Source organism: Trematomus bernacchii, unplaced genomic scaffold (genome assembly GCF_902827165.1).
Source record: "Trematomus bernacchii unplaced genomic scaffold, fTreBer1.1, whole genome shotgun sequence".
Lineage (NCBI taxonomy): Eukaryota > Metazoa > Chordata > Actinopteri > Perciformes > Nototheniidae > Trematomus > Trematomus bernacchii.
In genome coordinates this window covers 338911-410999 of record NW_022987889.1, presented here as the reverse complement: position 1 = coordinate 410999, position 72089 = coordinate 338911, and the positions used below count along the sequence as shown (strand labels likewise).

The following is a 72089-nucleotide window of genomic DNA, read 5'->3' as shown; positions in this document are numbered from 1 at the left end:
AACTCCAGAAGCAAGGAAGGAAGGAAAGATGAAAGGATGAAATGTAGGATGGTTGAAAGGAAAGAGGAAGATAGAAAGAAGGATGTAGAACATATGATGATATTGAAATATGACGAATAAGGGAGGGAGATGGAAAGCATCCTAACTAGGAATACACGTAGGGAAAGGAAAGAGGATTGCTAGAATGAAGGAATGATGGAAGGATGTTTGACAGAAAACATCAAATCTATTCCAAGTGACCCTAACCCATCGCTTCCTGTGTCCTCAGGTGTGCACGGAGAAGTGGCCGGGGAAGAGCACGGACGGCACGGTGTACAGCATCTCCATGTTGATCCTGCAGTACTTCCTGCCGCTCTCCATCATCTCCTTCGCCTACGCACGAATCTGGTCGAAGCTCCGCGCCCACGTTAGCCCGGCGGAAACCGGCGTTAGCACCAGCAGTGCTACGTCTGAGCGCCATCGCAGACGGCGAAAAACCACCAAAATGCTGGTGACCATGGTGGTGGTTTTCGCCGTCAGTTGGTTGCCTTTCCACGCCTTCCAGCTGGCGACGGATATCGACAGCGCCGTGTTGGATATGCAATATTTCCGCCTGCTTTACACCGTTTTCCACGTGGTCGCCATGTGCTCCACCTTCGCCAACCCGCTGCTTTACGGATGGATGAACCGAAACTACCGCGCCGCCTTCCTCGCCGTCTTCAAGTGTTGCCGAGGCGGCGAGAAGAAGAGAGGCGGGAGGTTGGATAGCATCCATCCCACAGGAGGAGGTGGAGGAGGAGGAAGGGTGAAGAAGATCGTGATTGAAACGCAAGACACGGTGTCCACCCACCTCAACGCCACCGATGTTTGAGAAGGAGGCGAAGGAAGGAGGGAGGAAAGGGAACGAGATTATAGAAGAACAGCCTCAACCTATGTACAAAAAGAAGGGATAAGGAGAAGGTTCTTGAAGCACAAGAAGTGGTGCCCAACCACCTCAACGTATGTACAAGAAGAAGGTGGAGAATGAGGGATGACGAGAAAAAGCAACAAGTTCACGGAGGAAGGAGAAAGGAAATTACTAAAAAACCAACCTGTCAGAAAACAAGACACTCGCCTCAACTTATGTACAAAAAGAAGGGATAAGAATAAAATGCAACGAGGTTAAAGTGGAAGGAAATCAGGCGAGGAAGATGGTGCTTGAAACACAACACACGGTGTCCACCCATCTCAACACCAAGGGACGGCAAGAGAAAGCAACAGGTTTACGGAGGAAGGAGAGAGGAAAGTGTCCTGTAGAAGAAAAGCTAAGGAGAACGACTTTACAGAAGGGTCAACCCATCGGATGTGGTGCTTGAAACACACTCCGCAGTGTCCGCCCAACATAACTTGTGTACAAAAAGAAGGTGGAGTTGGAGGGAGAAGAGACAAGAACATGCAGCGAGTTAACAGAGGAAGGACTAGAGGAAGGTTTTTGTCCCGTAGGAGAATACGCAACCTGCCCAAAAGCAAGGAGAGAGTCCAACCACAAACAAGATGACAGAGGAAGGAAAGTAGGAAAGTGTTTGTCATGCAGAAGAAAATCAAATCAAATCCTGTCAAAGGACGTGGAAGGGCGGAGAAGATGGTGCTCGAATGACAAAATAAGAGGCAATGTCCGCCCACCTCAATGTCCACTGATGGACAAAGGGAAAGTGGAGAAGGAGGGAGGGATGACAAGAAAATGCGACAAGATTACACAGGAAGTATTTTGTCCCGCAGAAGAGGCAACAAAGAGAGCGGAGACAAAGACATAGAAACAAGAGGAGGCCGATGGCGGGACTTAAGAGTTTCTGAAAAGCCCCAAAATAGAAGAGGGAGGAGGCAGGGATTAGTAGAAGAAGAATGACTCGACGTCTGCTCGACAAATCGAAGCTTTGAAGACGTGACCTCCTTGTGACGGAGGGACTTTTCTTTGGGGGATTTGTTAGAGTGATACAGCTTTGCATGAAGGATTTGTGGGAAAGTTTGCCCTGAAAAAGAGACAGGAAGTCGGATAGCAACTGAAGGAACAAACTTTGGTCCACTTTGTCAAAATAGGGCTTTTACTCCATCTTCATTCCACGTGTGAAGCATTTAGCTCGTACTCTTAACCCAGAGTGGTTTACAGGCAGTGGGTTGAGGATTAAAATGGACAAACATTTGGGCAGAATCAGCTGCGAGGGATTTTTCACGCTTCGAGAAATCGGAGGCCGCTGAAGACCGTGCAAAAATATCTTGTCAGGTGAAAGAAAAAGCCCCAAAAGCCTGTATTTAAGAGTTCAAGGAAAGGATGCATGATGCAAGCTTTGTGAAATCTCAGACGTTGTTATGTAATGTGTGTTTTAAATGTGCATCATCCTACAATAAAAGCAAGGAAGAACTGGACATAGATATGGGGAAGAGAGCGGGGGAAATACAAATGATTTCAAAGCCTTTTTTATCAGTAGCTTTAGGACAGATGGGCAGAAAGTGAGGAGACCAATGTGAGGAGGGGAATGTGGGGTAATGAGGGAAAAGGAAATGGAAACGAATATCTTAAAATCCAGCTGAGATCACACAGATTTCAAAACGTCTCTTCAGTTCGAAGCTGCACGATGTTAAACGTGTTAGATGAATCTGATTTAGCTGAGAGGCAATTCGTCAAATCTGGCTGACTGCTCACATTTTGCGTCACGCTTCAATTTCATTTTCATTACAGAGTTTAATCAGCACGACGTAATAATATATGAAGAAAGAGATGGTTAAAATATGATTGTTCACTCTGCAGAATTTATTTTATTTCATTTTGTAAGTGTGTCTTGTACTTCAAAGTGACTTTTATTTAGTAAGTGAAATATAGTGGGCTATTTTGCCCTGAACTGAGCCTTTCAGGCATTTCGTCTTATAGAAAAAAGGCCTGCAGATGCAAAACAATGTATTAGCATATATGTTAAGTGTTGTGTAATTCTAAAGACTCCACTCCTTATATATAAACAATCTCTGCAAATGAAAGGTGATATTTAAGTTGAAATGTTCAGGTTTGTCTGAAACCAAAAGCACCTTACTTACAGATCGCCAGCCATCAATGAAAATGAAGTTTATTTATACCAGCGAGAACCAGGCAACCCAACAGTTGTTCTTAGTAATGGCCATTAAGGCTTGTTAGTTAACTTAGTAAGTGATTTAAGTCAAACCTTTACAAACGGTGCCTTACAGGCCTTTTCCACTACAGGAACTTAAAGTGTTTGTATAGATTGTGATAGGTGCCGCTCAGGAGAAGGAGATGAAGCCAAGTTTAGCGATTTCTCGGAAGAAAAATGGGTCGAATAAAGCAGTATTGTCAGTGGCCAAATGTTTCAAAATATGTTACCCGACGTACCAATCTTTAGCTTCAGCAGAAATACAGGAAAATACTTTAGGAATCTGGGTTAGAATAAGTGTTTATTACGTTTATAATACCATTTTGCTAGGCTGTGTTTCCCTGCTTTAGAAATGCAGAAACTGAGATCACTATCGGTTTTCATATTTGGGTTTTTTTCTATCAATGCTGGGACTGCAGTACTTTGTGATTCAGTATACATTTGTTCGGCAAACTGTTTTAGTTCATTGGTTTTCCTTCTGGTGAGGGTCCTCCTTATTCCTCCCACTGGAAACTTGTTGTATCCCGGACGAGTCCCCAAAATTGTTAAATTCTACAAACTGTTGAATCTTTTGCAAAGACCTTATCCGTCGCACAGTTATCTAATATTATATCTAATAACAACTTTGGATCACGTGTTAAAACATGTACTTTTGAAACTAGAATATAGAGGCAAAGTTTCAATGAATTAAAAGTGTGTTTTGCTGCCTTGTAATTTGTATATTATGCACGATTTGGGTTATCCAGCAATGTTTAGCTAACGGTGACATTGAGAAGTAACATTTCCAGTCATATGAGGCGGAGCAGCACAAGTAAAAAGTGATATATTTGTATTTCTCTTGTAGTAAAAAAACTAACAAAAAAGTATTTTAGTGACACTGACAAAAAAGTCATTCGATTTCAAAGTGACAGATATCAAAAATGGTGCCAAATGTTTCATCGTCGTTTTGAACTAAATCAACTAAATAGAGCATAAAATTGGCGCTTTTTCAATTAAATTTAACCCAAATGTTTGTTGAAAAACACAAATTAGGATCGAGCACGTGCTTAAAAACTTCCTGTAGTGGGAAATGTCCATTTTTAGAAAGCGGCACCCACTTATTTACAGATACATTCTGAATGTCACTGCCATGATTTCCACCTCCCCTGAGTCATATTTATTTATATTCCTCCGCACTATCTGCCAATCTTTCACCCCCAGCTTTCCCATCATGCACCCTGCCTGCAGGCTGAAAATCATTACCTGTCTCTTTAGCGATTTTCGGGGACAGGAAAGGTCAAAAAGTGCATTTGTTTTTTCAGAGACCTTGAGTTTTTTTATTTCCCCCAATGAATATAACTTCTCCTAAAGCTCTTTTTCTTTCCACACCATTTATCGGCGCCGCCTCCAAATTAAATTGCAGATGTTATTACCAAAGGTCTCATTAAACTTTAATTGCCTGATTTTAATTACGGCACTCTGTTTCCCTCTGTGTCAACATACTAAACACTTTGCACACTGTGAATCAACACTACAGCAGTTATTAGGTCTGCAGATGAAACCCGTAGTTCTTTTTATTTTGGGGGATTTAGCCTCTTGTTTTCCCCCCCTTTAATTCTCTGTCTCTTGTATGCGTCATTACCTCGCCCGACCCGAAATCCCACAATCCCTCACCAGCTGTTCATCGCCGTCCTCTTTCAGCCCCTCGTCTGTCTCTTTCCACCCTTTCCCCCGTTAATGCATGCCTCAAACTGAGAGAGAACGGGGTTTTCCTCTGAGGGAAAAATGTCTATTTGCGTCCTCATGATGGAGGATTTCATAAAAAAAAAACTGCTGCAATGTTGGTGATATTTTACCCTGACTGTATCCGCCTCAAATATATTTCCAGCAAATAACTAAAACATAAGTAAACCAATATGTGCTTTACTTTAACAGCAGCATCCTGAGTTATGAACCCTGGCGTTTAAATTGGATGTTTTATGAAAAGGATTATATTTTTAATGGTAAAAAGACTAAAAAAGGGCAGTTTGACGTCATCTGGTTTGCTTTTAATCCTTGAAGATATCCCACAATGCATTGCGTGGGTACGTCATCATGCACTTTGTTAATAGAGGAGATATTTTGTACACAAATCCAATTTGTCGGAGCAGTTTAAGGACTTGCATTGATATGAAATTGTTCAAAAAGGATTAAATAATATCTGTTTTTTGGTAAAAAAATTATAAAATATGCATGTGGTCATACGAACTACAGGACATAGGTTACATTTAACTCCCACGGTGCCATTTTGGTAATAAATCGCAAAAGGTTGATGTATGTACACATTTAAAAAAAATTCTAGCAAGCAGAACACTTCAGAAAACAGAATTAGAAACTTAGTGAATGGATATTTCTTGTTGCAGTGCATCTTGGGAGTTGTAGTTCTACCTTTTACATTTCTGAGTCTGTTTTCTAATAAGTTAATCTTTTGGACTTTTTTGTACCAGTTTCCAAGAACAAACGTAACATTTAACTAATTAAAGAGTGTTGAAACAGTATTATTATTATTTGATCACGTTTGTGACCCTAGCTAGCGATACGTTTATAAAGTCTACCAACGCTCATAGGACTCAAAGCAAACAAGATGGCGTCATTCCCGTTCAAACATGTCTTTCAGCTTGTTTTCCTATTATTTGCAGAACAGTACCCGGTGTTTATTTCCTCAGTGATGATGTTCTGATGTTTTTCTGACGAGGTTTGGGGGGACACACAGATGCTGCTTGACCTTTATAAAAACATGAATGTAAAACTGCTTAGTAACATGGCTGTAATGTTGTTTATCTTTCTGTCATTCTGTGTAAATATGTGTGAAAGACTGTAACCAAGCACAACGTGTGGGCCTTTACTCGTGTCCAACAACAGATGTACTGTTTTCTCAAGCACAAACACGCCTCTGACTCTTTATTTACCTGTGTGTGTGTGTGTGTGTGTGTGTGTGTGTGTGTGTGTGTGTGTGTGTGTGTGTGTGTGTGTGTGTTGACTGTTTACACAATCACAATGTTGGGACACGCAACTGGCAACAGAATGCAAGGTCCCAAAAGGTTCAAGGGTGTGTTAATTGTGTGTGTGTGTGTCTCTCTGTCTCTCTGTCTGTCTGTCTGTCTGTCTGTCTGTCTGTGTGTGCGCTGTGTGTGTGTTTGTCTGTCTTACTGGTGTTGTGGGGACACATCTCTGTTTACACAATTACAATGTGGGCACACGCAACTAGGGGCTTACAAAAATGTTTGTTTTGTTAGGGGCTGTCACAATATAAGATCTTCTCTACTATATAACTGTGAAAGTAATAACCCACGATAGCGATATTGTCACGATACCTTGATAACATTTAAAATATGTATAATGTTGCTCAAAATAATATTTTTTTAGCATTTTACTTATTTTTTAGTTTAGACACATAGTTATTAAACATTACATCTACTTAACTTACATAACAATCATAAAAAAGTCACAGTTTGCAATACTTTTGGCTAATAATACTTTTTCTTTTAAGCAAATTTGACCAGGAAAATTTACAAAATATATTGATTTTAACCAAAAATGTACCTGTAGTCATCTGCTGTCTTTCTAGTTAAATATATGTAATATTCTGAACAATATAAGGTTACATAAGTGCAGCAAAGCTTTCATTTAACTCCAGTTTCATCAGTGCGGAGGGACACAGCTGCAGGACGGCGACTTCACAGTTTCAGTTGCTACACATGGATACACAACTCAATTAAAAATGTAAGCGACGTGTTTGTGTGTAAAGCAAGCTGACATTAATCTAAATATTCAACAGACAGCGTTGGATCTGCAGCTCCAGGTGGGATCAGTTCAGCAGAAAGACACTTAGGTTACTGACGCTCGTTCACAATAAATGTGCCTCGCTGTGCGGAAAGGGACAATTAGACAGAATACTAAAAGTCTATTTTTACTTTTGTATCCACAACTTTTACTCAACAGTGAAACGTTTGGACATAATTGGTGTTTAAATCCAATCCACTTTATTTCTATAGCACATTTTAAAAACAGAGGGTTTGCCAAAGTGCTTCACAATGAACATAACATTGTAATCAAATATAATATTACAAGAATAGATAAAAGGCACACAAAGGCTATGGACAGACAATAAAAGCATAGTATAGCTAGAGCTCAGACTGTCCCGAAAGCGAGGGAAAAGAGGGGGGTCTTCAGGCGGGACTTAAAAGTTTGAAGAGTGGGCGACAATCTGACATGGGGGGGGGGGGGCAGGTCGTTCCAGAGCCTGGGGCTACCGCTGAGAAGGCCCGGTCTCCCCTGGTCTTTCTCTTGGTTTTAGGGACTACCAGCCGCAGCTGATCAGCCGACCTCAAAGCCCTTGAGGGGGGGTCCACCTGTAGGAGGTCGGAGATGTACTGAGGGGCCAGCCCATTGAGAGATTTAAAAGCAAACAATAGAATCTTTAGAATCTAAAATGGAGGAAAGCCAGAATTGGGTTGATGTGCTCATGCTTGTGGGTTCCTGTAAGCAGACGAGCCGCAGCGTTTTGTACCAGCTGCAGGCGGGCCAGCGAGGTCTTGTTTAGGCCGGCATGAAGTGCATTACAGTAATCTAGACATGAGTGACACGCTCAAAGTCTTAAAAGGATAAAACCGGTATAATTTTGGAGCCTCAGGTGATAAAAACTGGACTCAACCACAGTTTACCTGTTTATCTCATTTAAAAGCACTGTCGATTTTGACGCCAAGATTTGTGACCATGGGTTTTGCATACTGTCAAAGGACAACAGTACATTACATTTCACTTTACATACCGTGTTTCTGCACTGTAAAGATCATTTGATCTTTTATTTTGGAAGGGCTCAGTTTCAATTCCAATGGCAAGTTTTTTCAGGTAAAGCTTTGTCATTTATTTAGAATATTTTCATATTCATTTATAAAATGTTTACATGTATTTAAAACGTGTCTTGTAACTGTGTATTATTTATTAAGAACACTTAATACATTATTTTGAATATTATCTGATATTTATAAAAAACATATATTTTTTTTTAGAATATTCTGTTATTTTCACATTTCCATAGTTATTGAAAACACTTAATAATTAATTTAGAATATTTTCGTATTCATCTGTAACCCGTCAGTGTACTTTTTAACCTGTACACCTGTAGGACATGGCAAATACCCAAATCAGTGCTTAAATTAGGCTTTTTAATGCCTTTTGTCTCCCAAGCAGAGAGAGTCGTAGTGTTCATTGACTTTGCCTCGGAAAGCTTTTAAATCACCCGTGAAAAATTGCTGGGTTACATTTTAATCAAATGAATTAGTCTAGAGGTGAAGTTTGTCACGTCTGGACCTCCGTACAATGGAGGGTTTTTTAATTGACATTCATGGAAGAAAAGTAAATTATGAGCAACTCAGCAACTCTTTTCCCATCCTGCTGCCGACTCTCCGTGCTTCAACGGAGGCAGAAACTGAGGTTACTGACCAAAGAAAACGCAGAGTTTAAATGAGACTCCAGGGGTTAGTCGAACATCTTAGTTAAACTCTCTGGAGACGATTTAATTCAGCTGTCACGCCTGCAGAGTTCTAAAACAGCTGATCAATTTGCAACGTCAGGAAGAGTTCCTCCGTGTGCAGACTCACTTTTCATTCTAATAAAAGCTGAAGGACTCGGTAATGCTCCACAAACCTTTCTCTACTCCCCAGCTGTGCCATCAATCACTAGGAAAGTACAATGTATTTCCCCTTAAACTGGAGGGGAGGTGAAGTATAACAACTCTAATGTATTATTCAGTTAATGTACTTCATATCCTTCCACCACTGATTCATGTGTTTACAAGGGAAAACAGATAACTGAATAACAAACAGGGTGGCTGTCAGTCGCAGGTAGATGTTCTTATATTAAAGAGGCCCTATTCTGCTTCAAGAATATTGGGACACTTTTGAAAAGTCAGCGGAATTTTTGGAGGTGGATCAAAGGCCTGTTTGACATTTTACTTGTTTAAAAGTTGAATAACTATGTGTTCGAAAGTTGAAAGAGGCTTTATTCAGATGTAGTGTGTTCTATAGCAGTGGCTTTCAAAGGGTGAGGCGCGCCTCCCAGGGGGGGCGCCAGAGAGCTTCAGGGGGGGGCGCCAGAGAGCTTCAGGGGGGGGCGCCAGAGAGCTTCAAGGGGGGGCGCCAGAGAGCTTCAGGGGGGGGCGCCAGAGAGCTTCAGGGGGGGGCGCCAGAGAGCTTCAGGGGGGGGCGCCAGCAGAAGCTTCAGGGGGGGCGCCAGAGAGCTTCAGGGGGCGCGCCAGAGAGCTTCAGGGGGGGGCGCCGAGAGAGCTTCAGGGGGGCGCCAGAGAGCTTCAGGGGGGGGCCAGAGAGCTTCAGGGGGCGCGCAAGAGAGCTCAGGGGGGGCGCCAGAGAGCTTCAAGGGGGGGCGCCAGAGAGCTTCAGGGGGGGCGCCAGAGAGCTTCAGGGGGCGCGCCAGAGAGCTTCAGCGGGGGCGCCAGAGAAGCTTCAGGGGGGCGCCAGAGAGCTTCAGGGGGGGCGCCAGAGAGCTTCAGGGGGGGCGCCAGAGAGCTTCAGGGGGGGCGCCAGAGAGCTTCAGGGGGGGGCGCAGAGAGCTTCAGGGGGGGGCGCCAGGGAGGTTCAGGGGGGGGCGCCAGAGAGCTTCAGGGGGGGCGCCAGAGAGCTTCAGGGGGCGCGCCAGAGGAGCTTCAGGGGGGGCGCCAGAGAGCTTCAGGGGGGGCGCCAGAGAGCTTCAGGGGGGGGCCAGAGAGCTTCCAGGGGGGCGCGCCAGAGAGCTTCAGGGGGGGCGCCAGAGAGCTTCAGGGGGGGCGCCAGAGAGCTTCAGGGGGGGCGCCAGAGAGCTTCAGGGGGGGCGCGCCAGAGAGCTTCAGGGGGGCGCCAGAGAGCTTCAGGGGGGGCGACCAGAGAGCTTCAGGGGGGGCACCAGAGAGCTTCAGGGGGGGCGCCAGAGAGCTTCAGGGGGGGCGCCAGAGAGCTTCAGGGGGGGCGCAGCGGGAGAAAAGAATAACGAGAAACAGTGAAATCTAGCTGGTTAACTTCAGCTAACTTTGTGCGAGCGGCAACATGGATCGATTTTTAGTGAAGTTACCTAAAGTGAGAGAGGAGACAGCGTCTGGCAGAAAACGTCACTTGCACACTTTTGGCTGTCTGTGGAGACCGAGTTCCCTTCACCTCTGCCTACCTGTGTGAGTGCTCATTCCCTTCACCTCCACCCACCTGTGTGAGTGCTCATTCCCTTCACCTCCACCCACCTGTGTGAGTGCTCATTCCCTTCACCTCCACCCACCTGTGTGAGTGCTCATTCCCTTCACCTCCACCCACCTGTGTGAGTGCTCATTCCCTTCACCTCCACCTACCTGTGTGAGTGCGGGTTTTCCGCATTGACTCTGATCAAAAGCCAGTACCGGTCAAGGCTGCAGCCAGAGGATGATCTGCGTTTATTCCTGTGTGCTTCAAAGACGCAGACTCATTGTTCCCACTAAAGTAGGGCTGAGTGTAATAAGGAGGCAGAGTTGATGTTCAGTGTGTTGCCGGGAGAATATAAGGATTTATCCACCATGTTGAAAATGTTAAACATGTTTAAAAAATATGTTTAAAACATAAAGATAAAAGGTTAAAAAAGTTATTGTTTAATGTTTTAAGGAGGTGACGCTACTCAGCCAATCAAATGGGTGCATTCAGTGAGTCAGCACGATAGACTCAAACACACACACACACACACACACACACACACACACACACACACACACACACACACACACACAACACACACACACACACACACACACACACACACACACACACACACACACACACACACACACACACACACACACACACACACACACACACACACACACACACACACACGCACACAGAGACGAGACAAGAGGAGAGAAACAGCAGTGAGTCATTTCAAATGGCGTGCTCCAAACAGAGAAAGGTAGACAGAGAAAACAGAGCATAATGACATGTTCTCTCACTGGACCTCTTTGAAATGCAATTGAATGCCCCTGCATTACAGCAACAACAACAATAATAATAATAATAATAGCAATGATAATTGGGAGGGGGGGCGCGGCTGTTCTCTGAGGACAGGCTCTCCTTCCCACACTTTGAAAACCCCTGTTCTCTAGGTTTGAGTGCATGTAAATGGTTTGAGTGCATGTAAATGGTCTGCAAAAGGCTCAAATCCCAAAGTTATGTAACACGGTGTCTTCAAAATCATCTTCAACTTACAGAACATTTCAAACATTTCAAAATGTTCCCATTGTCCAAATTTGTCCTCACTTTCAAAAGCGTATCTTCAGTTTCTGGAAAAGTCTTCACCTTTCCCAAATGTTCCTCAAAAGCCTTTTAAAGTGACCTGTGTTTTCAAACGATGTCTACACTTCCTAAAAGAAGTCTTCACCTTTCCCAAATGTATCTTTAAAATAACCTGAGGTTCTATTTTCCAAAATGTCTTGGATTTTCCAAAAACAGTCCTCACTTTCAAATCGTTCTCTAACTTTTCAAAACTGTCTTCACCTTCACAAATGTGTCCTCACTTTCAAATCTTTCTGACGAGGCTTATTCCTTTCCAAAGATGTCTTCAGTTTCTAGAAGAACGTCCTCTTTCCTAAATGTCCTTTCTTTATGTCTAAACATGTCTTCACCTTCACCAAACTGTCTCCACCGTAATGTACCTCCCCCCGTTGTTAAATACATCAGAAAACGTGTTAAAAGCCGCCAGTCGTTTGATTGATGCGCCGGCTTTGAAGTCTTTCAGTTTGCAGACGTCCTGCTGGTTCTCTGTTTCTGACGTTCAGGTTTCCAGTGTTGCACTGACAGATGAAACAGTGACAGTGAATGTCCCTGAACGCAGCACAATGTGTCAGCCTTTCGGTTTTGTTTTTTCTGGAAAGACGCCCGCTGGCATTCACCGTCGCTAAATATAGAAACGTCTGTCAGTGGAAATCTGCTAAACGCCCGAATCACAGGGATAGAAATATATAATATATAACAGACCGACCTTCAGACGCTGTGAACCTGAAGAGACACGAGGATATTTTAAAATAAATAACACATAAACTGATAAAAAGCATATATCATTAATTAATATGTTAGGTCCTTTCTCTTATCTTTAAATAAAAAGCAACAATCACTGGAAACAAGCAGACATTCAAAGATCTGTTTATGGGATGCCAAATACAAAGAGTACTTCTACTTTTACTCAAGTACAAGATCTGAGTACTTCTACTTTTACTCAAGTACAAGATCTGAGTACTTCTACTTTTACTCAAGTACAAGATCTGTGTACTTCTACTTTTACTCAAGTACAAGATCTGAGTACTTCTACTTTTACTCAAGTACAAGATCTGTGTACTTCTACTTTTACTCAAGTACAAGATCTGAGTACTTCTACTTTTACTCAAGTACAAGATCTGAGTACTTCTACTTTAACTCAAGTACAAGACCTGAGTACTTCTACTTTAACTCAAGTACAAGACCTGAGTACTTCTACTTTTACTCAAGTACAAGATCTGTGTACTTCTACTACCTCTACCGTACAGGCAGTAATTATTCAAACATTATGTTTTTTTCAGGCAAATCGCTGTAAATTCTCAAATATACGTTTATTGGAGAAAGTAATTGGGAATCTAAATAGTTTGTTTATCCCGTGAACATCTGTGAAAACGTAACACCAGTTCATTTAAAAGCTTAAGAACGGTTTCCTTAGCCGGTGAAGGTTGATAAAGCTGCTGACGTTCTGCAAAGTAAAAGCAATTACGCTCTCACAGGAAGTAACAAGACATGTTTCAGCGAGGTGGATTCACCCTAGAACTGGATGAGTATACAATGAGCTGAGTAACACGCATACATCTCCTTTATTATATAATTGCTTGTTAGGGTTTGTATGCCATACGTCTGGTTTCCTCCTTAACTGAATCCATACGTCCCAAGGTCGAGGAAACGAGACGTTAACGAGGTGTTTTCAACAGTTTCCCCTCTCAATATCTCTCCTGTTTACTATCAGTATTCATGAGTACTTGCTCTAAGTTCATCTTTACATTATGAATAAACTATATATATTGTGCAGAGCGAGACATTTCAGATCTCTGACCCCCCTGTGAGGTTTCATCATTTCTTTATGCCTGACATATGGAGGATGCACACATAGAGAAAGTACATATTGTACATATTTCTTTTACTTTTGCCGTTTTACTTTTAACATGGTTCGCAACATGCTAGCCGACCGCACCTACTCTGCCATACAATATAGCAGAGAGGAACTTTTCCAATTGCGAAACTTCGTGGACAATAATAACCCTCCGACAAACAATGGAGATTCACCATGGCTACCTGTTGCTGTTCTACCTGAGAGACGCAAGAAGAAGACAAAGCAGGGATGCCGGCCGGGTTGCTGGTCAGACTGAGGAAACGAGAGAATCGGCCCCCTCTTCCGAGTATTCTTCTGGCTAATGTTCAATCCATTGAAAATAAGCTAGATGAACTCAGAAGCCGGATTGCTTTTCAACGGGACATTAAGAACTGTAACGTGTTAATTCTCACTGAGACTTGGCTCAACCCCGCTATCCCGGACTCCGCTATTGTCCCTGATGGATTCTCTATTTTCCGTCAGGACCGGACTGCTAACTCGGGGAAAAGTAAGGGAGGCGGTGTGTGTGTAATGACTAACAACAACTGGTGCTCAGATGTGAAGATTATTTCATCGGACTGTTCCGCACAGCTAGAGCACCTCATGATCTCATGTCGGGCCTTCCATCTGCCGAGGGAATTCACATCTGTTGTGATAACAGCAGTGTATATCCCGCCGCAGCCACTCGCCGACAACAACACGGCACTCGATCAGCTGTTTGGGTTTATTGATAAAACCGAGACTTCACGGCCAGATGCGGCGTTCGTTGTGGCCGGAGATTTCAACACCGCCAACATGAAGAAGGTTTTGCCAAAATATTACCAACACATCAACTTCCCGACGCGCGGGGGAAACATACTGGACCATGTTTATTCCCCTTTCCGGAATGGATATAAGGCTCTCCCTCGCCCTCCCTTCGGCAAATCAGACCATATCTCACTACTGTTGTTGCCTGCGTACAAGCAGAAACTTAAAAGGGACAGACCGATAACAAGGACAGTACAACGATGGAGCGTGGAGTCAGATGAGGCACTGCAGGATTGCTTTGCATCTACGGATTGGAGTGTGTTTGAGGACAATAACATCAACACACACACGGACACTGTCATCTGCTACATTGGGAAATGCATCGATGACGTGGTACCGAAGGTTTCTGTACGGACATTCCCAAATCAAAAGCCCTGGGTAAACGGTGAGGTGCGCGGCAAGCTGAAAGCGCGCACTCTCGCGCACACAGCGGGAGATTTGGAGGAGTACAGGAAGTCTAGGTATGATCTCCGGAGAGCAATTAAAAATGCAAAGAGACAGTACAAAGACAAGGTGGAATCTGACTTCAAAGGCTGTAACACTAGGAATATGTGGGCGGGACTAAGGACAATGACTGACTACAAAGGAGCAGCGGGGGGTGCTGCGGGAGTGTCTGCGTGCGCATCTCTCCCAGATGAGCTAAACAGTTTTTTTTGCACGCTTTGAGAGCAGCCAGGCTGTGGAGGTACAGAGGGACCAGGAGCTACACTGCCCTTTTGTTTTAAACAGGGCAGATGTGTGTAAATCCTTTAAAAGGGTTAACCCACACAAGGCTCCTGGACCTGATGGCATCCCTGGCCGTGTTCTCAGGGTGTGTGCAGTTCAGCTGGCAGAGGTGTTCACAGACATCTTCAACAGGTCCCTGCTGCAGTCTGTAGTCCCCACATGTTTTAAACACTCCACCATCATTCCTGTCCCCAAAAGACAATCATCACCTGCCCCAACGACTACCGCCCAGTAGCACTCACATCCATCATAATGAAGTGCTTTGAGCGGTTAGTCAAATTATTCATCACCTCCTCCCTCCCTGAATCTCTGGACCCCCTGCAGTTTGCCTACAGAGCAAACAGGTCCACAGACGACGCCATAGCCCTCACCCTCCACACTGCCCTCTCACACCTGGACCCGAAGAACAGGAACACATATATGAGAATGCTGTTCATTGACTACAGTTCAGCATTCAACACCATTGTGCCCTCCAAGCTGGCCATCAAGCTCAGAGACCTCGGGCTCAACAGCGCCCTCTGTGACTGGATCCTGAACTTCCTGACGGGCAGACCCCAGGCAGTGCGGGTGGGAAATATCACATCCTCCACCCTGATTCTCAACACCGGTGCCCCTCAAGGCTGCGTGCTCAGCCCTCTCCTCTACTCCCTGTTCACCCACGACTGCGTGGCCACACACAGCTCCAACACCATCGTGAAGTTTGCTGATGACACGACCGTCATCGGCCAGATCACAGACGATGACGAGACGGCGTACAGAGAGGAGGTCGAAAACCTGACATCTTGGTGCCAGGAGAACAACCTCCATCTCAACATCAGCAAAACAAAGGAGCTGATTGTGGACTACAGGAAGCAGCAGGGAGAGGGACACGCCCCCATCGCCATCAATGGGACTACGGTGGAGAGAGTCAAAAGCTTCAGGTTCCTTGGGGTCCACATCACTGAGGACCTGACATGGTCTCTTCACACCACCACCATCACCAAGAAAGCTCGACAGCGGCTCTTCTTCCTCCGCAGGTTGAGGAGGTTCAAAATGGATTCCAGGATACTCTGCAACTTCTACAGGTGCACGATAGAGAGTATCCTCACTGGCAGCATGACGGCCTGGTACGGCAGCTGCACCGACCTCGATCGTAAGGCTTTACAGAGGGTGGTGAAAACTGCACAGCACATCACCAGGACGGAGCTGCCATCCATGGAGGACCTTTACTCCCAGCGGCTCAGGAAGAAATCACTACGGATTATCAAAGACCCCCACCACCCCAGCCACAAACTGTTCTTTCTGTTGCCGTCTGGCAGACGTTACCGCAGCATCCTGGCAAGGACAAGAAGATTCGGAGACAGTTTCTTCCCGCGGGCAGTGAGACTGTTAAAAAATTGAACTGTTGAAACAACATCAAACATTCATCTGCTACTCAGTAGTATGTATCTAATACCTAATATATATATATCATTCCAATAACTTGTATATAGACTCATACTGCACTATTCCACATCATAACTTTATTTCATTTTTATAACTATTATTATTTTTGTATTGCACTTGCTCTTATTGTTATTATGTTATTATGTTGCATTGTTGGAGAAGCCTGTGACATAAGATTTTCAACTGCATAATTACTCTGTAGCTATGTCAGATTGACAATAAAGAACCTTGAACCTTGAACCTTGAAAGCTTTGACCCTGAAACAAACTCTAGTCCTCACTTGTTACACCTTCAAGGCGAAAAGCACGAGTCGATTCTATAGATTCTTTGCCTTGCTTCTATAACGTTAACTCTTTCAGACAAGTGGAAAGAAAAGCTTCCACATCCAGGAGATTATTCACTAACTTTGGTCTGTTTGTGTTTCGCAGATCTCTCCTGTTAGCTTTACGTAACGGTATAAAATGAATCATGCATTTATTTATGAAAATACAAACTGAGAAACGGTGAAGTTCCCCGGATGAAAGAGCATTTCATTTAGCAAATAACGCAATGACTGCACTCTATGTATGCAAAATAAAATGAGGTTTAAGAAATGTGTACAAAAAGGTGAAAGATAATGCAATAAATAAGTGAAATGCATGAATAAGTAATAGAAATACACTTTAAAAAGTTAGAAAAACGGAATGAAAATCCTGTTTACTGTATTCACTTATAATATCTTTGCATGAATTAAAAACATGACGGTAGTTGTTGAATTCATAAAATAGATAACCTTGGTCGAGTTTATCTACACGTCAAACACATGCCCCTGTGTGTGTGTGTGTGTGTGTGTGTGTGTGTGTGTGTGTGTGTGTGTGTGTGTGTGTGTGTGTGTGTGTGTGTGTGTGTGTGTGTGTGTGTGTGTGTGTGTGTGTGTGTGGGGGGGGGCCTAGTATTACTATACTTGTGGGGACCTAAATCTGTTTACACAGTCACGTGTGGGGACTCGCCTCCCTTATGGGGACAACATGGAGATCCCCATGAGGGGAATCATTCATTTTAGGGTGAAGACTTGGTTAGGTTTAGGGTTAGGGTAAGGGTTAGGGTAAGGGTTAGGGTAAGGGTAAGGGTTAGGGTTAGAGTAAGGGTTAGGCATGTGTTGGTTATAGTTAAGGTTAGGATACGTCTCCAGGAAATGCATGTAAGTCAATGTAATGGGTTAGGGTTAGGGTTAGGGTTAGGGTTAACCCTGAAGTGATGTATACATGGTATGTGTGTGTGTGTGTGTGTGTGCGTGTGTGTGTGTGTGTGTGTGTGTGTGCGTGTGTATGTGTGTGTGTGTGTATGTGTGTGTGTGTGTGTGTGTGTGTGTGTGTGCGCTCTCTGAAAGGTTGTTTCAGTGGTCTGTCAGCTAAATGAATTTTCAGTCTGCAAAATCAATTTCCTGAACTTAATGGCCTGTCAGCGTCAGCCGCGCTGCAGAGATGATGTTATTTAATGTGTGTGTGCAATGTGTGTGTTCTAATGTGTGTTCTGATGTGTGTGTTCTGATGTGTGTGTTCTGATGTGTGTGTTCTAATGTGTGTGTTCTAATGTGTGTGTTCTGATGTGTGTGTTCTAATGTGTGTGTTCTAATGTGTGTGTTCTAATGTGTGTGTTCCCATCTGACAGTTATTGATCATCAGAGGAGCGTCAGAAACAAGCTGTTCTGCCGCTAAAACAAATCAGATCCCAGTTATTGACTCTGAATCAAATGGAAAAACAGCGTCTGCTTTCAGAGGGTTTCATCTCCAGTGTCACTCAGTTTATTCACAGTGAGAGAGAACGTCAGACTGCATGAGAGGAAAACTAGTGAGGACATTTAAGGAAAAGATGTTTGGGTTTGAGGACTTTCTGGATATCTTCTAAATGTCAGAATCACAGTTGTTGTTCTGGATGTTTTTTAAGTCGTCCTTTCCTTTTCCTTCTCTTTCTCAGCTTCCAAAAGTCCTAATTTTCCCGCTCAAACGGTCTTACCCTTCCTAAAATGTCATCTTTTAAAGTCTTCAAAATGTCCAAACTGATTTGCTTTAGTCCAAATGTCCCCAGTTTCCAGAATCATGTTTTTATTCTCCAAAAAACCCAACTTCATTTCCCCCAAGCCTGATTTCACCTAAGGGTTTCATCTCAGTATCACTCAGTTTATTTCACAGAGAGAGAGAACGTCCGAATGCATGAGAGGAAAACTAGTGAGGACATTTTATACGTCAACATTTTGTGGATTTGAGGACTTTCTGGAAATCTGCTAAATGTCAGAATCACAGTTTTTGTTCTGGACGATTGTTAAAGTCGTCCTTTCCTTTTCCTTCTCTTTCTTGTCCTCAGCTTCCAAAAAGTCCTCATTTTCTCCATTGTCCTGAGTCTTCACTTACCCCTAAACTGTCTTAATCTTCCTAAAATGTAATCTTTCAAAGTCTTCAAAATGTCCAAACTGTTTTTGCTTTAGTCCAAATGTCCAGAATCACGTCTTTATTCTCCAAAAAAACCCAACTTCATTTTGATTTCACCTTCAAAAAATGTCAAATGTTTCCAAAATGTTCTGACCAGGGCCGCCCCTCCCTACAGGCCGATCACGCAGACTGCGTGGAGCCTCACCTCGCGGAGGAGTTCTCATCTTGCGGAGGGTTCTTCATTTTGCGGAGGGAGCCTCATCTGAAGCCCAAATGCGGCGCACCTACAGTGTAAGCGCGCCACAGTTTCGCCGCTACGAGGCTCCACTAGCGTCCCCCCCGTCAACGCTCGCGACACAGAGGGCCTCATCATATAACTTTGCGTGGGTCCACAAGTTGGCCAGGGGCGGCCCTGGTTCTGACACACCCATATAAGACTTTAATTTCCCCCAAATTGTCCTTACTATAAAAGATATTCTATATTTAAATTGTACGGAAAATGTTTATCAAACATTTTCTACGTCAACATTTTGTGGATTTGAGGAGTTTTTGCAAATCTGCTAAATGTCAGAATCACAGTTTTTGTTCTGGACGATTGTTAAAGTCGTCCTTTCCGTTTCCTTCTCTTTCTTGTCCTCAGTTTCCAAAAAGTCCTCATTTTCTTCATTGACGGAAAATATCCATACTTTGTTAAAAGCAAACTTGAGCTTTTTAGCTAGCAAACGTTTCAGTGGGATTCGAGGATGGAAGACAGAAAGATGGTTAAACAGATGCAAACTCTCTATTCCCTCTCTAGTTCTCCTCTCGTTCACATCCCTCTGCAGACGAGTTGAAAAGTTCACATTCAAATTTATTCAGAGACGATGCCAGCAGCACTTTATGATAATCAGCGTTGACTCATTAATTTGTCTGAAAACGGCACATATGTCAATATTATAAAGGCAGAAACATCGTTTTAATGTTCGTTTGTTCAGGGTTTTATTTCCTGGTGCTGCGTGTCGATGCCTCGAGACACTTATTGTTGATAAACGTCACTTTTTAGCCTCTTATTAAAAATAAATGTAGGCTTTATGCTATCAACAGGGGGAAACATACACTTAACACTACATACTGATATACACCTGAACATCAGCAGGAGAGGACTCTTTAAAGTAGAGACACTACATACTGATATACACCTGAACATCAGCAGGAGAGGACTCTTTAAAGTAGAGACACTACATACTGATATACACCTGAACATCAGCAGGAGAGGACTCTTTAAAGTAGAGACACTACATACTGATATACACCTGAACATCAGCAGGAGAGGACTCTTTAAAGTAGAGACACTACATACTGATATACACCTGAACATCAGCAGGAGAGGACTCTTTAAAGTAGAGACACTACATACTGATATACACCTGAACATCAGCAGGAGAGGACTCTTTAAAGTAGAGACACTACATCCTGATATACACCTGAACATCAGCAGGAGATGACTCTTTAAATCACTCTTTAAAACATTGTTGAACAGCGACGACCCGCAGAGATGACAGAAGGACGGAGACTTTAAAATAGACGCTCTATTTATATTCTTGTCACTCCGTCCTCCTCTTTTCTAATTTGCCATTGGACATCTTTGTCTCCTCCGTCTGTAAACACTAATCTTCTTTTCCTCTCCGTCTCATCGCCTGACATTTATCTCTGTCACAGTCTGACTGTTCCTTTAATAAGTTCACACTTCTGTTCTCTTCACACTGACCTTTGTTCCCTTGAACAAACTACTTTCATCGACTTTCTCTTCAAAATCCATCACGCTGTAACTCTGACATCCAGCGCTGCCGTGGAGGGAATCTTAAACTCTATGGGAGAAACGCTTGAGGGAAAACTTGGTCTTTCTATCTTACAAAGCCAAAATATTTGACATTGTTGAAACACACTTTCATTATGTGAAGAGTTCAGGGTCTCAGGGTATTGTGCAAGGCTCATTTTCTCTAGGGAAACATGGGAACACTTTGGAAAAGGACTTGGAAAGTGTGGACATATTCTAAATTAATAAATTTAGAATATAAATTCTGACATTTCTAAAAAACACTTTCTTGGATAGTTTGAAGGATTTGTTGGAAAGAAATTAGAAGTGAGGACATATGTAAAATTGTAGTTTTATTTGGATTGTGAGTTGATTTTGAAGAAATGTATGAAAGGTGAAGTCGTCGTTGGAAAATGAAGACATGGCAAACATGGGAAAATGTTGGAAAAGGACTTGGAAAGTGAAGACATTTTACAAAAAGATTTGGGGAAATGAGGACGTTTTGGAAAGGACCATTTCTTGGAAAACAAATTGAAATCATACTTGTATAGATCAGGGAGGCGTGTGGCGCAGTGGATAGAGCCTTGGTGTTGGGACCAGGGGGTCACAGGTTCAAACCCCACTGCAGTCAGCATATCGTTGTGTCCCTGAGACACTTCACCCCAAAGTGCTCCTGTGGGGATTGCCCACAGTATTGAGTATGTTGAGTATTGGATAAAAGCGACTTACAAGTAACATGTAATGTAATGTATGCTGTAAGTGTCCATGAAGCAAACTATTGCCCAGAAAACGTAGTGTTCAACTCTCTCACATCTGTGAAAGAATTTAGATTTATCAATGCAAATTGGCGGAAAATGACCAAAAAGGGGAAACCATACTAGAACTTTTATCACAACGCTGACAACCGTGTTTCAGTGTTTGCTGAAAAATAGAAGTATTTTTAAAAGTAGCTAGGCGACCTTTGTATGGATCAACACAGAGACCCAGGTGTTTGTGGCTTGCTCTGTGACACGGGCTGTCAGCCGTGCACAGGGGGAGTCTGAGCAGGGTGAAGAGGTGGGTGAGATAGATTCTGTGGGTGCACCCATCGTGGACTCTGCACAAAAGAGCAGAGTTCATGATGGGTGCGACAACTCGAAAAACGTCTTGTTACACCGTTAACTACGTTAGTCCGTAACCAAGTCCCGTACTTATTTTAACCCAAACCAGAATGGAAATGTAGTCATGCACTGCTTTCCTTTATTATTATTATTATTATTATTAAGATTTTGAGGGTTGGCATGTTGGATTCTTGCAGATAAAAGCCAATGAAGTGCATTAAGGGTTTTCGAACAAGAGATAAGGAAAGAAGACTGCTGTCATTTGATGATGCTCGTCGGTGTTTCACATAAAGTGTGTGAGACCTCCATAAATCCCTCTCTTGTTTAAGCCCTGCTGAGATCCACTGACGCTCAGCAGATTGTTGCTGCCGCCCGAGGTCATTATTCTCCACGAGACCAGAAGGTCAGCGCTTTTATATTCCAGAAATTAACTGCTGCCCCTGGTAATAAAGTGTGTGTGTGTGTGTGTGTGTGTGTGTGTGTGTGTGTGTGTGTGGTGTGTGTGTGTGTGTGTGTGTGTGTGTGTGTGTGTGTGTGTGTGTGTGTGTGTGTGTGTGTGTGTGTGTGGTGGTGTGTGGATTAACACTCTCTGCTGTGGTGACACTCATGCAGAATACGAAGTGGACACCCAGGACACAAACGTTCAATTAAAAGCAGTTTCATTTTATAATATTCCAATAGTTTCTCACTTTAAATATGTATACAAATGCAAACTTCATGTCCACATTCATATAAGATCTATTTGGACTTTGTTGGGCTTGTATCTCATCTTCAAGTTATTCATATGCTGTCATTAGTTAACTGATGAAGTCTAACCTTGTTAGTGTTGTTTGTTCAGTTACCATCATTATAAGCAGGGGTGCACACAACTTTCTCAGTGAGGTACTCAGATGAGTACCTGGAGTCAGTGTTTGGTACTCCAACTTCTGACGATTGTCAACAGGAGGGGGAGGGGGGGGGGGGTGGCGTCAGTGGAGTACAGCGCTTCGCGATTGTCAACGGGGGGGTGGTAGTGGAGTACAGAGCTTCATGACCGCGGAGCGTGTGAACGTTGTGATCAGCTGTTTTAGCGCAGGGCTGCTGTACAGACCGACGTTAACAGCAGCCCTGTCTGTGCACACGGAGGACCGACTCTGTCGTCCGGTGAACTAACCGCCTTCTGGAAAAGCTTCACATTTACGTCGGTACGCAAATGCGCTTTGTGACAAGTGACGGTACGCATTTCAGATTGTTGCCGCGCATGCGTACCTGCGTACCAGTTATGTGCACCCCTGATTATAAGTCCAATATTTCACCATATAAATATATAGTTATCAATAATTCCCCAAAACAATGACCATATCCCGATCTTAGTTTACAAAAATGTCTGAAAGTAAACAAAGTACCATCATTTGTTTGGTATTTTCATGTCAAATAAACGTGTAAAGCAAGGGTTCAAAGTTGTTGAAGGAAATTGTTCCTGGCGTTTTGAATGTTTTGTTATTTCTACATTTTAATAAAATAGCTGCCTTTTTGAACAGAGTGCTGTAACCCACATGTTCCAGGAAACACATCATTAAAATAATGGAAAACTAACCCTGTTGGCAGGAGAACATCTCAGAGCCGAGAGCCTGAAAATGAAAGGCTGCCATGTCTGAGGACATTTGAATATATTAACAATTCTTTTTTAAATTTGTATTCAAAGTCTTTTTTGGATTCCTGCTGTGCAAAATATTCCTCTGCAATATGAAGTGACAACAGTGAAGACAGAATAACAACAACACACACACACACACACACACACACACACACACACACACACACACACACACACCACACACACACACACACACACAAACACACACACACACACACACACACACACACACACACACACACACACACACACACACACACACCACTTCCTGTTTCTGATGATCAACCTAATCCGCCAGAGTCGCAAAAAAAGGAAGGAAGAAACGTAAGGATGCATGTTAGGAAAGATGACACACACACACACACATACATGTATACACCACTTCAGGGGACATTACATTGTCCCCACAAGGATGTTAATGCTAGGCCACACACACACACACACACACACACACACACACACACACACACACACACACACACACACACACACACACACACACAGACACACACACACACACACACACACGCACACACACACACACACACACACACACACACACACACACACACACACACACACACACACAGGTTATTAATCCTGCCTGTGTTTACACCTCTTAGGTGTGTTTCCATTAAAGGATAAGCCGTGTGAACAAACAAATCAACAAATCCCACTAAAGACCAAAATCACAGTCCGTCTCTGGATACTTTGCCCTAATTGAAGCAATAATAAGCCTCTTTGAGATGTTATTGTATAAAGATATAAAGATTAAGTATACATCTAAAGCTGTTTCCCTTTATTTACAGTCTTTATGCTAAGCTAGTCGACTAGCTGACAGGGTTAGTCTTTACCGTATGTTTAGTTAAGAAGAAGAAGAAGAAGAAGATGGACCTTTTTTATTAAGCTAATACATTTCGTTTTAGTAGAGGTGTGATTCATCCAGGCTGTTTCCATCTACCTACAGTGTTAATGCTAAGCTAATACTGGTCATATTTTACATACACATTTCAAATAGTTATCAATCAAATAGAACTCACATCTACAAAACTACTTCCAAAATATTTGTATTTAATTACATTTTAGTTGTTGTTACCTCCTTTAAGGGTATTTGACCAGTGGTGAACCGATTTAATTATATAAATAAAATGTAATAAAATGTATGTAAAATGAATACATGAGAATGGTGTCTGTGTTGTTTGTCCTTCTCGGTCCATGCACGACGCATTTCAGTGGTTTTGTGTTAGGAAAAAAAAGCAACCAATCAGATCTGTTCCTGGGTCTCTGGGTAGAATATCCTTCAACCAGGTATTCTATATCCTTGATAGAAGGCCCTGGCCCTCACACTGAATGAGAGCGTACCTTTGGACTGACAGTTTGATCAACCAATCATATATTGATTTGTAGCCACTGGGCGTATTCTTTCAGAGTTTCCCTCGGTTCCAGGGTCCTCTAGAAGGCCCGGTAGTTCACTGGCTCGAGACAGAGGATCTAGATCAGGGGTCTCAAACTCAAGGCCCGGGGGCCAAATCCGGCCCGCGACTTCATTTTATGTGGCCCCGCAAGAGCTTGCAAAGAATATACAAGTTTATTATACGGTTACATGCCACTTTACAGAAGCAGGTTGCCCATAAACTACATGTCCCACAATGCATCTCGTTTTGTGACATGCACACTGAAGAGACTTGCAATTATTTGCCCTGGACTTCTGCTTTCAGACGTAGTTAATTACTAAGTTATTATCCTATCCGATAATAATCCAATTCAGAGGCAATAATGTAATATAATACATTATTTTATATATACATTATATATTTATATAGTTACAACCGGCCCTTTGAGTGCAACCTTTATGCAAATGTGGCCCGCGATGAAATTGAGTTTGACACCCCTGATCTAGATGAATGCCACGAAGCAATTCATGCCGTTTTATTGTTTTTAACGTTGAAATGGCAAGTGCAACAGGTGAAGATGAAGTTGTTGCGGAATTGTTGTGAGTACCCTTTTCAAGACGACAATTCAGTGAAAAGACGGACATTATAACGGCTTCCAAAATGTTTTTATTTAATTACATTTTAGTTGTAGTTACCTCCTTTAAGGATGTTTTTGTTTACTTTGTTGGTGTGTTTGTGTGATTGTCAGCAAGAGTAGAGAAAAACGACTCGCCCCATTTTATGAGAATTGGTGGAAAGTTGCAGCATCGGTCGCCGAACACTCTGTTGAAATTTGGAGCAGATCCGATACCGATTTGAAGCACATAATTCTCTCTGAATGCTTCGCTATGTTTTAATGTCTTTTCCTTATTTAAAATCTCATGAATAAATAAGAACTGCGTGCATAGACGCCACTGCGGCACATGTGTTTTTGTAAGTTGGGTTAAGGGATCTATTATCCAGTATAAATAAAACCAAACATTGAATCATGAGAAACTCTCTGTGATGCAGATGGAAGTTGAAACTGGGGCCAGACCCCCTGCTGAGCTGTGTGAAGCATGGGGGAAGAACAAGGGGAAATACGAAGTCCCCTGCTGATCTGCTCAGAAGATCTCCACATGCTTATTGCATGAAGGGTTATCGGTTTTACAAACGCATGTCTAACAGAGACGAGGAAACGCAGGGTTAGAAGGACAGGTCAAACATCACGTCTTCTCTAATTCATTTCCTCCGGGCCTATATTGCCTTTCATACCATTGACAGCCTGAGGGTAGAGTCTAATCCCCCCGTGTTCACTTGAATTATCCGGGAAAGATGCAATTATCATCACACTTGGGTCCTAGATCTGCATATCATAGTTACCTATTCTACCTGTATGACAGTCTGTTTGCACATCACAAAATAACCATGACTCTTGAATGTGACATGGCTACCAATCATCCCACCTTCACTTGCAACAATTACCTAAAGGCCCTGACACACCAGCCGTATCTATTTTGAATGACGAATACACACTACCGCCGCCTGCTGGTAAGGAGAGTTATTGCCACTCACGCATGCGCAGTTCGTACGTGCTCGGCTGAAGTCTTTGCGGTGTTTTCCAGTGCGACACACGGCCAAAACGCAGGAGAACTCGTCGATGGAACTGTCGGTGTCGGTGTCAGGGCCTTTACCTAAAGGAACTTCAATTGACTATATTACATTTGAAAAATGGCACCTCAAAATGTCCTCAAAATACCTCATGGTACCTCAAGATTAGCAAAAGACACTCTACACTTCAAAAAGATTGCAAATCCTCTAAAAGTGATGTCTGTAATCAACCTTCAATGTCAATTTGACATCAGTTTGGGAATGATTGGCCTCCAAGGGGCTTTCAAATTATGCATTTGAAATTGTTTAAACATTAAGAAGTATGAGCGAGCATCAATCTGAGCATTCTATCCAGAAATCACCCATTTTAGTTGGATTTGAAACCAATTAGTAAAGACATACAGGACGTACTCTATTTAAGAACTATTTCCTGTGTACATGTGTCCATATTTTCTTGGCTTTTTGTCGTTTCTTGGGAAGACTTGTCTGTCTTTATTTCTAATGAAGCTCTTTAGAAATAGGACGATTCCATTTCTCGTTTCGCTTCAAGCGGTTATTCCAACACTTTTGAAACGTTTTCAATTCAATCCTTTGACTTTTTTAAACATGATATCTCGCTGTAACTTAGTTTGTGTTGTAACCTGTGTACATGCGTCCATTTAATGTATCATTTGTGTCATTTTGGGACAACTTTTCCACTCTTTTCTTCCAATGATTGATGAAGTGAGCTATTTAGGAGGAGGACAACCTTTTCTTTATTCCAACCACAAAGCTCTGGTGTGCTCTCGCTTTTTCTTAAATTGCTTTCTATCTGGACCCGAGTATAAGAAACGGTATTGGATGGCACGGTGAGAAGAAGTTTGATTTATTTTGATCCATCTGAGGTTTGGTTGAGATGTGCAGACGTCCCACAGTGACATCATTAACATTCCTGTCTTATCCCGCCTTTATTTCCCAGCAGCTACCACTGTGTGTTTCTCTAAATTACTTCAGTGTTTGGAGATCCACTGTGTGTGTGTGTGTGTGTGTGTGTGTGTGTGTGTGTGTGTGTGTGTGTGTGTGTGTGTGTGTGTGTGTGTGTGTGTGTGTGTGTGTGTGTGTGTGTGTGTGTGTGTGTGTGTGTGTGTGTGTGTGTGTGTGTGTATGTGTGTGTGTGTGTGTGTGTGTGTGTGTGTGTGTGTGTGTGTGTGTGTGTGTGTGTGCTGCTTCTTTCTTTATCTCAGATTAGCGAGTTCAGGTGAGACAGATTCCCTAACACGGTGTTATCGGCTCTGACTATCCACGGACTGTAGAAATCATTAAAAGTTGCTGGTTTGATCCAAACTAGGAAATGAGATAAAGCATGTTCATAACTGATTATAATCTGAGGATAGATGGTGCTGAGGTGTCCTTCAAAAACCCTGAATCATTCCTTTCTGTAATTGATGACCAAACTGCAGTGTAATCATCGGTCAAAGGATGGTTTTAATTGGCTAATTCTATCCACTTATGCAGCAAAATTAGATTAGTTTGAAGAAAGTCAGAGAGTTTATTTGCACAGCAATCGGTTTGTACTATTAAATATGGAGCATTTAGCATCTGAAGAGCCAGCAACGTATGATTTAGGAGTCGCTGGAGACCAATAAGGGCTAAAAGAGGACGATTGTTGGACTAAAATGTATTCAGAGGACAGAAACTAGTTGTGTTTAAAGGCAATTGATTTTATAATGTCATGTGTCCATCTTATTTTTCTGCTGTTTACTGACCCAGATGCTTTTAATAGGTCAGTTTTATACTCTGGTAAAAGTAGAAGTACTGACTAAACTTCTTTACTCAAGTAAAAGTAAATGTACTTCAGTAAAAAGTACCCATAACTAGCAGCTGTTTTAAAGAGTACCTGACCTCCCTTTATATTAATAGAACAATAATGTCATTGTTAGCTAATGAATGTTTCCATGCTGAACAACGGCAACATGACAACGTTTTCATTGGTCCCTCTTCTTTAGAGAAGACCAGGAAATGATGGATACACGGATCGTGTTCAAATCAATAGGCACGCAATGACTCTAAATAATAATGATCACGCCACCAAACACACATTCAAACTAAAGGAACCAGCCTGTTTGGGAAATGTGAGAAGTAGAAAGTACAGGTATTTGTGTTCAACATGTAAGAAGTAGAAAGTACAGGTATTTGTGTTCAACATGTAAGAAGTAGAAAGTACAGGTATTTGGGTTCAACATGTAAGAAGTAGAAAGTACAGGTATTTGTGTTCAACATGTAAGAAGTAGAAAGTACAGGTATTTGTGTTCAACATGTAAGAAGTAGAAAGTACAGGTATTTGGGTTCAACATGTAAGAAGTAGAAAGTTCAGGTATTTGGGTTCAACATGTAAGAAGTAGAAAGTACAGGTATTTGAGTTCAACATGTAAGAAGTAGAAAGTACAGGTATTTGTGTTCAACATGTGAGAAGTAGAAAGTACAGGTATTTGAGTTCAACATGTAAGAAGTAGAAAGTACAGGTATTTGTGTTCAACATGTGAGAAGTAGAAAGTACAGGTATTTGTGTTCAACATGTAAGAAGTAGAAAGTACAGGTATTTGTGTTCAACATGTAAGAAGTAGAAAGTACAGGTATTTGTGTTCAACATGTAAGAAGTAGAAAGTACAGGTATTTGTGTTCAACATGTAAGAAGTAGAAAGTACAGGTATTTGTGTTCAACATGTAAGAAGTAGAAAGTACAGGTATTTGTGTTCAACATGTAAGAAGTAGAAAGTACAGGTATTTGTGTTCAACATGTAAGAAGTAGAAAGTACAGGTATTTGGGTTCAACATGTAAGAAGTAGAAAGTACAGGTATTTGTGTTCAACATGTAAGAAGTAGAAAGTACAGGTATTTGTGTTCAACATGTAAGAAGTAGAAAGTACAGGTATTTGTGTTCAACATGTAAGAAGTAGAAAGTACAGGTATTTGTGTTCAACATGTAAGAAGTAGAAAGTACAGGTATTTGTGTTCAACATGTAAGAAGTAGAAAGTACAGCTATTTGGGTTCAAAATGTAAGAAGTAGAAAGTACAGGTATTTGGGTTCAACATGTAAGAAGTATAAAGTACAGGTATTTGTGTTCAACATGTAAGAAGTAGAAAGTACAGGTATTTGTGTTTAAAAATGTAAGAAGTCAAAGTAAAAAGTAGTAGAGTAAAGTACAGATACCAGAAAGACTCAAGTACAGTAACGAAGTATTTGTACTCCACTACTTCCCACCTCTTCCCAGCCATGTTTAAGGACCCTTGTCCAGGCAGGAGAACATTCCCAGCGGCAGAGACAGAGGTTCGATGAAGCGGAAGCTGAGCTGTGGCCTGCTATGATGTAAAGTGACAGGCTGTGTTGTTCCCGCTGATCTCTGTTCTCTTTGGGGAAGCTGTTCTACTTAATAAACACACAGCATCAAAACAACTGAGCCATGATGCTGGGAAACTAAGAGATGGAGCCATGAAAGATGCATGTTGTACTCTGAAGTCCCGGGGCTCTTTGTTGCCAACTGTTACACTGTGTACAATAAGACATTTGCACATATTTCTACATCACAAACGATTCTTCTTACCCGAATGCCTTGTTTGTCCACCACTTAGGTACAAATCAAGTTATCTCCATAATTGTTTTATTGATTACAATGACATTTGGTGTAAATATTCATGGTCCCTAAAATATAAGGTGTGTGGAATTTGGTGATTCTTAGACTTTTCCTCTGGCAGCATCTCAAGGTTGAAAATATGGGCTTTCAGCTAAAAAACGTGACAAATGTTGGACTGATTTCCAATAAATTTGATTTAGACATTTAAAGAGTCCTCAGTATGTAGTGCCTCTACTTTAAAGAGTCCTCTCCTGCTGATGTTCAGGTGTATATCAGTATGTAGTGCCTCTACTTTAAAGAGTCCTCTCCTGCTGATGTTCAGGTGTATATCAGTATGTAGTGTCTCTACTTTAAAGAGTCCTCTCCTGCTGATGTTCAGGTGTATATCAGTATGTAGTGTCTCTACTTTAAAGAGTCCTCTCCTGCTGATGTTCAGGTGTATATCAGTATGTAGTGTCTCTACTTTAAAGAGTCCTCTCCTGCTGATGTTCAGGTGTATATCAGTATGTAGTGTCTCTACTTTAAAGAGTCCTCTCCTGCTGATGTTCAGGTGTATATCAGTATGTAGTGTCTCTACTTTAAAGAGTCCTCTCCTGCTGATGTTCAGGTGTATATCAGTATGTAGTGTCTCTACTTTAAAGAGTTCTCTCCTGCTGATGTTCAGGTGTATATCAGTATGTAGTGTCTCTACTTTAAAGAGTCCTCTCCTGCTGATGTTCAGGTGTATATCAGTATGTAGTGTCTCTACTTTAAAGAGTCCTCTCCTGCTGATGTTCAGGTGTATATCAGTATGTAGTGTCTCTACTTTAAAGAGTCCTCTCCTGCTGATGTTCAGGTGTATAACAGTATGTAGTGTCTCTACTTTAAAGAGTCCTCTCCTGCTGATGTTCAGGTGTATATCAGTATGTAGTGTCTCTACTTTAAAGAGTCCTCTCCTGCTGATGTTCAGGTGTATATCAGTATGTAGTGTCTCTACTTTAAAGAGTTCTCTCCTGCTGATGTTCAGGTGTATATCAGTATGTAGTGTCTCTACTTTAAAGAGTCCTCTCCTGCTGATGTTCAGGTGTATATCAGTATGTAGTGTCTGCACATTATAAATGCAAACAATGGTGATTTAATGAAAATCAACAGGTGTAATTTATCCAAAGATGTTCTCGACACACAGGAAGTTAGATAACGTGACCGACCTGTTTTTTGAAAGGCTTTTGAAGCTTGACACAAGTGTTGTGTTTTCAAGTAAATAAATTATTAAGCAGAGTTGTCCTCGCAGGAAAGATATGTCAGGAGATTATGTGCAAGCATTATCCTTCAAACCATTCATAATTCATTAGCCCAACAGATCCTGAGTCTGTAAACAAATCTCAGGAACCTTCAGAAACATTAAATATCCCCCTAACGGTAATCCCCCCCCGTCCAGTGAGACACCAATGCATGAAACTGTTTTTGTTTTGTACTGCACTTTCCACCTCTGCTCTGTGGGGATATATCTCTGGATGAATATGTAGTCCAGATGCATTTATTTGATTGAATGCACAGACATACATTATTCAGGGCTAAGTTGAACTTCTGCGTAACCTTTTTAAACTTTAAAAACATGCTTCTCATATTTAATTGTACTTCACTGAAGACACCAAACTACAGTAAGTGTTCATGTCTCAAAAAGCTCTTTATTTCTCTCATGCTACAGAACCTCTTTTCACCCTCTGTCTGAAACCAGAGCCCAGTCTGCTCTGATTGGTTTGGGATTTGGGATTTTAGCCTTTGCAGACCATTAACATGCACTAAAACCTATAGAACACACTACAGGAGAGGGTTTACCTCTTTAACCAGGATACGTTACAGCTATACAAAATGTGCTTGTTCTGTACTGTGTGAACCGATGCTTTAAACTGAGCTCTAATTGTGTTTTGATATCGGCTGAAAACCATTGACTGCCTTGAAGCTACAAAACATGCAGAACTACTGATGTGGTCCTTTAATTAAAATGTCCTGCTGGAGGATAATTCTTCAAAGGTGTACGCCTTTGAGTTTGTGTGTGTGTGTGTGTGTGTGTGTGTGTGTGTGTGTGTGTGTGTGTGTGTGTGTGTGTGTTTGTGTGTGTGTTTTGGCGGAGTTAATTAAGGTATTGGACCTTGAAAATAATGACTTTTGGTATTTGACATCGTTGGAAAGTGACGTCTTTTGTGAAAAGTAACTGTTACTTTTCTGAAATGTAGATAATAAATCGAGGTCATATATAAACAAGGACCGTGACATGGATTTTTTCAGTAAGTTAGGCAAGTAAGGACATTTTTGGAAAGTTGGAGACTTTGAAGACACACACACACACACACACACACACACACACACACACAATTAAAAACACATTCAAGCGAAGGCACGGGGGAAAAATAGTTATTAAAATGATTACTGAAATGCCTCCAGGTAGCGCATTTGTAAACACACTGTGCTCCCATTCGTACTGAAATTAACCGTGGAATGTACCTGTTTGTTTCACACACACACACACACACACACACACACACACACACACACACACACACACACACACACACACACACACACACACACACACACACACACACACACACACACACACACAAAGCGTGTGTAATGAAGCAAACAAAAGTGTCATTTGTAACAAAGTCAATGATGTTTTCTTCGGTACCTGTCTCATTTGTTTTGTTTTGTCAAATGGAATCTCGTTATCCATTAAATTATATATTCCGTTCTATGATTAATATTTTCTTGTTTTTTTGTACACATTTATTCTTTAAATGGTTCCTCATTTTCCATTGGGTGGATTTCTGTCATTTTTTAAATTAATATATCCTGTTCTTTATTATTTTTTTCTACATTTATCCATTAAAGAGGACCTATCATGCAAAATGCACTTGTGTACGTCTTTTCTACATGAATATGTGTCCCCGGTGTTCCAGGGAACTCACCAAGTGTCAGAAAACACAACCCTCTCTATTTTCCTCCATACCCAAATCTCTAAAAAAGGGGCTGCAACGGATCTGATAAAAACTGATCCAGATTTGAACACTGTCCTGACGTCAGGACGGTGGCGCTACGGCTATTGGGCCAACTCCACCAATCAGGAGGAGACAGCCACGGCCATTGCCGTTCGAAAGCGCTGGAGACGCTGTAGTACATATGCCAGGCCTGTAGGTGGTGCTGTTCTCACTGAATCAGCCCTTGCTAAAACAGAGCTAACATTTCAAATTGAGCAAAATGAGGCATGGCTAAAATGCATGATCTGTTTGGTATTTTGAAAAAAAGAAAGTATAAATATGCCTTATATAGGTATGGTCCTACACTATATTATTCAAATATAGCATGATAGGTCCACTTTAAAGTGATTTATTTTGATTATTTATCGATTTTTTCCTATTTCATTTTCACACTTATTAATTTGTGTAGTTAAATGTTTTTGTTTTTTCTTAATTCAAACATGTTGTCAAATGGTAACTCGTACATTTAATCTGTTTTCGTCACTAATTCATAACCGAAATGTTGACTACCGGATAGTTGTCAAAATATGGAAGTACAGGAACAGCCAGTTAGCTTAGCTTAGCATAAAGACTGGACATGAGGACAAAAGCCAACATGAATAATAAAACAGAAGCAATGTTTCACAAACTGTAACACATGCAAGAATAATGAATGCAAACCATACGCTGTTTTTATGCAAACACACTTCATTGTTGTGTGAAAAACCACTCTGACAGCATCTTCCGTAATTAATCTTCTGTTTCCTATCATAGGAATGTTCAATAATAATGTGTGCAAACGTCCTGCTTGGCTCATTGATCTTCTTGCTGACTCACACAGTTGCACAGCACTTGATTAATTATCCTTTAACACAGAGGCTACTGTGTCGTTTGAAGGTTTTTATTTAATATTCACATCCAGGGTTCATTAATGAGCCCAAATATAACATATTCTTTGAATTCATATTCCGTTTTAAGCCTTTATGCTATGCTACGCTGTTCCCTTTAGTGTTGACTTCCTGTCTTCTTCTGCTGTTCCCTTTAGTGTTGACTTCCTAACTTCTTCTGCTGTTCCCTTATTTATTACAGAAACTCTACTTACTGCAGACTTTTATTCATCTTCCCTTTGCTCCTTCATCATTCTATCATGAGAATAGAAAGACATCCACTCACCACATTTACTTCAAACACACACACACACACACACACACACACACACACACACACACACACACACACACACACACACACACACACACACACACACACACACACACACACACACACACACACACACACACACACACACACACACACACACACACTGGTGGTGGCTGAACATTAAAAATGCATCAGAAGCCAATTAGTGTCAGAGAGAGAGACACAGAGAGAGGAAGTGAGAGATATGAAGGGAGTGATGACTAAGGAAAAGTAGCAATAGACAGATTTATTTACTTTATTCTAAAGTGGAGCAATTGTCACCAAATCCAATGTACGTAACTTTCCTTCCTTTCCTTCCTTTTCCGGATCACTGAAATCCCCCGGGCAAGATGGCGGCGCGCTCAGACGCTGCGGCTCACGGCTCTCTGTTTTGGTTGTGCACTGTTTGTTTTTTGTTCGTGTGCGTGAACACCCTAGAACAGGCCAATTTCATATACAGTCGCATGGACTTATTTGACATCGGGATGAGTTGTCGCTCTGTCATCACAGCCGATTTCCACCGGACTAACAACATCCCGGAGGACATAGCGAGACCGCTCGGGTCTCCTTGGACTGTTTTCGGGCCTGTGAAGCAACGCAGGCGCCGGAGGGAGAGGAAGCAGAAGCGAGGATGCCGTGCGGGCCTGCTTGCTAGGCTAAGGAAGCGGCCGCACCGACCAGCACTACCAAGCCTCTTCCTCGCAAATGCCAGGTCCATCGTCCATAAAATTGACGAACTGGAGATACTACTAGCTGCTAACTCGAACGTTCGCGACTGCTGTGTGTTGATCATCACAGAATCCTGGCTACACTCGCGGATTCCGGACGCAGCAGTGCAGCTACCAGGCCGCTCGACCCACCGCTAAGACAGGAACAGTGCTTCCGGTAAGAGCCGAGGGGGTGGTCTGTGTGTTTACATTCACAACGACTGGTGCATGGACAGCAGGGTTACACATACACATTGCTCTCCTGACCTGGAAGTAATGTCTATCCTGTGCAGACCCTTTTACCTGCCCAGAGAGCTGACGGGGGTGATAATTAACACTGTTTATATCCCACCTGATGCTAACGCCAGCATTGCACTTCACCACCTCCAGAGCTTAATAAATAATCAACAGAGGTCCCATCCCGACGGAGTTCATATTGTAGCTGGAGACTTCAATCATGCATGTCTAAAAAAGGTGCTTCCCAAATTTGTACAATATGTACGATGTACCACCAGAGGAAAGAATACACTGGACCGGGTGTATTCTAACCTGAAGCATGCTTACAGAGCGGGAGGTACCACTCCCCCCTTTAGGTCTATCTGACCACCTCTCACTGCTTCTCATCCCAGCTTACACCCCCCTCAGAAGTAACACCAAGCCGGTGGTCAAATATATCAGAACCTGGCCCGAGGGGGCACTCTCACAACTGCAAGACTGCTTTGAACATACAGCGTGGGACATATTTGAACAGACAGACTTGGAGGAACACACAGAGGCTGTCTTATCCTACATCAAGTTCTGCACAGACACTGTAACTGTGGAAAAACGCATTCGGGTCTACCCAAACCAAAAACCATGGATGACAAGAGCGGTGCGGTCTCTCCTGAGTTCCCGTGACACAGCCTTCAGGTCAGGGGACGCAGCCCAGTACAGCACGGCAAGGGCGAACCTGAGGAGAGGCATCAAGGCTGCGAAGGAGGACTACAAGGGAAAAGTGGAGGAGAATCTCGCTCATAACAACGCGTGGTGCGTTTGGCAGGGCCTTCACCAGCTAACCAACTATAAGGGCAAAACATCTGGCACTACTAGAGCTGACGCCCACCTTGCAGAGGAGCTAAACCACTTCTTTGCCCGCTTTGAGGCTAGCAGACCCCCCCCACTTTTCTACTCTGCCTCTGTCCCTGCAAACTACCAGCTCCATACCACCTCCCACTCTCAAAGAACATCAGGTGAAGCTGAGGTCTGTGAATCCTGGAAAAGCCGCAGGACCCAATGGAGTACTCTGCAAAGTACTCAAAGCTTGTGCTGACCAGCTCTCAGGGGTCCTGACCAGCTCTCAGGGGTCCTGACCAGCTCTCAGGGGTCCTGACCAGCTCTCAGGGGTCCTGACCAGGATATTCAACCTGTCCCTGTCACAAGCTAGCATCCCATCCTGTCTGAAAACGGCTACCATCATTCCTGTCCCCAAAAAGACACCAGTCAGAGAGCTCAACGACTACAGGCCCATAGCCCTAACATCGGCGGTGATGAAATGTTTCGAAAGACTGATAGCCGACTCCATCAAAGCCAGCCTGCCACCCTCCCTCGACCCTCATCAGTTTGCCTATAGAGCCAACAGATCCACGGATGATGCCATCGCCACGGTCCTTCACACAGCTGTGAGCCACCTAGAAGGCCCAGGCAACTACATAAGGATGCTGTTTGTCGATGTTAGCTCAGCTCTTAACACCATCATACCTGACATACTAGTGGAAAAACTGTCATGCCTAGGTTTCCCCTCCATCATATGAGCCTGGGTAAATCATTTCCTCACAGACCGTCCTCAGACAGTGAAAATAGGCCCTTATTGCTCCTCCACCCGCACCCTCAGCACTGGCTCCCCGCAGGGCTGCGTGCTGAGCCCACTACTCTACACACTCTACAGACACGACTGCTCTCCCACCCACCCCTCCAACTCCATTATAAAATTTGCAGATGACACCACGGTGGTCGGCCAAATATACAAGGGAGCCAACGAGTCGGCATACAGAGACGAGATCCTGAAGCTGTCTGCGTGGTGTTCAGCTAACAACCTACATCTGAACACAAGCAAAACTAAATAAATCATCATAGACTTCAGAAAGCACCGTCCAGAACACGCCCCCCTTCACCTCAACGGAGAGAGAGTGGAGAGGGTCTCCACCTTTAAGTTCCTGGGGGTTCACATCTCGGAGAGCCTCAGCTGGACAGCACACACCACTGCAGCAGTTAAGAAGGCCCAGCAGTGACTACACTCCCTGAGGGTGCTTCGGAGGAACCGACTGAACAAGAAGCTGCTGGTGTCCTTCTACCGGGCGACCATCGAGAGCGTGCTGTCATACTCCATCTCTGGGTGGTATGCAGGATGCTCAGCTGCAGACAAGAAAGCCCTGCAGAGAGTGATCAGGATGGCAGAGAAAACCATCGGCTGCCCCCTGCCCTCTCTGGAGCACATCTCCACCTCCCGCTGCCGCAACAGAGCTAACAAAAGAATAAAGGACAGCCGGGTCACAGACTGTTCTCTCTCCTGCCTTCTGGGAGGAGATACAGGAGCTTCGACTCACGGACAAACAGACTCAAAAACAGTTTCTACCCCTGGGCCGTCACGCTGCTTAACCACCACACATAATGCAATAACCGTAACCAGTCTCACACATACACACACTTTGAATGCACTTTATATACTATTTTTATATCAATATTTTTAACTATTTATTCCCCCGTATGATTGTTTATGGTGTCTGTCCTATGGCTGTGTTTTTTAGTGTTCTGTATGTGTTTGTATTTTTTGCACACCGGGACAGAGTTGCACTCTGAATCTCGTTGTACTCTGTGTACAATGACAATAAAAGGCTTTAACTTCTTTGTTCCTCCGTGTCCTTACTAATTCCTATACAATTACTCTTACATTCCTTCCTTAGTTCACTCCTTCCTATACCTTTCATTTCCTTCCTACCTCCTCCTTCTATCTCTACTGTTTACTCTAGTGTGTGTGTGTGTGTTTGTGTTTGTGTGTGTGTGTGTGTGTGTGTGTGTGTGTGTGTGTGTGTGTGTGTGTGTGTGTGTGTGTGTGTGTGTGTGTGTGTGTGTGTGTGTTGCAGCTGTGTCTACCTGGGTATTAACTTGTCAAATATGTTTAGATGACGGAGGAGGAGGATGTAAACCTCTGTAATCTTTGCAGGGCAGCAGACAGCTCAGCTCCTGTGTGTGTGTGTGTGTGTGTGTGTGTGTGTGTGTGTGTGTGTGTGTGTGTGTGTGTGTGTGTGTGTGTGTATGTGTGTTTGTGTGAGAGAGAGAGCTAAATGCTCAGTGGGGAATAAGCTGAGGACAAACACCGAATACTAATAACTGTTAATAAAAAAAATGGCACATCCTGACAGTAATGTAAAGAAAATAAACGAATTAAATTCTGAGAAAAAGTCCAAATTAAATTCTAAGAAAAAGTAATATTCTGTAAAAAAACCCCACAAATTATAGAAAAAAATCTAATTCAAAGAAATGTGCGAATTAGGAAAATTATGGAATACATTTCAAATTCTTAGGAAAAGTCAAATTCTTAGAAACAAGTCCAAATAATATTATTAAAACATTAAGTATGCAAATATGACAAAAATAAATGTCTCTTGAGTGTGAAATAGTTAATATTTAAACATGAACAGACACGTTGTGTGTGAAGGCTTTAAATGTAATTCTTGCATATTTACAAATAAAAACATTTCTCAAAACCTCACTCTGTTTTTTTAACTTTTTAACTTGTGTCTTATGAATCCAGAGTTTATTTTTCAAGTGATTTAAATCTATTTATTTAAATCAAACTCACAGTAAATTATAGTGTGGCTCCATCTAGTGACACAAGGAGGAGTTCAAGTTAAAATCCACTTTCCATGTTTTTTTAATATACTTTTCTTCCTTATATACCCACACATAATGGGTTTTTTAATCAAATATCCTGCCTTTAATTTTTCTGTGAGCGTCATTTAAAGGCAATCAGTAAAAAAAGTATTTCAGGTCAAAAAGCGTTATGGCTTATTTTTGTCCTAAGCGAGTGCCCGTCTCCCCGCAAAAAAGCGAGACAGCGATTGGCCCTAAATGTATTAAAGATCCCGCCCCTTTGTACGTTTCTCGAAGCCCATTGGTTGATCAACTCGTTTAACCCGGAAGTAAACGCCAAGCAGCTTTTGTTTGACGATTCCTCCACGGCTTCTTGTTCGGATGTTTTATCCTGTTTTGAATCCTGTTTTCTGGGGTTTATCACCGTAAGAACACGGCGGGAAACCAGTTACACAAACAGAGAGCATAAAAACACCAGTTTACTATTATTTACGATCGGATATCCGTGTTTAACAGCCGAAAACACTGGACTCTATCTCCATTTGGTAAGTTTTTACGGTGTTTTCAACATGTTTTATAATGTTTAGAGACAGTTTAAGTTCACTAAAAACAGTTAACAACTCATACCAGAAGGTAATGTGTGGATGTGGACAGAAGCTGTAAAGAGCTAACGTTAGTATCGGTTTGAGCCTCCAATGTAATGCTAGGTTAGCTGAAGTAAATGGTAACAATGGAAATGCAGCATAATGTTCCTCAGGTATATTTATATTATTTAAAAAGGTCTGTAGCGGTCTATAATATGTTTATATTTATTCTGTATTGTGTCTGTATGATACTGTCTTATTTATACCTGATCTATAGTGTATTCTTTTTATATAATTCTGTTTATATTGCCTTATACCAGTGGTTTTCTGTGGGCGCGACCCCTGGTGGTTCGCGGAGGTACTGCAGGGGGGGACGCGGGAAGAAATCGTAAATAAACACTGCTCGGACATATCTCATTGGTCAGAGAGCTGTGGGCATACTGCTGCCTTTTGCAACATCCTACTTGTGTGAGAAAGGCTTTTCTGCTGTTGCTGCCATCAAAACGAAATACAGATCAAAGCTGAACATTGAGAATGAACTGAGAGTGGCAGTCTCAAAACAACAGCCCTGGTTTGAGAAGATCTGCAAGGGAAAGCAAGCACACACAAGTCATTGATAGGTTATGTGTGGAATAGGGATGGTATAGTGATGTGATCGTTTGCAACCTACAGTAGAAATAATAGTTAAGTGTTCATTAAAGGTGGGGTAGGTAATTTTGGAGAAACCAGCTCGAGTGCGCTAGAATTTGAAAATACACAGCCGGAAGAAATCTGCCACTTCCTCACAGAGCCCCTCCTCCAACACACACGAACGCGCACATGACCAATGAGGGCACGAGATAAGTTTGTGCACAGATGGAAGGCTGACAGGCAGGTAGGCCATCCAGTTATTTTAGCCGGGCCGGCTCAGATGATTGGTCGTGCTTTTTACAGTACTACGGCTTCCACAGATGACATTATTTATGTATTTATTGTCAAAGCATTTAATATATTCATTGCTATCGGGATGTTAAGAGCATTCCATGGAATATAACAAAAAGTGTTTCTGAAATAAATTACATACCCCACCTTTAATATATTTCCCTTAAAGAAATTCGAATTTAAAAATCTACTACTCGGGGAAGAAGGCCTACTAGTTTGAATTAGGCCAAATTAATTCACAGTATCTATTACAAGCACTTTTGTTCATGTGTAATCCATAATAAAATATAAAATTATAGTTGGATCTTTGTATCTTCTTATTATTAGCAGAGAAAATGTAATGTTTTTACAACAATATACAATTAATCCTACCAATATAGATGGGAACTGGGTTGGGGGGGGCCCGAAAATATTTCCAATTACCCAAGGGGGGCCCGACTGAAAAAGTTTGGGAACCACTGCCTTCATAGTGTCTATCCGTCACATGTATATATATTTATATTATAATATGAATAACTGCATTATTGCTTGATTTGCGCTTCTGTTCAGATGCTAGCTGCATGTCGTTTTCTTAGTACTGGTAGAATCTTGTTACTTTCAGATGGCTGATGGAGATGTTGACTGCTTTATTTTATTTGTGAAATATATTTGCAATATAAAATAAAGCACTATGATAGTAACGTTTCAGAAAAAAAGTTAAATTATGAGAAAAAAATCTGAGAAAAACTTAAGTGTATCATATTTGATACATGAGTTTCTGAGACCTCTACGACATCCAAATGACTAGTACGTTCCTAAAAGACCTGTTGCATGCAATGTGATACATGTCTTCTGCCCTCTGGTGGATCATCCGGGCACTGCAGGCTGTAGAGCGCTTTTAATGACCAAATCCAAAATGGCTACCGTCATGTAACAGTTCAGACGCTTTTTGGAAACGACATCTTTGCCAATATTGAATAAATTACGGTAATAATTACTTTTGTATTGTTACTGATATTTCACTATGAATATTTACTGTATTGAAGCAACTTATAATCAGTTCATATTTTGTAGCTTATTTCATAGAAAAATCGTGTTGAAAATGTATCAAATAGTATACAGCAGGTATTAGAGTACATTTCATGATGCAATCTGCATTACGCTTACCACAATGCCAAACACACTGTTTAGATTATTTAATTAAAATGTAATATATTAAAAGTCAACATTTAGATATTTACTTGTTTTTTTTGTAACCCGGTGAGTCAAATGTTGCAATGACTCACTTGCTAATAATTGCCACTACTTATTGATTTTTGATTAAAGCAATTCCTTGGCTATCATAATCTATGTCAGGGGTACTCAAACTTTTTTATTAAAGGTCCAGTTGTGAACTTTATACAAGGTCACTGGTCCGGATCAATGCCCATTTTTAAAGATGCATTATGTGGCCTGGTTTTCTTTTACATTTGAATCTTGTTTCTTTCAGTGTGCAGATGGACATCATGTCTCCGCTCGGCTTCAAACGGCTGTCGGTCTGTTTGGTGGACTGCCTGAAAACTCCGGGAATAAACGGGAACGCCGACGAAATATCCGTGGAGTCCCTGAAGGAAACAGAGGAAAGTAAACAGGAAGCAGGAAAACCAAACATCGCTCCAGATATCGTCTCCGCTCCGGAGCAACGGGAAGATGAAGAACTAGAAACTCCTGAGGTGGAGTATGGAGGTAAAATGTCTCTTTAAAGCAGGGGTCGGCCACCTTTTGGATACGAAGTGCCATTTAAAATGTGATCAGTGTGCCAAATCCACGTTAAGATCACTATGACTCGCGCATGCACGTGCACGGTTGTGGCATGACCACCCAAACAGAAAGATATGGACACAAGATGTGTGTAATGGATATTTTACAAATCACTCCCCTTTCAAACTGTATTCTTGTTTATTAATAACAACTTTTTTTTACTGTCATAGTATTTTATACCAGTTTACTTTATTCTCTTATTTATAACTATAATGATCATATAAAGGTGTGTCTTTACCTGGTTATCTGAGTCTGTCAGGAGAGAGCTCTCTTCCACCTGGTTTTAGAAACAGCTCCTTATATTCGTTAGCATAGCTAGCTAACCAGATGCTAATAATCCCCGGTACCGCTGTCTCTCTCTCTCGCTCGCTCGCTCACACACAATGCGCTCGTGCCACACACACACACACACACACACACACACACACACACACACACACACACACACACACACACACACACACACACACTGATCAGTATGTCAGATGAACAGATCGCCACTGGGCTTAGAACTAAAGACACAGCCACGCACAAACTGCGGCATGTGTACGGCTCCTTATGCGTACTGCATTTTTTTAAGTGCTGGAGCGGCGTTCCGGTGTTCTCCGGCAGCACTACACCACGTGATGACACGTTACGCTCGTGTTGTGTTCAAGGAACCTGTCCTTGGCTCTCGTCATCTCACGCCTAGACTACTGCAACTCCCTCCTGGCTGGTCTACCTGCATGTGCCATCCGACCTCTGCAGCTCATCCAGAATGCAGCGGCTCGTCTGGTCTTCAACCTTCCTAAATGTTCCCACACCACACCGCTCCTCCGCTCCCTTCACTGTCTTCCAGTAACTGCTAGAATCCACTTCAAGACACTAGTATCCAGGACATGGTTAAACTGTACACCCCAGCACGTGCACTCCGCTCTGCATCGGCCAAACGGCTTGCTGCACCCGCACTGCGAGGGGGACCCAAGTTCCCATCAGCAAAAACACTGGCTTATCTAAAGCTAGTTGAGTAGCACTGAAAATGTTACTCAATTTTCAGTGCTACTGAAACCGTACGGATACTCGCTTTGTCCGAAACTTCTGATGTACTTATTTGATTCTGTTTTTCAAGTTTGTATCTTCTTGGTCGAATGCACTTATTGTAAGTCGCTTTGGATAAAAATGTGCTTTTTTGCCACTATTTTTCGAGCCAAAAACTGTGAATATTGACTGTAGTTCTTCCCTTCTCTCTCTAGACTTGACAACTGAAAAAATGGCAGATAAAGACGAGCAAGAAGCTGCATCCGAGCCTCGAAGTCACCGCTGTGAGGATTGTGGGAAATCCTTCGTACAGAAATGCAACTTAACAAGACACCGGCGACAAAACTGTATCAAAACAAGAGAATCCGTAAACCAGGTGACTTCCGAACAGGAGCAATCGTTTATATGCGAGCAATGCAAAAAATCCTTTTCCAGGAAAGGATATCTGAAATCACACATGCTGAGTCACTCGGAGGAGAGACCGTACGGATGCAGCAAATGCGAGAAAAGCTTCAAGCAGCTAGCGAGACTAAAGCAACACGAGCGCATTCACACGGGAGAGAAACCGTACGGATGCTCGCTTTGTCCGAAACGGTTCAGGATCCAAGAGTCGTTGGCGGCGCATAAATTAACTCATTCTGGAGAGAAACCCTACAAATGCATCGTCTGTTCCAAAGCCTTTAGTGAGAGGAGTAATCTGAAGAAGCACAGCAGGATTCACACGGGGGAGAAACCGTTCTGCTGCTCTCACTGCGGGAAAAGATGCCGACACCTTCAGCATCTTGTTTCACACGTGCGAAGCCACACGGGGGAGAAACCGTACAAATGCGACAAGTGCGGGAAAAGTTACGGTCATTCGTCGGGGTTGAAGAAACACCATATCGCTCACCAAGAGAAACAAAAAAGCTGCTCCCTAATATGTGTGGATTCATCTCTGGTGAGACATTTTTTTTTTTTTATTATATTATTATTAAGTAACATTAAGCTGTCTTTGGCTCTTAAAATCTGAATTATCTGGAAGTTTAGGGAACTTTATTGACAAAATAGTTGGATTTATTTTATAATCTGTTCTGTATTACGGGATCCTTTACAAACTCTTAAAAGGCGTTAATTCATTTTAATTATTTAATACTTCTTCATTAATTAAATAAAGGCCTTATTTTGTAGCTGAGAACAATTTGTAATAATTCAATTTACAAATGTAATCTGTGGAAATTATGCAGTGTTTTTCTTTAAAATATTTATCCTTTTTTGTATTTTCTTCACAAGTGCGTCGAGACGTCGGAGAAACCACACCGCTGCACAACGTGCGGGAGGTGCTTTTCCCAGACGGCGGCCCTAAAGAATCACCTGTTCGTTCACGCCGGGTTGAAACCCTACGGATGTAACTGCTGCGCGAAGACATTTGCCGACAAGAGCAACCTCGCCAAACACAAACGCATTCACACCGGAGAGAAACCCTTCGAGTGCGACGTCTGTAAGAAACGTTTCAGGCTCCATCAGCACCAAATAAGCCACCAGCTGACTCACCAGAAAGAAACTCTAGATAAGAAACCTTAAACAATAATCGCTTTTTGCAGTTTTTCAGGAATATCTCTGTTCAGAAGATACGATTTTAAGTGTCACCGGTGGTGGAAAGTGCATTTACTTGAGTACAATAATGAGTGATGTGAAGTATTCTTTATATTGATGCTACTTTATTCTTCTTCTCCACTACAGTTCAGAAGACAAAACTGGACATTAACCTCACTACATTCATTTACATATTTAAAAACCGGAGTATAAGAATTACAATCAACTTTTATACAATAAATTACAGCCAGTCAAATATTAAAGATAATTTTAAATGTTATTGCCTTAAAGGTGGGGTGGGTCATTTTGGAGAAACCGGCTCGAGATCGCTAGAATTTGAAAATACACAACCCGGAAGAAATCTGCCACTTCCTTATAGAGCCCCTCCTCCAACACACACGAACGCGCACATGACCAATGAGGGCACGAGATAAGTTTGTGCACAGATGGAAGGCTGACAGGCAGGTAGGCCATCCAGTTATTTTAGCCGGGCCGGCTCAGATGATTGGTTGTGCTTTTTACAGTACTACGGCTTCCACTGATGATATTTATTTATGGATTTTTTGTCAAAGCACTTCAGATATTCATTGCTATCTGGATGTTAAGAGCATTCCATGGAATATAACAAAAAGTGTATCTCAAGCCGGTTTCTCAAACTTACCTACCCCACCTTTAAGGATAATAATCTTGTATTGAATATGTTACAACTAAAGTACATTTTCCTGATTATATTAACATTTACTTACAAAGTTGTTATTTATTTTATCATGGGGTAGTACTTCTTTCCACCACTGGGTGTCACACTTGTATAACGTCAAACTTTACTTTATTTTCTATTGAGAAACAGTGAAATATCCAATAATGCATTGTAGTCCCATCTGTATAATGTGAGTCATACATATACCTCTATAGTTCTCTAAATACTTCAAGTATTACGCTCAAAATGTTTTGTAGAAATTCTCTTAGTTTAATTTTTTTAAATAGCTATTAGTGAGTTTTAATAATGTGACTTTATATTTGAAATAATGACCTTTTGCTCCAACAATTATTGAAGAAATGTGTCTCGTTGTTTTTTGTGCTGACAAAATAAAAGAAGCTAAAAATACAATTATATTTTGTTTGCGTTTGACGATCAAATGGTTGATTTAATGTGTTTTTATTCACTTTTTTAACACCCCAAAAGAGCCGGGAGTTCAATTTTATTTCATTATAATTTCTTTATTTTCTAGATGTATTTAAATGCATGAAAATTATATTAAACTGGGTAAAGAAACAATTAATATTATTAACAATATTCGTTGTTTGAGGATGCGTCATGTTTAAATACCCAGAAAATGTTGTGTATTTTGTCGCTGCTTGAGTAATCATGTACGGCTTCCTGTCAGTTGTTTGTCACTGCCAGTAAGTGTGTGTTCAGTGTGTGTGTGTTCACGACAAACACACCCCCACGCCAGCGCCCTTTGACCCCCCGCAGAAGGGTAGAAATGTCCTGCAGCGGCTTCAGAGGAACATTCAGAAAGAAATCTGCAAAGAGACGCAAAGATGAAGAACCTCGTCTTCCTCACTTTATTATGTGTGGCCTCGACTCTGGTGAGACATTTTCAAATATCTGACTGACACAAAGAAATCTGATTTATCTGAACGTTTAGGGAACTTTATTTACAAATTGTTAGGATTTATTTTATAATCTGCTTCGTTTTACAGATCCTTAAAAACTCTTTAAAGGCGTTACATTCATTTAAATTATTTATTACCTCTTTATTAATTAAAAAAGGGCCTTACTTATATTTAAGAAAATATCATTATTTTCCATTCCTGTCTATTTGGTTACCTGGTTTGTTAAACATGTGTTACATATTCCTAAGACCTGAACTACTTTAAGGATGTCAGAAATGTTTATCAAGTGTTTGGATATATTTCTAATAACTGTGTGTGTGTGTGTGTGTGTGTGTGTGTGTGTGTAGGCCGACCCTGTGGACCCCCGAGGGGCTCGTCCCGTGCAGCAGGGAACTCGATCTGATAAATGTGCGACGGAGAAAGAGTGGCCGTTCTGCACCGACGAACAATGGGTACGGTTCATATTTAATATAATTTGACTTATTATGTTTTGATATAACATCATCATTCTTTCTACTTCTAGAATACTCTGTTGTGATTGGTCTATCACTTAGAGATGTCCCGCCCCTTAGCCTATCACGTACAATGTGTTGGAGCCAATGGAAGCTAGTGATGTCGGAATTTAGCATTTCAAGACCATTTACTTGCACACAAACCTATTCAACACACGATGATAGGGTCTTTGAGCATTAGAAAAAGCGCTATAAAAATCCAATGTATTATTATTAATATTGTTATTATGATTTCAGGGCTCAAAGTGTCCGTCCGGCTGCAGGATTCAGGGTCTTCTGGATAAATACGACCACGGCACGCTGACGAAAATCGAGAAGATCCGCAGCCTCCTGGATCAGAACCGGGCCAAACACCGGTCAGCTGACCAGGTCTCCAAGCAGACCCACGACTACCTGAAGGAGAAGCTCACCCTCGACTCAGGTCAGGAGGGTTATATATAACTTAGATATTTATTAATACTTTTATATATTATTTTAAGTCTTCTAAATAATTGTTGTAAATGATATTTCTCAGGAAACGACAACAGCTACTTCGACCTGGCTCAGAGTCTCCGGACGAGGATCACGGCCATGAAGATCCGGATCGACCGGCAGCTCGGGGTGCTGGCGGCGCTGAAGCAGCGCGTGAAGGACCAGGTGGACGACATGCAGCGCCTCGAGGTACTAATACACACATTCCTTCATTTAATACCTTTGTAATACCTGCATTTATAGTGTGTGTGTATACAGCAGATAATATTTAAAATCCCACCGGAGTTACCTGAATATATACATATATAAATACCTTCACATAATACCTTTATTTATGGTATTTATAGTGTGGAAAGTCTAAGAAACACACAGCTGGAGGTACATGAAAATATATATATATATATACCTTCATATAATACCTTAATTTATGGTATGTATGTTGTGGAGAATATATATAATCCCACTGGAGGTACCGGAAATATATATATATATACCTTCATATATGTGTTGTGGAGAATATATATAATCCCACTGGAGGTACCGGAAATACGTTATTATAGTATTTATAAAGTTGCATCGGAGTCCTAAACCCTGACATGACTCAAAAGCTGCTTCAGTATTTATGAAAAAGTCAGATTAATGTCCGTTTTTCTTTAATTAATTATCTACAAAAACACATCTCGGCAGCCTGGTGTGTTGTTTTGTTTACTCCCAGAGTTCATGCAGACCTGGTGCTTGTAGACACTTTTATTTTTAACCTCTTTTCCCCTCCGTCAGATCGACATCGACATTAAGCTGCGTTCCTGCAAAGGATCCTGCCAAACCTACGCCAAGTACGACGTGGACCAGGACAGCTACGTGACTCTGCAGAAACAGGTGAGGGCTTTAAAGACAGAAGCTTTTTAACGACATCTAAATGTGTCTTACGAAGGTTACGGTAAAAGGTGCACGCAGTTAGAAGCTTCGAGGGGATGAATTATGTTATTTATACAAGATCCAACTTCTAAAAGTAGAAAAAAACCCCTAGGAAAAACGTTGACTGAGTGACTAGTGCTAAAACATAAGTAGAAGTGTGGGGTGTCCTACTCTGCCCGGCACAGGGTGACTGCTGGGACTTTATTGATGTTTATCCGTGACAGTTTTGCCTCCTCTTGAGAAAACCGTAACTAGTAACAATAAAATAATTTGGCGTGAGCATCCGAGTGCCCTTATGAACCATATGTGTGATTTGCGTGTGTTAAATGTGGCCGTGGAGGCAGTTTTGTGTGAAGGCCCAGTAGAACATTTAACATGGGAGTCTATGGGCGAGGCCGCTGGAGTTTTTGTCACTCAACGGCTCTTTAGGGTTGGATTTGTCCATCAGTTTTATATGATGAAGGCATCGAGACAACGCTGACTAATTCAGCGTCTGAAGTCATTTTAAATGATGTGAAAAGAGTGAATATTATGGGATTTAGAGCAGGTTTAAGATCCTTTTTTTTTCAGGAGATTTCCCTCTACACTCGAAGTGATGATGTCATCACTCTGAACATTCCGCCTCATTCACACCCATTGAAGCAATCTGAACAATTCACAACTTTCAAACTGTGATTACGGGAAAACGGTTCCATCTATCAAAAAACGTGTTTAGTCCAACAAAGACAAGAATCTGGAGAGCTGATTGCACTTTGAATCACCTCTCTCCGTTAAAATATGGCGAATCTGTATGACCTCAAAGTTGGGCGATTTTGAGCTCTGTTGAAGTCGATTTCCCATTCATTCCTATGGAGAACATTTAATTTGTTTGCTTCCATTCCCGATCATTCTGCAGGTTTTTTGTGCATGTTTCTAGCTTTTTTTAAATAAAGACGTCTTCCTGCAGGTGGACCAGCTGGACTCGCAGGCGGCGCAGAACATCGAGGCGGTGGGAACGCTGTACGTGATGAAGAGTCGCCCGCTGAAGGGCGTCATCGTGGACAGCGTCTATAAATCAGGACCGACCGGCCCGGCGATGGCTCAGCAGAAAGAAGACATGTTCCCCGACGTAAGATCTTCCTCTCCTCGACTGAACGATGCACCACGTCTTTTGCACACTTCACTACTTTCATTTTGGCATTTTGAACAAATCCCATGAAAAAGAAAAACACTGATATCAGACATTTTGTTATTTTATACGATTTATATATATTTTTTCAAATGTTAAGTTAATTATTTAGGATATTTCCAAACGAACTAGAATACTTTTTTATTTATTACCAATATTTTCTTATATAGCTTTGGGGCATTATCACATCTATTTCAAACCCTTAATGCCACAATTCAACTGGAGCCAAACACTCATGCTTCCTCTCCGTTCTCAGGTGAACACGGTGAATTTGATCCTGGAGTTGGAGGGCTCCAGTTCTTCCCCCGCCACCATCTCCAAGGCCCCAGGTACTTCCTTCACTTCCTCCTCTTCCTCTTCCTCTATCACCAATCTCGGAGGAAACGGGGATTTCTTGGGTGGCGGCGATGGTCTCCGACAGCCGAGTACGAGCACTCACGTCACCTGCACCATGAGCACCCGGAGAACCGTGGTTCAAACCAAAGATGGTCCGGTGGAAACAGTGGAGGAAGTGATGGAGGGAGGCCCCGAATGCCAATCAATGACCGACTTCACCCAGGGAGGATCCAGCTCTGTTTTCCCCAGCCTCACACACACTTCTTCCTCCTCTTCTTCCTCTTCCTCTTCGTCTAAAATCGTCCAAGCCGGCGGCACCAAAGGAAGCCTTTTAGACACCAAAAGCGGGTTTTCCGGGAATCCGTTCGGCGACTTTGGCGCTGACCTCGGCGGGTTCATGGCGGGTCTCGCCGATGACGACGTTCCCGATTTCCACGCCCGCAGTGTGAAGAGCGTGCGTACGGAGCGGGAGGCCGGGTATATAGGAAAAGGTACCAAAACATCGGACGTGGAGTAAAAACCTTTAAAAAAAAAAAAAAATCGCTAGATGTTAGCATCAGCTAGCCTTATGTACCGAAAATATGAAGTGAACACAGGAATTGTTATTGTTTAATGCTAGAGATTCAAGATGTTCTGTTTGATGTATTGGTGTGTTTTTGAGGTATTTCTGGACATCAAATATGAATAAATCTGAAGAAGAATTTGCACGAGTTTATTGGGACAAAAGTCATTTAGCAGTGAAAGCTGTTAGCACTCTTTTGACTGGGGTACATGTAATTGTATTTCAAATACATGTATTAAAGTAAGCGTCAAATTTCCCCCGACAAAACCACTCTGACTGATCTTAATGCACATTGACGTGATTTTTTAAAAGTTCTGTTCAAATAAACTTTCATAACTGACCATTTTAATAAGGTTACAGCAAAAAAACCTGCCTGCCTCAAAAACATATCATATAATCAATGTTGATTTGTAGATAACATTAGTTTGTCGTTTGTCATGTTGCAGTTCCAGCTACCGTTAGCACAGTACATTAAAGCTACTCAATGGTTCGTGTTAGCAGAAAGAGTGACCGTTAGCCCGTTAAGTACTTTTAAGCGTTCACAGACAAATACTCGTTTTAGAGGTTGCTTTTAGGGACCGAAGACGGAAAAAAATGTGTATCAGATTGACAGAAATGGGTTGCCGTCTTGCAAGAACGCGACCATTAACTGCAGTAAATTTAAGCTAGCCGAAGCGCTCCAAGCTAACTGGCGGTCTGCGGTTTCCCCCTCTGTCTGCAGATTGTGTCGACGCCCACAGGAAGCATCTGAACGGAGAAACGAGCGGCCTTTTTACGATCAGACCTGGAGGCCAAGACTCCCCCCAGCTGGTGGAGGTTTACTGCCAGCAGGAGGGGATAATGGGAGGGTGGGTGTTAGTCCAGCTGAGAGAAAACAGCGCGCTAAACTTCAACCGATCCTGGGCCGAGTATCGCAACGCTTTCGGGTCCGTTGACGCGACGGGAGGCGGGGGGTTCTGGATCGGAAACCAGAACCTCCACCTGCTGACGAATCAGGGCGAGAACATGCTGAAAGTGGAGCTGGAGGATTGGGAAGGAGGCGTAGCTAACGCAGAGTTCACGATCAGAGTCGGTTCTGAAGACGAAGGGTATCCAATTCACGTTTCCGGGTACACGGGAGACGCCGGGGACGCGCTAACGTCGTCGCACAACGGGATGAAGTTCAGCACCTTTGATAAAGATAACGATAAGTCAGAGGGGAGTTGCGCGGAGATGTATGGCGGAGGATGGTGGTACAACGACTGTCAGGCGGCTAACCTCAACGGGGTTTATTATAAAGGCGCGTACGAACCGGAGAAAACCGCGCCGTACGGAGTTGCTAACGGAGTTGTGTGGGAGACGTTTAAACCGACAAATTACAGTCTGAAAAAGGTTAAAATGTTCATCAGGTCGGCAGCTTTTTAGACACACTGAGAAAAGATAAAACATCAATAATAACGGCTAACTTAAACGGGATTTTAATGTTCATCAGATCGACGTTTTTTAATTAGATGCTGAGATAAAATACAACAACTTTCAGGCTGCTAACTTAATGAGATTTATCATATCGAGGATTGTACGACCCGTGCAGTACTTAGTTGCAAACGAAGGCGCGTGGAAGACATTTAAATCGGCAAATGACAGCTTAAAAATTGTAATTGTAAGCAGAGAAAACATGGCAAAACTTTAAATCACATAAATCCCCTGAAAAACGCACCGTACGTTGATGTTCAAACCGGCCAATGTCCGTCAGATCAGCGGCTTTTTGATTAGACACTGATAAAAAAAATGTTTAAAGCAACAACAGCCTGAAAAACCGTTGCCGGGCAGATTGCTTAAATGGGATTTATTCTAAAGTCTAAATAATTTAACAATATGTTGCCAGTAAATGTCACATGTTACCATATTAATATGCATATTTGGCTTTTGTTTGAATGTACAATCTTTTATTTAAACTCTAAGAGCAACAAGGCAGGACTAGAGAAAAGCTTAAAGTAGGACGTGCATTTCAGACTGTTGGTCTGTCCGTGTTTATTCTTCCTGATTGTGTAAATTTCATCGACCTGTTGATCCCAGAAGAGTTTGTGGGAAATCACAAAGTGTTCCCAATATTTTCCCTGTTTCTCAACTTTGTACGGAGCGATGAACTCGTGCAAATCAATAAAGATCAAATGTTCACTTCAGCTGCTGTGGTGTGTGCCGTCATTTAACTAACACAAACTAACACGGGTTTCAATATTTTCAAACATACCAAAAACATTTCATTTATGATAAATGATTAGACGTGAAAATATTATCTAGAGAATCAATAAAAAATGTATGATAAATATATATTTTTTTAATACTTAAGTTTTTATTTAAAGGTTTTTATTGTCTTCCAAATTCAAATAAAACTTGTTCGTCATTTTAAAAGGCACTTTAATAATAATCTAATTTAAGGTTGATGTTTACATATCACATTTTTTATATATTATTAGAAGTGGGAAGTAATACATAAATACATATTTTAAATAAACGCACTTTTATCTGGATTATTCTTAATTAATACAAAATATATATAAATTATTAAAAACGTATGCCATATAAATATACTTCAATTATATATTTACATATTATTCTATCAAATACAATAAATGTACTCTTTAAATACTTTGCTGGAAGACTAAATTAGAACAAGAATATTTGAAGTTTTCGTACAGAATTAATACAAGGGGATCAAAATGTATTTTAACGACAGAATTGTAATTCTTAAAAATCAACATTTATGTTAGTAGTGAATTACCTTGCTTACAAATGTGTTTCCACATTTTAAACCGACTCATATTTAACATTGTTTTTGAGAATTAAACCCAGAAATGTTCTAAAATAATGTGATATGCCAAATATTAGTCACATAAACTTGGTGAAAAATGCATTTATTTAGGTATTAAACTACAACGTGCACTTCTTTATGTAATGTTTATATATGTTGTTATACTACCTGGTTCTTAAGCAGATTGAGAATTACTCAAAAATGAATTTCATCCCATGTTGATGAGAAAACGTTGGATATTAAAGTGATTCTTTTATCTAAGAAAGTAAAACCTGAGTTCATGTTGGTTCAACTTGTTTGTTCATTTCAAATAAAGTGTTTTCCGCGTGTCCTCTCTTACAACACGACTTCACATCTTATCTCATGTTTGATTTGGAGGCCGGTCCAAGGTGCGCTGACCTCAATTATTTATTTTATTTATTTATTTTCTCTGCAGTTTGTACAAGGCTGCAGAGACAAGATGGCCGCCAGCCCTCAGGTCACAGACACATGAAGAAACACTGCCGGACACACACACACCTCCCTCTGTGTGCAGACGACGACTGGGTGAGAAACACACACACACACACACACACACACACACACACACACACACACACACACACACACACACACACTATAGTTCATGAGGTGGAAGTTCACCAAATGTGAAGTTTAGTTGAAGAATTAATCTACATAAAAACCTGAAATTTGAGTTAGTTTGACAGCAAATCATCAGCCTCTACAAACACCTGTAATACTGGATATATTTGTATATCATGTATACCAACATAGAATTTTTGTTAATCCACGTATATATTTGCCCTTATTTAGTCTTGAAAATATCCTAGAAGGCACATGGTAATAAAGTCTAAAAACAACCACAACAAAAGGCTACATTTATTTATAAAATACAGATATATATAGATTTTAAAATGTCCTTATAAATCCCAAAAAAGTGTTTTTCTGACGTTGCTTTTCCAAAAGATGGAGATTTTTGTTAGTTTTAGTTAAGATCAGGCAGATTGTGATATTTGTTTGTAAAATTGTATTATAAAATGATATCATGTATTTTAAAACTATATATCTGATATTCTATATAAAGAAATGTTACTTCTTATTCAGTTAGCATTTTTATTTTTATACCCATGCTGACACTTCATTTTATTTCCCTTTGGATTTACAAAATTATAATTCAGTTTCAAATACACAAGTCAGTTTGTACAGAGAGTCTTTCTGTAATCTGGCTGGAGAAAAAAGTCTCAAAGGGAAAATGTTTTTCTATATTTACCTTCTATAGTACTTTTCTTTGGATGGGACCGACTTCATACACATGGCAGATATTGAAAACACAGTTATGAAAGTATATAATTCACTCAGTGGGACTAATAAAGTGATTCTGATTGGGATGTTGACCCTCGTGTTTCTCTTTTACAGGTTTCTAAATGCCCCTCCGGCTGCAGGCTGCAGGGTTTGATCTCACAGATGGAGAGCAAGGTGGAGAGGAAACTAACAAAACTGTGTAAAACAGCAAAGATTCACGAAGACGCGACTGAGAAGTCCATGGCGGCCATGACACGCGTCTACAACCACAACCGGAGATTCCTCGTCAGCAGATACGGTGAGACTGTGACAGTGACAGTGCACATTAATCAACATTTCTTTACATGTGCCAGAGTTATTCAAGAGGCTATTTCTCATCTGTAGTCCCTGGTAATGTTTTGGTAGACTGGTGCAGGGATGTCGTATTTCTGTGTTGGACCCTGAAGGCAGCATCTCCCTGGTCCAATGGGATTCCTCCGTGTGATTTTGGGTTATTGAAGAACATAATCTCTGTGTCAAACAAGCTTTGATGAAATGTGCACGTGTAGTTCAGCAGGATCATCTCCACATATTAACACACAGGTCATTTTTCATGCAGACCTTTTAAGGGTTACCTTTAATTTAAAGAATGTGTAATTAAGAAAGGTATGTTATGTTCTCTTTGACACTAACAAACAACAAAGTACTCGTTCTTGCACCACTATAATCTGGATATAATAAAGATAGGATGATTTAAACCAAGGGTGTCAAACTCAAGGCCCGGGGGCCAAATCCGGCCCGTGACTTCATTTAATGCGGCCCTGCCAGAGCTCTGAAAGAATATAATATGTTTATTATACGGTTACATGCCGATTTACAGAAGCACGTTGCCCATAAACTGCATCTCATTTTGTGACATTCTCCCTGAAGAGACTTGCAATTATTTGCCCTAGACTTCTGCTTTCAGACGTAGTTAATTATGAAGTTATTACCCTATCTGATAATAATCCAATGCAGAGGCAATCATGTAATATAAAATATTATGTTATATATATTAAATATTTATATATGTATTTTTATATAGTCTTATATATAAAACTGGCCCTTTGAGTGCTACCATGATGCTAATGTGGCCCGAGATGAAATTGAGTTTGACCCCCCTGATTTAAACTAATGCTGTCTGTATTGGTCTCCAGTTTCAGAGCTGAAGTTCGTGGAACAAAGCGAAGTGTTGGCGTTGAACCTAACGTCGCTCCGAAAACGTTCGTCCAAGTTGTCGCTGAAACTCAAGGAGGTGAACCGAGACGTCCAGAAACAATTAGTGGACTTATATCGAACAGAGGTAAGAGAAATGTCAAAACAAACTACTGTTAACAAAGCTAACGTTTGCTTATTTCATATATGGCACATTTGACTCGGAAGACATGAATCAATACAGTTGAAATGTTCGGGTACTTCAACATAAGACTCCACCACATGAGAATCAGAAAACCTTTATTCGTCCCCCAGAGGAGAAATGTACATGTGTTACAGCAGAAAAGAGCCAAAGACAGCTTAATGTTAACTAAGAGTTGACGTTATAGAGGAATAACATGTTTTCCCCGTCTCCAGGTGGAGGTCGACGTGCAGCTGCGAGCCTGCTCTGGTTCCTGTAAGCTGGTGTTTCCGTTCAGCGTGGATCATCACAGCTTCCAAACACTTCAAACCGACTTGAGGCCCAGGGACAAGACTCCTCACCAGAGGAGGAAAGTCGTATCGCCTCCAGAAGACGTCCCTCACATGAAGCTGCAGACGGTCGACGAACACCCAACATCGCCCGAGTATAAATCCATCCCAACGGTCCGGAGAGAACTTTTGACCCAGTTCGAGGACATTCCCCAGAACCGGGTGTTCATGGAGGAGTTCGAGACCGAAGAGCTCCACTGAGGCATGGTGGAAGTTATCGGCACAGAATAGTTTCTCAGGTAGAATATCACACCTGTTTCAATGTATATTTCTGTTTACTGTTTAATACATTTTATATTTTTTTATGACATTCCTTACTACTTTTTACTGTTGGCAATTGTTTAAAAATATTTGCGACATAGTAAACTGTGACTTTTTGGGGATTTATCATTGCACACTATTACTTTTCTCGACATTGTGTGACATACTATATTATATGGACATACTGAACTGTGACATTTTGACTGGTAAAAGAAAGACTTTACTTCCAATTTCAAAAGGTATTAGTTATTTTCTGCCAGTATTCCTTAACACTGTTGCTTCTTGCTGTAATAAGTATTGTATATTCTTTGTTCCTAGCATTTAAAACCACCCACTTGGAGGAGTTCGAGACCGAAGAGCTCCACTGAGGCAGGTTCATGGTGGAGGTTAACAGCACTTAGGGGTTCAAAGGGTCTCTTCTAATAAACACATCACTGTAAGCCTGTTTATTAACAACAACACGCTCTTTATTAACGTGCACACAGGGCTGGGCAATACATCGATATATATTTCAGATTAGACATCGTTGTATTTTGGATATCGTATATTGCATAAGTGTCTTTTCCTGTTTTTATAGACTGCAAAGACATGTCATTTTCTGAAGTAACCAGGATGTTTTTTCCATCATCATTATAGTCTCTATATCCACATAACTAATGATTATTTATTACAAATGTAATATAAGTGTTAATATTTATTGATATCTCCGATAATCAACGCCTCAATATCTTCTTAATATCATTATCAAGGTATTTGATTTTCTCTTCGTCCACCTTACTGTTGCACGTCAAAAATGCCTGTTTGTTCACTTCCAATATTATCAGTATCATGTTGTAAAGCAGAATCACTGCAGGGAGGTTAATAGTTAGGCGGCGACCTCTAGTGGCCGTAGACTAGTTATTCTAAGTCTTATTTTAAGTTATACACCTAAGACTTACGTAACATACTTAACAGAAAAAATGCACTTAGCTTAATCAGCCTTATATGTGTTTGATGTGTGCATAACCAACTATTTAATTCTACCCTTAAACCAGGTCCTAAACCAAACCAAGGAGTGTTGTTGCTTAAACATGAAACAATGACTTTTGCTTCAATTCACAATTTAATAAATATCTTTTGTTTTTGTTTCCCTCATCTAAAGCATTATAATGGTAGTAATAACAGACATTCAATGGGATGATAACATTTAAAATATGTGGTTTGTCCAGTTTTTTCATATTGAATGCATTTTCTGTTTGATACAAAATCTGAAATTGCCATAAAAAAAAAAATTGGAGTCACTTTTATTGGAAAAATATGATTTTAAGCAATTTTGGGGACAAAGTGAATCTCTAACTTTCAGTGGCAGCCAATATGTTAATCATTCAAACCCTTCTCTATGTTAATGTGTTAAAGGTATTCTCTGTACCATCTTCCTGTCATAATTGTCAACAAATAATGTATTTCTAAAACACCTCAAACTGTTTTTCCGTCCATTTTAAAATGTCTGTAAAAACAATAGTCTTCACGAACGAGCCGTGTATTTCTCTGGTTCTGCATGTGGGTGACAGCTTTAATCTGATCTGTCACTAGACACATTTAAATATCAATGCATAAAGAACACACTCCTCTGTTTCCTGTTATATTATTTATGTCACTGTTTCAACAATGACCCCCTCACTGTTCAGCCATAAACTCACTGCATGATGAAATGTTATTTGTATATGCACGGATCAATAAAACACACTTTTGCACATTTCGTCACCTCTGTCTCTTATTGAATAGTTTCTCAGTTAGCATATACTTCTGTTTCAATGTACCATTAATCAGTATGCTGTTTACTGTGGCATAACTTTACATGTATATATTTATTTTAACAGTTGTATACACATTATATTGATTCCTTACTACTTTTTACTGTTGGCAATCGATTAACAATATTTTTTCGATATAGTAAACTGTGACTTTTTGTGGATTTATTACTGTACTGTGACATTTTGACTGGTACAAGAAAGACCTTACTTACCATTTGTAAAAGTTACAAGTAATTTTCTGCCAGTATTCCTTAACACTAGTGCTTCTTGCTGTAATTAGTACTTCATATTCTTTATCTTGAGCATTTATAACCACTCACTCTTGACTGACTAGATTAGCTAATTACTAAAACTATCCCGGCAAGAATGAGAATCTCCGATTTTTATGATGGCCCCATTTTTATGATGGCCCATTTTTACAAAAGCCCATTTGTGCGTCGGCCAGTTATCCCAGAAGTTTACAGTGTGTTTATTGTGCAGTTTAAAGCCACCTACTCTTGATTGACGTGGAAGATGAGCAACAATATTATTTAGCACTAGTTTTCTCACTTTTCTTTAACCTGTTAAGCACCAAGCCTGTTTTTCATGTTTCAGGCTCGAAAATGACATGCCCAAAACAAATGACTACAAGTTAACTTCTAAAAGGATTATATGAATAATTTCTTTTATCAAAGCAAGTTTACATCTGTGAGTTGGATGTAGAAGTGTCAAAATCAATATAGATGTTTTTTATTTTAAAGAAAATTCAGATTTTACATAGTAAAACACTGTAAATTATAGTGTCCGTCCAAACATTATTTTTTACAGATAGTGAAAACTACCCTTGGATGATGGGTTAGTAGACTAAAAGCTTTGGGAATCCAAAGTACAACATATACTAAGTACCCTGTATCAAGATTGATGCAAAACAAGTGACATTTGACCTTTTTAGAGAGGTTTAGCCAAAACCACCCCACCTCTGAGGTGATTTGGGTGAAAATGTTTTTTTTCCATATCTCTGGCCCCCCTTGGTCGATTTGGATGGTTGACACCTCTTTCTGACCGTTAGAGCCAATAGAATCGAAGGGGGAGGCTCCCACACACACACATTGTGAAGAGAAAAGGTGGGGGCTGCGCGCATGTAAATGTGCAGCAGAGTGAAGCGATCTCTAGCTCTGACATTTGGAAACGAAAAAGCAGTTTTATTGCTTATGGATTATCAGAAATCATTTCAAAGAGGACACAGACACATTGGATGAACCTATGGATTAACTGCAGCATTGTTTTTTTATCGTTTTAATGCCATTGAAGACCAGTTTTGACCAAGGTAAGCCATGTTAGAGTTTCTAGCTACCTAGCTCCACATGTTATGATGTACGCTTTCGTTTATAGCGTCGCAAATGTTTATCACTGAGTGTTGAGGTGGGCACCCACAGATTCAGTGTCTCCAGGACACCAAAAACAAGTGGTTGGCTGTGCATCTAGGATAAGTAATAAGGGAGTTATTGTGAGTTTAAGTGCCGTTTTAGGTTACATTTTTTCGCTCGTGGATAATTCAGAGGCTGAGTGTTAGCATTGTGGGTTTTTAAAAAAAAAAAAATGAAAAAGATCAGTTAGCTGAGTTTCTTCCCGTTACATGGATATAAAACATTCATAGTTTATTAAATATTAAGATTCCTTAGACGTTGTTTCCTGCAAATGACGCGTTTATCCGCCCGGTACCGGGCGGATAAACAGGTCAGGTCGGGGTCAGGTCGGGGTCAGGTCAGGTCGGGGTTTTTACAGGTTAAACCTTCTTTGCATATTTCACCATGATACGTTTTTGTGTTTTATTTTGACAGGCTGTAGCAGGAAGTATTCATTGAGTTCATTTCGTTTTCTACAGTCCCTTTAGTGAAATAACAGCCAGAGCAGACAGGAAGTATGTTCCTCAACGTGTTTATTGAGTAGCGGAGGACAGTCTGTTGACTCGTCCTGAAGACGTCACACATCACGAGAAAGGACAGAGCACACAAACACTCACAACCAGTACCATGCTTCTCTTTTCCTGTAGACATGACACAATAATCTGACTTTTTATCAATTCTTATTTCACTTCAGCACATGCCGAGACTCTCAGTAAAAGTTGTGTTTGAATGTGTGTGTCCACCATCTTGAAGGTTACAGCTAAAATAAAGGACACACTTGAAAATGAGCTACAAGGAGTTTTGAAGCTGTTTGACCCCAAACCCCCAAAGCCACACATTCATTTCCTGTCTTTTATTTTGGCGGTTTCCTGTATGTGTGCGTTGTTGACGCTCTCTGATTATGTGGAGGCGAAGAACGGCCTGATCTTCATGCTGATGGTTTTCAGAGAATACCAGCTGCCCTTCCAGTTCATCCACACCACGCCGTCGTCCGTGCCGTGTTTGGCCATTCGACGAGTGTACGCTCCTCCGATGTAGTATCGTCCGTTGGGATTGGCCGAGTGGCAGCGGTTGTACCACCAGCCGCCTCCATCCTCTCTGGCGCATTGTTTAGACGGATCACCTGGGACCCTAGGAGAGGAAACAAGGAGACAAGATTAGATTAGATTCCTTTATTGTCACTACACAGAGTACAGCGACATTCCAAGTATTCCTGAATCACACACAGACCATATAAGTGTCATTTGACAATACAAGCTAAAAACATTGAATATATACTATATAAAGTGACAAGAAATTGGACCTATGATACATAGAACAGTACGCTTATAAAACAATACAACATTGCTATACAAATACAAAAACAAGAACAATACGGTCAGTACATTTTTTTTAAACAAGTCAATTTTTACAGCCCCGGTAATGGTACAAATCTCAACCTGTCGTACAATGGACAGCTTCCCCCCCCCCATCTATGTATATACTCGCATTTTAGACTCTGTTACTAACTGTATATCTGTAGACTTGGTATGTCTTAAATGTCCGGTTAGGATGTATTAGAACGAAATCTAAAATGAAAATTGTAAATAAGCCATCTGTATGTAAAAAACCACCTGTATGTAAATTGTAAATAAGCCATCTGTATGTCAAATATGTCTTATATGTCTTAAATGATATGATGAATTGGAAATGGGGGACCCTGATGTAAACAAGACGAAAGTCTTTCTCTGGTCTGCATCCCCTTAACAATTGTATGTTTTGAGCTGTACTGTACTGTACCCAATATACAAGCTGTTAATAAACTTTTCAATCAATCAATCAATCAATAAGTAAGTTATTGTACATGTGTTTGTCAGTGCAGTTGATAATTACAAAAATAAAAATAAATATGTGTTCTATAAAAACGGTATGAGGTAGGGTATAAAGTGCAGTTGGATGTAAACATGGGTTCGAAGGAAGTTTAACACACAAAATCATGACAAATCTGAATCTGAATCTGTGTCCTAGAAGCATCCTTGGAACTGTTACTATAGCGTTTTTTACTTTTTCAACATTCTTTACGATGTATTTTTCGTCTTATATTTTGACATACTACACTATGATGTTATTTATTCCCCAGAATCTGTGTTGTTGCTAGTAGGTTTACACAATGAATGTGCTTTGGTGTGAAAGACACCGAAAGAAAAATATGTTTTTTTTTAAAAGGAGCGAAAGATATGACTATTATAAAAGCTATTCCAAAAGAACGTCAGCATGACTAGGACACTCACCAGTTGTCGTTGTCTCGGTCGTAGGTGCTGAACATCATGCTGTTGTGAATGGTCATCGTGCGGTTTTCACCAAACAGTTCCGTGGATCCGACCAGGAAACAGTTCCCGGCGTTCCCGGAGTATCCGTCCACCGCCATCACGTAGTTGGACGTCTCTGATTGGATGGTGAACTGCTGGTACTGCGCATGGACCTAAAGGCAGGGGAAAACAACAAGATGAGTTTATATTTTGAGAGAAGACCATTACCCTTCTTTTTCTCGACATACTATACAATGACCTTTCTTTGACTTTTTCAACATGCTTCAACTTTTCCATGACTTTTGTTTTTACTTTTTCGACATACTACACAATGACTTTTTTTGATTTTTTTTCAACACATTATACTACGACTTCTTTCTACTTTTTTCAATATATTATACAATTAGTTATTTTCACTTTTTTCGAAACACTATACTACGACTTTTTTGTACTTTTTTCGACATATCATGACTTTTTTAGACTTTTTCGACATATGACTTTTTGTACTTTTTTTCATTACATTACATTTCATTTAGCTGACGCTTTTATCCAAAGCAACTTACAATTACAGGGACATCCTCCCTGGAGTAACTAAGGGCTAAGTGCCTTACTCAAGGGCACACTAGTGGTGGTGTTCCTGGCGGGATTTGAACTCACAACCTTCCGATCTTCAGCCCACCTCACTATCCATTAGACCACCACTACCCATTTTTTCGACATATACAATATACCTTTTTTTTACTTTGGCAATATTTCAATATACTATACAATGTTTTTTTTCCTATTTTTTATATGACTTTTATAAAGATCTTCGACTGTAAATAGAAATATTGCCGCCCACCTTGGCTCCGGTCCAGTCCTCCATCTCGATGAGGACCTCGGTGGGGCCCATCTTGGTCACCTGACTGATGCGGTCGTTACCCAGCCAGTACTCACCTGGCAGGTGACAAAAAGAAAAAACACAATTCTGGATGTGAACAACAACCCAAAATAATGAATAAACACATTTATTAAGATACTCAAATGTGTTCGAAATGTACTGAGATCTTTAACTTAAGACGTGATATTTTTTACATGCTATACTATTACATTTTTCTAATATTTTAAAACCCATACCATGTTTTTTAATGAATGTTTTAATTGACTTATTATACGACACTTTTTTTTACATGTTATACAATGTATTTCTTATTTTAACATGCTATGCTTTTTTTGGCCATACCTATACATGATTTTTCTTCATTTAATATACTATGACTTTTGCATGATCATTTTTAATACACTATAAAATGACTTTTTTAAATATTTAAATATAGTATGTACAATGTCTTTTCCCCTATTTTCTTTAAATACCATCCCATGGCTTTTTTCGTAGTATTTTCCCACATAATGTCAGGTTTCCACCCGTTAGCTTACATCTCCCTTCACAAATCCTCTTGACTCTTATTTTGAAAAACCTTACCAGGAGTCTGACAGTGACCCTTCCCAGAGTCGGAGGCGATGTTCCCGAATCCGCGTCGATATTCGTCCCAACGTCGCCCAAAGTCCACGCTGCCGTCCTGCCTGTTCTGAATGAGAAGCCAGCCTGCGGAAATACAAACAAAAGAAGAAGAAATGTTAATTAAAAACCTTGTTAAGACATGGGAGATATTGAAAGGAAGTGATTCTGACCTCCGTTCTGCGTGCTCTGATCACAGAAGACTCGGTACGGAGCGGTGAAGCTGTCGGGCTGGATCATGTACATCTGGGAGTCTTTTCCTCCACGGCGGAAAATATCCTCACACTCCTTACCTGAAACACACAGGTTACATTTTCTATGTAGTTTAATATGCCTTTTGCATATTGTTTTACATATAATAAGATGCTTCTTTTGTTATTGACTAAATGCTACAATATGCGTGTTTTTCATGTATTTATTTCATTTTTTTATATCAAATAATTAAGGATCTTTAATTATGTTATTTGGGACACCTTACCAGACACAACGGGGATGGGGCACTTGGTGGTGCAGGGCTCATTGCACTCCTCCCTCTGAGTCTGGATCGCCTTCTCCAGCTTCAGGATCTTCAGACGGATCTTATCCAGGACGCCCTGAACACAGGAAGCAGTTTACATCAGTGTTTGTAGTCTTTACTGCCCACAGGAAGCAGTTTACATCAGTGTTTGTAGTCTTTACTGCCCACAGGAAGCAGTTTACATCAGTGTTTGTAGTCTTAACGTCAGACAGGAAGCAGTGTGTGTGTTTCCTGTAGTCTTTCCGTCAGACAATTGCGATCAACGTCTTGCTAGTGCGTTGCATGATGGTTAGTCATTTTGTCCGACTTGCTCTGGAGGCTCGCCTACATGAGACGTTGAAATCTCGCGGGACAAAGACGCCCGCAGCCTTGAGAGCGAGGCGCGGCGAGGCGGCGCAGTTTCTCTCCACGGGCTGCGGAAGCGAAATGCTTGATGGGAAACGACTCGCTGGTATCTGGAGCTGAGCGCTCATTGGTGGGTTTTACCCCGTGCTGGAGATGAAACTCTCCATTGGCTCGGCAAAAGTGTGTTGTTGTTTTGTGTCAGTTTTACATCGCCACTTCCATTCACTTTTTTCATCATTGTTCCACAATGTTTATCATCATTAAATTAATATCTATATATTTGTATACTATACTTGCACTGCTTACCGTTGTCATACTTTATATATCTTAGCATATTCATACAACACACTGTTAATACTAGGCTAGGCTACTGTGTATATAGTGTATTCATACCCCTCACTGTTTATTCATCATTCAATTCATTCTATATTTTATTCTGTAGATTGTGGACATTACTTTTCACTTTACTGCTTTATGCACTCCTGGTTAGAAGCTAAACTGCATTTCGTTGTCTCAGTGCCTGTAATCTGTGCAATAACAATAACGTTGAATCTAATCTTGAGCAGGAACAAATGTATTTACTTAGTACATATCTGACATTAACGATTAAACACATTTGTGCATTCTTTATAAATGCAAACTGAGTCAAGCCGACTCCGGAGAGAAGAAGAAGAAGAGGAAGAAGCCGACTCCGAGCTGTCCGACTTCAGGCGAGCTTTTTGAGACCTCCCCCGGCTGCGATCGGCTATTCTCGTCTACTTTCGAGGCGAGCCGCAGCTCGTCTCAAACAAGCCTAGTGTGTTTCCTGTAGTCTTTACGTCAGACAGGAAGTAGCTAGTGTGTTTCCTGTAGTCTTTACGTCAGACAGGAAGTAGCTAGTGTGTTTCCTGTAGTCTTTACGTCAGACAGGAAGTAGCTAGTGTGTTTCCTGTAGTCTTTACGTCAGACAGGAAGTAGCTAGTGTGTTTCCTGTAGTCTTTACATCAGACAGGAAGTAGCTTGTGTGTTTCCTGTGGTTCTCTCACCTGCAGCACCCTGATGTTGGACGGGAACACGGTGTCCACGGTCTCTTTGATGTAGGCGTGTTGCTCCTCCACCCGGTCGGTGTACTGACTCACCACCCTGCTGTTATCTGAGCGGGAAACACACCAGCGTTACTGACAATGTGCACAACTCGTTAAAGATGCAATCAAATAAACAAAGGTCATGTTATTTTAATGTAGTGTTTTTTTTGGAAGATGCATTTGAATTTGCCTCGGTTTGGGGTTTGTAAAAACTATTTGCAAGTCTTCAAAATGGTTTTGTATCTATCTATATGCTCTCATATCAGTGTAAACAATTCAATAATAATAACAAAAAATTATAAAAAAATTAAAACGTAATAATTCAATAATAAAAAAAATATTTTAAATGTTTTAATTAAAAAGTAAAACATTTAAAGAATAAAAGAAAATTACAAAATTACAATAATAAAAAAAAGATGAATTATTATAACTCATTTTATTATCTCTTGTGCTGTTATAATTTGCCAAAGCAGTTGTTTTCAGAAAAGTAAAAAAATATATATAATATAATAATGTTGCTTCTATTTCACCTGGATTTTTGGGTACTTGGAAAATATACGAGAAATGTCTATCATGCAGAAGTACATTTAGTGCTTTGACTGAATACAAGTGAGTATTCCTCACCGTTGATGACTATCTGCCTCTCCCTCAGAGACGTGGAGATGCTGTTGACGTATCTGTAGACGGTGTTGGAGGATTGAGACAGTTCCTCCACCTGAGGCTTCAGTTGGTTGATGCTCTGCCACAAACAACATATCATGCATTTAGATTTAAAGAATCAAGTCTTTGAACTAGCTCTGTGTCTCATTTGGGACCCTAAATATCTGGATCAAACTACCAGGAACCTGCAGGTCCGCTGCAACTCTGAATACTTTTAAATCCAAGCTGAAGACTTTTCTTTTGCCGCTGCTTTTAATTGAACTATTCACATCTTACACTGCACTGTAACCTTTCTTCATGTACCTGTGTTATTCATGTTTTATTATCTTTGCTTTTAAATTAGTGTTTTTAAATGCCATTTCATAATATGTTTCTGCTGCACTATTTCTTAATACTCTTTCATTTTTGTAAAGCACTTTGAATACCAGAGATGGCAAAAGTACACACATCCTTTACTCAAGTAGAAGTACAGATACTGGTGTTTAAAAAGACTGGTATAGTAGAAGTACTGACTAAACTTCTTTACTTTTAAGTATGGGCTTTGAAATGTACTTCAGTAAAAAGTACCCATAACTAGCAGCTGTTTTAAAGAGTACCTGACCTCCCTTTATATTAATAGAACAATAATGTCATTGTTAGCTAATGAATGTTTCCATGCTGAACAACGGCAACATGACAACGTTTTCATTGGTCCCTCTTCTTTAGAGAAGACCAGGAAATGATGGATACACGGATCGTGTTCAAATCAATAGGCACGCAATGACTCTAAATAATAATGATCACGCCACCAAACACACATTCAAACTAAAGGAACCAGCCTGTTTGGGAAATGTGAGAAGTAGAAAGTACAGGTATTTGGGTTCAACATGTAAGAAGTAGAAAGTACAGGTATTTGTGTTCAAAATGTAAGAAGTAGAAAGTACAGGTATTTGGGTTCAACATGTAAGAAGTAGAAAGTACAGGTATTTGTGTTCAAAATGTAAGAAGTAGAAAGTACAGGTATTTGTGTTCAACATGTAAGAAGTAGAAAGTACAGGTATTTGTGTTCAACATGTAAGAAGTAGAAAGTACAGGTATTTGTGTTCAACATGTAAGAAGTAGAAAGTTCAGGTATTTGTGTTCAACATGTAAGAAGTAGAAAGTACAGGTATTTGTGTTAAAATGTAAGAAGTAGAAAGTACAGGTATTTGTGTTCAACATGTAAGAAGTAGAAAGTACAGGTATTTGTGTTCAACATGTAAGAAGTAGAAAGTACAGGTATTTGTGTTCAACATGTAAGAAGTAGAAAGTACAGGTATTTGTGTTAAAATGTAAGAAGTAGAAAGTACAGGTATTTGGGTTCAACATGTAAGAAGTAGAAAGTTCAGGTATTTGTGTTCAAAATGTAAGAAGTAGAAAGTACAGGTATTTGTGTTCAAAATGTGAGAAGTAGAAAGTACAGGTATTTGAGTTCAACATGCAGGAAGTAGAAAGTACAGGTATTTGGGTTCAACATGTAAGAAGTAGAAAGTACAGGTATTTGTGTTCAACATGTAAGAAGTAGAAAGTACAGGTATTTGTGTTCAACATGTAAGAAGTAGAAAGTACAGGTATTTGTGTTCAACATGTAAGAAGTAGAAAGTACAGGTATTTGTGTTCAACATGTAAGAAGTAGAAAGTACAGGTATTTGTGTTAAAATGTAAGAAGTAGAAAGTACAGGTATTTGGGTTCAACATGTAAGAAGTAGAAAGTACAGGTATTTGTGTTAAAATGTAAGAAGTAGAAAGTACAGGTATTTGGGTTCAACATGTAGGAAGTAGAAAGTACAGGTATTTGGGTTCAACATGTAAGAAGTAGAAAGTACAGGTATTTGTGTTCAAAATGTAAGAAGTAGAAAGTACAGGTATTTGTGTTCAACATGTAAGAAGTAGAAAGTTCAGGTATTTGTGTTCAAAATGTAAGAAGTAGAAAGTACACGTGTTTGTGTTCAAAATGTAAGAAGTAGAAAGTACAGGTATTAGTGTTCAACATGTAAGAAGTAGAAAGTACAGGTATTTGTGTTCAACATGTAAGAAGTAGAAAGTTCAGGTATTTGTGTTCAAAATGTAAGAAGTAGAAAGTACACGTGTTTGTGTTCAAAATGTAAGAAGTAGAAAGTACAGGTATTTGTGTTCAACATGTAAGAAGTAGAAAGTACAGGTATTTGTGTTCAACACGTAAGAAGTAAAAAGTAAAAAGTCGTCAGAAAAATAGGTAGTGGAGTAAAGTACTGATACCAGAAAAATGTACTTAAGTACAGTAACAAAGTATTTGTACTCCATTACTTCCCACCTCTGATGAATTGCCTTGTGTTGAAAGGTGCTATAGAAATACATTTGCCTACATTTCTCAGAAAGATTAAACACGTGTTACCGTCTTGACGTTCCTCTCCTGCTTCAGCAGCGTGGTCTTCAGCTCGCAGCCGGTCGGACACAGCACCCCCTAGTGGACGGAAACATATCGGCTTAATTCTCTTCATCTCGCAATCTACTTATTTCTATAAATACAGTAGTTATCAACTAAATAAACCGTATTCAATTTTGTCTTAATGTACATTATTTAATTGAATATTCTGTTCTTGTACATATCAAAAGTCAAAGTTAACTTTATTGTCAATCTTTCAGTTTGTGTGGACAGAGAGATCGAAATACCGTTTCCCACAATCCAGAATACAAAAACAAATATATATATAAATATGTATATCCTATATATACACAATCAAAAGACACATTTATACATATGCACACATTAATACATGAATAAAAGCACAATAATCAATATATACAAAATAACAGTCACTTCAATATCTTTGAGAAATGTACATTAGTGCAAGACTGTCCATAGCAGCGTAAAAAGTGTCTGGTGCTGGATTTGAGTGTCTGAGAGTGTGTCATATTCTATGTACATGTATATAGACTTCTTGCGCTATTTTTTGTATTTATATGTTTGTATTTTATTATATATGTTGCATTGTTGGAGGAGCTCAGGTCAGAAGAATTTCATTGCCATTTCTACACTGTAGCTTTGTGCATATGACAATACAACCTTTGAATTTGAATATATTCCCCCCTGGGTATCGTGCTGGTGTTCTCCTACCATCTCCACTGCAGCGTGAGTACAGCCTCCTTCATCGGGCTGAACCTCCTTCTCCTGAACCGTCTGAGCTCCCGTCGGAGTCGAAGAGGGGCGGCCGCGATACCTGGGGCAAAAACAAACAAACATGAGGTCTAATATTACCCGAGGAAAACTGTTTGTCAAAGCACTTGAAGCCATAAGTAATGCCTGTCTTTGTTACAGTAACTACATGTATCCCAGTTGTTTACACAGACACCATGGGCAACTAAAGAACTAAACAAATTATTTAAAGAAAAGCTTCTTTGACGAGATAAAGAACTATTCCTGTCTTTGAAATATGGGACAAACTGTAGTTGATAGATTTTATACTATTGAAATATCTTTAAAACCATGTAATAGATTGCAGTTAAACTTTGTCCCCAGACGATGAATCTCACCGGACTTTTGGTGTGTTTTTATTTAAAGTGGACCTATCTTGCTATATTTGAATAATATAGTGTAGGACCATACCTATATAAGGCATATTTATACTTTTTCTTTTGCAAAATACCAAACAGATCATGCATTTTAGCCATGCCTCATTTGGCTCAATTTGACATTTTTTAGCTCTGGATTAGCAAGGGCTGATTCAGTGAGAACAGCACCACCTACAGGCCTGGCATATGTACTACAGCGTCTCCAGCGCTTTCGAACGGCAATGGCCGTGGCTGTCTCCTCCTGATTGGTGGAGTTGGCCCAATAGCCGTAGCGCCACCGTCCTGACGTCAGGACAGTGTTCAAATCTGGATCAGTTTTTATCAGATCCGTTGCAGCCCCTTTTTTTTAGAGATTTGGGTATGGAGGAAAATAGAGAGGGTTGTATTTTCTGACACTTGGTGAGTTCCCTGGAACACCGGGGACACATATTCATGTAGAAAAGACGTACAAAAGTGCATTTTGCATGATAGGTCCCCTTTAACTACATTTGTATGTAAGAAAGGTACTCTTGCCCTAAAAGCATACGCTGGCTTATCTTGTATTTTACTCTAAATGGGATCATAGTTTTCTAAATGTCCATCATGCTGTGTTGATGAAGACTTAAAACTAGAGATTGAGACCATAAACTTATCAGGAAAATGTTCACTGAGGTAATAAATCAAGAGAGAAGTCGGGGCATTTTCTCGTAGACTTATATACATTTGGTGGATGTGATATGGTATTTCTCACTTTTATTTGTAGGAACCAAAATGTTCACTAATTGAGGAAATAATTGTCTAATGATGGAATATCTACTAGCATACAAGTCACCAACTCATGTTCTCATAGACATAGAATAACTAAACCTAAATTATGACTATAGAAGTATGAACTTTATATGCTTTTTCTCATAGACTTCTATACATTTTCATCTTCTTAGACTCCAGGACTATAGGTTTTGTAACCCTAACTAAACCTAAATTAAAACTAGAGAAGTATGAACTATATGAGTCTCATAGACTTCTATAAAATGTTGCAACCAGTGTCGTCGCCCCCTGCTGGACATTAGAGAGGATGCCCTTTACGGTTTTGTAACCCTTACTAGACTTGAAAAAAATATTTTTAAGTCAAAAAGAATATGAACTCTTAACACTTGTTCTCATACACTTCTATATCATTTCTTCTTCTTAGACAACATCGATCTTTACAGTCCTGTACATACTATATAGTGGAATTGGCCTTAAAATACATTTAAATTAAAAGATTGAAGTCTGAATGTACCTTCCTCCTCCGCTGATTGGGGGCGGGGAATAGCGGTTGGGGGTGTACGAGTCGTGGCCTCTCGTTGTTGGGCGATGACCTCGAACATCTACAGTCTCTGGTGGAGTCTGCAGGTCAACAAGATAAATACATTAAAACATATACAACTCATATAATGACTTCAACATTTGGTGCTTAATATTCTACTCACTGTCACGTTCTTCGTCGTCTTGGTGTCCTGAGGAAAGTAAAGGGAAAATATTGTGAATTGTTTTCAGTTTAAATGGTGTTTAAAGGATGCATTGAATTCAGATTGTATCGAGCACTTTTTAAATGAAATTGTAAAAATAAAGAGAAATATATTTCTGTTTTATGTCTTAAAATATTTAAGTCGATGTTGAATTCAATAAAGTTTTGTACCCTTTACGTATAATGCATATATATATAATTATGCAGGATCATTTTGTTATATGTTAAACAAAAACAATAGAAATTATTTTAAAGTAATTAGATTAATGTAAACAACTAAGATTTGTAAATGAATTACACATGCAAGCAGATTAAGATATAACATTTAATTAAGACGCTTTTTTTACATTATGACTAAATAATAAACGTATTCATTTTTATAATTTATTAAAAAAGTACTTTATTTTAATAAATGTTCTTACTTTTGATCAAATGAAAACACACACACACACTTACCGTGTCATAGGTGTCATAATCGGTATCCTGAGCCCAGGCAGCGGACACACACACACTCACACACACACACAGCAGCAGCAGCGTCCTCATCGTCGGCTGTCGATAAAGTTTTATTCTCAAACACTCGTCAGTCTTCAGTGTGCCCTCTCTTCTTTTTCTGTACCCGAAATCTGCTGCACCGCATATTTATCCCCTGTGTGTGGTGTGTGTGTGTGTGTGTGTGTGTGTGTGTGTGTGTGTGGTGTGTGTGTGTGTGTGGTGTGTGTGTGTGTGTGTGGTGTGTGTGTGTGTGTGTGTGTGTGTGTGTGTGTGTGTGTGTGTGTGTGTGTATTGATCTGATAGATACTGGTCACTATGTGCAGGAACAGTTTACATAACCTGAGTCACGGGAACAAAAGGGCATTCTGACTAAAGAGTTTACTGAAAACTGAAGAAGTGGAGGTTTCGGAGAGGAGAGAAAACACATTTTATTTAGAAAGAAAATTGGAGAAAAATATATTTGAGACATTTTAGAGCGATATAGATAATAATAGATGAAAAAAAAAGGGTAAAAATATTTAAAAAGTTGATTAAATTTGAACATTTTATAGAAAAAAGTGTAATATTTGGAGAAATAGGTCCTAAACAATTCACGGGAATTAGACGGTTCAGATTAAAAAGATTGCAATATTTCAAACAAATGTCAAATAAAAAAGTCCTGTCTTTTAACAACTGCAGTAATATTTCTTAATAATGTCCAAAAAAGTAATAATAATTAGAGGAACAAAATAGTAAAGTTTAACAGAAAAAACTAAATTTTAAAGAAACATTTTGAACATTTTTTGTCAAAGAAAGTCGGACATTTTAGGAAGAAAAAAATCGCAATAATTCCCCAAAAATATATAATATTAAGACAAAAAAGGGTAAAATATTCTTGCAAAAATAGTCAATTAAATGTGATTTTTTTCATAGAGAAAAATGTAATTTAAATGTATTTTT

The 72089-nt window shown here is 40.6% G+C and overlaps 5 protein-coding genes across 5 annotated transcripts in view; 4 read left to right on the top strand and 1 right to left on the bottom strand.

The window, feature by feature from the left end:
* Positions 1-6020, top strand: part of npy2rl (neuropeptide Y receptor Y2, like) — a 10753-nt gene extending 4733 nt beyond the window's left edge. The window contains exon 5 of the mRNA XM_034114320.1: positions 269-6020. Coding sequence (XP_033970211.1) covers positions 269-850 — 582 coding nt within the window. The 3' untranslated portion in view covers positions 851-6020. The remainder of the gene's footprint in view (positions 1-268) is intronic.
* A 33936-nt stretch (positions 6021-39956) lies between these two features.
* Positions 39957-44732, top strand: LOC117469868 (zinc finger protein 501-like). Its single transcript, XM_034114324.1, has 4 exons — positions 39957-39992; positions 41508-41743; positions 43051-43772; positions 44105-44732. The coding sequence occupies exons 2-4, from the start codon at positions 41515-41517 to the stop codon at positions 44393-44395; spliced, it is 1242 nt and encodes a 413-aa protein (XP_033970215.1). The 5' UTR covers positions 39957-39992; positions 41508-41514; the 3' UTR covers positions 44396-44732.
* Positions 44733-45889: 1157 nt separating this feature from the next.
* fga (fibrinogen alpha chain) lies at positions 45890-52150 on the top strand. Its single transcript, XM_034114322.1, has 8 exons — positions 45890-45997; positions 46372-46476; positions 46774-46957; positions 47051-47196; positions 47785-47883; positions 48869-49030; positions 49347-49917; positions 50710-52150. Exons 1-8 carry the CDS (start codon positions 45950-45952, stop codon positions 51390-51392), a joined length of 1998 nt encoding a protein of 665 aa, XP_033970213.1. The 5' UTR covers positions 45890-45949; the 3' UTR covers positions 51393-52150.
* A 1012-nt stretch (positions 52151-53162) lies between these two features.
* Positions 53163-57781, top strand: LOC117469866 (fibrinogen alpha chain). Its single transcript, XM_034114321.1, has 5 exons — positions 53163-53325; positions 54196-54379; positions 55257-55402; positions 55672-56024; positions 56365-57781. Exons 1-4 carry the CDS (start codon positions 53269-53271, stop codon positions 55984-55986), a joined length of 702 nt encoding a protein of 233 aa, XP_033970212.1. The 5' UTR covers positions 53163-53268; the 3' UTR covers positions 55987-56024; positions 56365-57781.
* A 1959-nt stretch (positions 57782-59740) lies between these two features.
* Positions 59741-71278, bottom strand: fgb (fibrinogen beta chain). The gene is made up of 13 exons (XM_034114355.1): positions 71112-71278; positions 70618-70644; positions 70428-70534; positions 68712-68814; positions 67989-68057; positions 65561-65675; positions 64898-65004; positions 63489-63603; positions 63184-63303; positions 62975-63097; positions 62354-62448; positions 61495-61685; positions 59741-60355 (listed from the first exon to the last, which is right to left on the bottom strand). Exons 1-13 carry the CDS (start codon positions 71199-71201, stop codon positions 60124-60126), a joined length of 1494 nt encoding a protein of 497 aa, XP_033970246.1. The 5' UTR covers positions 71202-71278; the 3' UTR covers positions 59741-60123.
* Between the last annotated feature and the right edge of the window lie 811 nt (positions 71279-72089).

Bases quoted from the DNA above. Each gene is read 5' to 3' on its own strand.
- LOC117469866 (XM_034114321.1), top strand. From the start codon at position 53,269: ATGAAGAAACACTGCCGGACACACACACACCTCCCTCTGTGTGCAGAC. The intron at 53,326-54,195 runs GTGAGAAACACA...TCTCTTTTACAG, and splicing joins TGTGTGCAGACGACGACTGG to GTTTCTAAATGCCCCTCCGG. The intron at 54,380-55,256 runs GTGAGACTGTGA...ATTGGTCTCCAG, and splicing joins ATTCCTCGTCAGCAGATACG to TTTCAGAGCTGAAGTTCGTG.
- fgb (XM_034114355.1), bottom strand. From the start codon at position 71,201: ATGAGGACGCTGCTGCTGCTGTGTGTGTGTGTGAGTGTGTGTGTGTCC. The intron at 63,304-63,488 runs GTAAGGTGTCCC...TGTGTGTTTCAG, and splicing joins CCCCATCCCCGTTGTGTCTG to GTAAGGAGTGTGAGGATATT. The intron at 63,098-63,183 runs GTCAGAATCACT...GTATTTCCGCAG, and splicing joins TCAGAGCACGCAGAACGGAG to GCTGGCTTCTCATTCAGAAC.
- LOC117469868 (XM_034114324.1), top strand. From the start codon at position 41,515: ATGGACATCATGTCTCCGCTCGGCTTCAAACGGCTGTCGGTCTGTTTG. The intron at 41,744-43,050 runs GTAAAATGTCTC...TTCTCTCTCTAG, and splicing joins TCCTGAGGTGGAGTATGGAG to ACTTGACAACTGAAAAAATG. The intron at 43,773-44,104 runs GTGAGACATTTT...TTTCTTCACAAG, and splicing joins TATGTGTGGATTCATCTCTG to TGCGTCGAGACGTCGGAGAA.
- fga (XM_034114322.1), top strand. From the start codon at position 45,950: ATGAAGAACCTCGTCTTCCTCACTTTATTATGTGTGGCCTCGACTCTG. The intron at 45,998-46,371 runs GTGAGACATTTT...GTGTGTGTGTAG, and splicing joins TATGTGTGGCCTCGACTCTG to GCCGACCCTGTGGACCCCCG. The intron at 47,197-47,784 runs GTACTAATACAC...CCCCTCCGTCAG, and splicing joins ACGACATGCAGCGCCTCGAG to ATCGACATCGACATTAAGCT.